Raw genomic sequence first — 72,089 nt, 5'->3', positions numbered from 1 at the left:
TGTTAGCGCAGCTTCAATCAGCTCAAGCAGTATCTAGCCAATCCCCCTGTCTTGGTTCCACCAGTTCCTGGTCGTCCCTTGATTTTGTACATATCAGCAACGCCTACTGCTCTAGGGGCACTTCTAGCACAGCTTGATGATTATAGTAGAGAAAGAGCCATCTACTATATTAGTAGAACCCTAGTTGGTTATGAACTCAATTACACTCCTATGGAAAAAGCTTGTTTGGCAGCTATTTTCTCAACTCAAAAGCTTCGCCACTACATGCTAAGTCATACCATCTAACTAGTATCCAAAATTGATCCTCTCAAGTATATGCTCTCTAGAACAGCACTCACAGGTCGGCTAGCAAAATGGGTTATGCTACTAAGTGAGTTTGACATCCAGTATGTGGACAGAAAGGCAATCAAAGGGCAAGCTATAGCAGATCACCTAGCTGATGCACCTCTAGTAGATGCATATCCTTTGCTCACCGAATTTCCAAACGAGCATATCTGCCTAATTGAAGAACAACCCCCATGGAAGCTTTATTTTGATGGCTCATACACATCTCATGGATCAAGGGTAGGAATATTGTTGGTTACACCTCAAGGATATTATATCCCAAAAGCCTTCAAGCTACAATTCCCTAGTACCAACAATATAGCAGAATATAAAGCTCTCGTAGCAGGATTAAAGATAGCTGCAGAATGGAATATCACTGAGTTACAAATCTTTTGCGATTCTCAGCTCATCATCAAGCAAGTCCTAAATGAATATCAAACCAAAGACGAAAAGCTATTACCCTACAAAGAGCTAGTTGATCAGCTGACCCAGCATTTTACAAAGCTTTAGTTTACACAAGTGCCACGAATGCAGAACAAGGCAGTAGACGCCATGGCCACTATCGGCTTGCTCTTGAAAATTCCCCAAGCAGCTACATAGTATGATTTTTTAGTCAAGCAGCTCCTCACACCCACCTATGCGAATGAGGATTCAAATCATGTTTGTATCTTGGTTGGTCCCCAATCCCCTTGGTACCATGAGATTCATGCTTACCTTAACGATGGTATCATATCCCCTCACCTCACACGTACCCAACACCAGAACCTCATCCAAAAATCATCCCACTATGTTATCATAGCTAATACCCTATATCATCGAGGTTATCACGATACTCTTTCTCAATGTTTAGATGAAAATGAGGCCACAATGGCATTAAAAGAAGTACACTCTGGACTTTGCGGTGCCCACACGAGTGGTATTGTCCTAGTACAAAAAATCCTTAGAGCAGGTTACTTTTGGCCTACCATTGAAGAAGACTCCTATGACTTTGTCAGAAAGTGTCTCCCATGTCAGCAGCATGTAAATCTTGTGTACGCTCCAGCACAAGATCTACAGCCTATTGCACCACCTTGGCCTTTCGCTTGTTGGGGCCTTGATCTAGTTGGAACTATCACACCTCTCTCATCTGATGGACACAAATGGATAATAACAGCTATAGACTATTTCACTAAGTGGGTAGAAGTAGTCCCCCTAGTCTCAGCTACAGGAGTTCAGGTCTCCAAGTTCATCTTGTACAACATTGTTTTCCGCTTCGGCATCCCATCCACCATCTTCACCGACCACAGAGGTAACTTTGAAAATCTCAACATGGAAGAATTATGCACTTCCCTCCGCATCCATCACCGCTTTTCTAGCCCATATTTCCCACAAGGTAACGACCAGGCAGAGGCAACTAACAAAACCCTCCTCAAAATCCTAAAGAAAGTTGTCAATGATTCCAGCCGTGATTGGCACCTACAAATAAATTCAGCCCTATGGGCCTATCGAACCTCCTTTCGTACATCCACAGGAACAACTCCATACTCCCTAGTCTATGGTGCCAAAGCGGTATTACTAATAGAAGTTGAACTTCCCTCACTATGCATATCTTTGCAAGGGAAAATCTCAGATGAAGAATACAGAGTAGCTTAGCTCACCTAGCTAGATCTCCTAGACGAGAAGAGACAACAAGCCTATGACCATCTCACAGTCTACCAAACTCATCTCAAAAGGAATTTCAACAAGAAGGTGCTCCCACGACACTTTCAGCTAGGCGACATGGTCCTCAAAGAAAACATGAAAGTCCAAGCAGATCGAGAAAAGAAAGGCAAGTTTGAACCTACATGGCTTGGTCCTTATGTTGTCACTGCATCTTTTGGCTTCGAAACCTATCAGTTATCTACACCAGAAGGAGAACTCTTGAATGATCCTACTAACATCATTCATCTCAAGAAATTCTATGCTTGAAGATCCTTGGTATACTCAGCTTTTGAAAAATAGAAAAAAAAAATAGTAAAGAGAAATAAGCGTCCAATGGTGAAAACTTGGCAATTCAAGTGCCTTGGATAGGTACCTTGGTGAAAACCTGGTAATTCAGGCACCTTGTGTACTAAAGACTAATCCATTATCTATCAATATCCTAACCCTCATCCATCCACCCACCATCGCCATAAAACACCTGCTTGTTCCCTTGGTGTTCCAACCAAATATCCAAAATCTAATGGAGCTTGTAAATACCTCCTGTACAGCTTGTAAAATCTTGTACCTCAGCTTGTAAAATCTTGTACCAAAGCTTGTATTATACCTTGTAAATCTTGTACCATACCTTTTATATCTGAATCTTGTCCAAAGCTCGTACCATATTCCAGCTTGTAAATAATCTTGTATCCTAGCTTCTATCCTATCACATGCACACAAAGAACCCCATTTTCACTTAAGCTTTTCGCAAACCATCTACCTATCCACCTATCAACTATTATAGACATCCCATCCTTCACAAACATTTCCATCTCACAAAAAAACAAAACATGGACAAACTTTTACATTTGTAACATATCTTGGTCCATCAGTTTGTACATCCTCTTTAGCTTAGTACCATTGTATCTATCCAGCTTTCATGTCAGTTCACCCTTGATTAGCATCTTGCACACATCGCACATCTTGGTTAGCTATTCCAATGCACCCTTTAGCTAGATTTCCTATCACAAAAGTGTTATCCTTCTTAGTTTAGCTTGCCAGACGCATCAGTCATCCAAATCCACCAGCTTAGGTGCTCTCCGATAGGTCCTTGCAGGATATAGCTTTCCTCATGTCTGATCTTGGTCCGTTAGTACCTCGTCCTACCCATCTCGTTGGCAAATGGTTCTCTTTTGGATTTTTGCTTTCTTTTGATTTGGACTCTTCCCTGTTGGGTCTTGAAATATCTTTTCCAAGAAATCTCCTTGTTCCCTCCTCAAGGTTGCCACGATCTTCCATATCATGGTATGCTACGAATGGGGCAATCAGAGCGTAAGGTCTTGATTGTGTGTTTTTCTTGTTTTCTTTTTCTGCTTGTGGGTTACCTAGTGTCATTTCTATGCTACTTCCTCTGGGATCCATGTGTGATACTGGGGCAATCCTTGCGTATTTGTTTCGAGTCAGTTTGCCAGTCCTCTAGACAATTGGTGAAAAGGCCTTGATGTTCTTGGTAACCTTGGCAATTAACTAACAGTCCTATAGAAAATCTAGTGCTCAACTACATGGTGGTACTTCTCTTTGAAGTATCCCCCCGCTCAAAAAGCTTCAATGGATTCCCTTCATCTCCATTATCCCCCATCCATCTCCAACATCTGTCACTCCTCCCCCAGCTTATGCATCAGTATCTCTTTGAATCACTCCTCACGCTTAGCTTTAGGGATCCACAATCCTAGTCTTAGGGATCCACCAATCAAATCAATCCACCAAGCTTCATCTTTCAAGATCCACAATCCTAGTCCTAGGGATCTCCAAAACCCATCTTCCACCAATCTGACTCTTTGAAATCCTGTTGCATCAGCTTTATCATCCCAACATCCATTTCCCTATCCTAGATTCCTTTTATAGCACTCTGATCCTCCATCCCCCTCCCCCCCAATCTTGGAAAGTCTTAAGCTTGCTTTACTCTTGTGCATCTGATTCTCCTTTATCATTCTCCCATAGTGAGACTTTGAGCTAATTCAGCCCCTTCTCTTTGCCAATCTGTGTCTTAGCTTATCTCAATTTCTTGTACTTTTCAAGAAATCGTCGAACCTCATTTCTCTCCCTGCCGCCTTCTTGAGGGGGCATCATCTAAGTCTAGTCTCTCCTCTTCTTATTCGAGACTGGGGCAACCTCGTTTCTAAAACATCTTCCTCGTGTCATCTTTATTCAAACTTCTTTGAAATAGTGTTGTCTCAACACTATGTCAAAGAGGGGAAAAATGTAGGCACCTAAATTTGATTACACCGCTTTAGTAATCCTATTTAGTTATCTCTAAGGGCATCATTAATTAAATTCCTATTTAATTAATCCTTTTCCATCCCTAGCTGATTAATTTAATTAATCATCTATAGTCCTAATTGATAAATCAAATAACCTATTATTTATCAATTAAATTTTTTTCTCCTATCTAATTCCAAAAATCCCCATTTATTAAATAAATCTATTTGATAAATAAAATCCTCAAATTTAAAAACCCCTAACTTATCCCTAATCCTCCATTTAGCCTAATCCACCCCATCCACCCATACTAAACAAGCTTAGCCACTAACTCACCCACCCTCATTAATGCCATCCACTTGCACATCTCTAACATCCCTAATCTAATCCTAAACCCAAGCCTAATCCACCCCCTAATGTTGTCACATTCCCTAAACAAGTTTAAGACTTTCCTAAATGAAATCAAAGTCTCCCCTCAAAAAACCCAACCACCAAGTCATGAGTGCTCTTACAAACCATAAAAGACTCTTACAAGCCCATTCATGACTCTTACATCCATCTTCCACACTCTTCCCTCTTCCACACTCATTCCTCTTACATCTCTCTTACATACTCAACCCCACTCATCATGCCTTTAACCAACCCTTTACCCTACCTTCTCACACTCATCCTCCTTGTGACAAGTGTCACCTTCCCATTGGTTCTAAACAAGCACAATCCATGTGCTCCCCTTTGAGTGCATCTTAGCCCTCCTTAACCATCTCCCCATCCTTGCATCTAAGCCCTCCATCCCTCTACCCCTTGGCCTATAAATTGAATCCCATCCCAAGCCATTTCAATCACAATCTTTGAGCTAAAGTTATCATGCCCTTTTGAGAGCCAAAATCCATACTCATACCCTTATAATGCCAAATTGAGAGCTCACAAAGCTACCAATTTTCCATTTTCCCATCTCCATTGAAGCCATTTGAGAATTTGAGCATACATCCCCAATCTACACATAGACACATCTCAAAAACAAGAGAACAATCTCATTGAGAGAGCTTATCCATGGCTCACATTCTCATTTGAGTTTGTCTTCTCTTTGTCTCTCTTATATGTTATGTTAGTTTAATGTGTAAATGCTTTCATTGAATTAGTATTTCTAGCATATTAGATTAGTGTATACAGTCACAAGGGCATGGTCAACGAGTAGTGCTTAGTGAAATTCAAGATTGGAAGCTACTAGGATGAGGTACTTTGTGATATCATATCTATGGACATATGGCATACATTGTTGGGTAGGTCGTGGCAGTTTGAGAGGCATGATGTACATGATGAATGAGCAAATACTTACACTCTTATAAAGGATGGAGTGAAACATAAGTTGAATTCATTGAAGGAGAAAGAATTTTCTCGTTCTTAAGATTTCACTTTATGTTCTTTTTGCATTCACATTTAATAATTAATAAGTAATTATTAAATGGCATTTACCTTTTAGGTTACCCTTTTCAGGTTTCTATCTTCTATTATAAGGATAGATTGTTTGTAAGTATCTTACATCTTTTCTTTATCTGATAATACAATTTGCACATTTTCAAATCAAACCCTTGCCTCTTCTTATCTTTCTCTTCTCTATGAAAGGTTTTCTACATGCAGGTATTCAAGGGCTTCATGGATTTATTTTGCATATTGCTCAAATTCTTCATGGTATCAGAGCTAGATCTATTGTAGCTTGTTCGGTATTTGGAGAAAAAGGAGAACAAGGGTTTGATAGATTAGGTTTGGAGTTTTTCAAGTATTTCTTGAGAAAATAGGGGAGACACTAATTTTCAGAGCAGTTTGAGGCCAAACAGAATTCTCGAATGGATCTAGAAGGCAACAAAACCCTTGTTTCCATATAAAGTTTGTCCATTTTGGACAATGTTGATCCAGGAGGCAAAAAAATTTTGCCCAGAAGGTAACACAACCTCTTGCACACATCTCAATGTGATTTTATCAAAAAATTATTTTAAAAAGGGTTGTAAGCCATTTTTCATCTAGCAACCCCATTCTCTAATGTCGACAATACTTTTTGGCACCATAGAGGTCCCTTTCACCATTGTCGACCCTCTGCTGGCCCACAAAAATTCTAGGTCATCGAAGAAACTTTCCTAAATGTCAGAACATTGCTGCCACTACTACTGCACTCATCGCCATCCCTGGAAACTTCTTGCTGCTATCACTACTCCATCACTAGCAGCTCCACTACCCTTTGACCCCTCTACCTCCTCTACCCACTTGGTGTCATGAACACCTATCACATAGCACTGGTGCCACATCAAAATTTGCCACACATTAGGTGCCACATCAACTTTTATGGGTCCATTGCCATGTGGATGCCATTTGGCACTGCCACATGGTAGTCTTCTTTTTTGCAATTGCCACCAGGCCATCAATTTTAAAGCAATGAAATGTTGACATCAGCACTACATCATCACTCTTGCTTTCCCTTTAGGTCCTCTTTTGACATACTATTATTTTTTGGCCATATCATGAGCATACATAGGTCTTTTTTTAATCTGAAAGAAGTGTTAGAAAGCTGGTTTTATGATGGAGACAATGACACAAGAATTTTTTGGTTTTGATTCATTTTGGTTGCTTGTTTGGGTAGTCAAAGCTAGGTGTTCAATTTTTCACTCTAGAGGGCATATCTCGAGTACCCCAACTCCATTTTTTGAAAATTTTATATCTTTTAAAAGCTTGTTTAGTACTATTTCTAGAAATGCAAGTTTATTTTCCAGATTCAGCTCCAAGATGTTTCTATTATGGTTTTTGTTTTATTGCACTATGGTGGATATCTTGGGTGTTTCAGGTCTAGGAATCATTTTCATGGCATGGGATTTCTTCTTTTGGGTTGTACTACCTATTGTAATAGCTCTTTTCCCTTTCTAATCATTATTGATATCATTCATATGAAATCTTGCAAATGCACTGAGATAAAGTGTCATATTGCATGTTTATTTTCATTTCAGTAGTTTTGCCTTATTTTTCCTTCTAATTTGAGCAGTGTCATCTGAGGATATTCATACAAATTATTGTATTCTTGGGATTCACCATATCTTGTGCCTTGTTGTACATGTATTGCTCATGATTAAAATGCCATGGGGGGTTGATGTATTGCCTTTGTTTTCCATCTTCCTTTGTCTAGTGAGCTTCCCTTCTAATATATTAGCCACATGATGTGTCTAAGGTTGATCACGCCAGTACACACATATGTACTCTTTTGTGCATCTTGATCATGGTTCCTTGACTTGCAGTTCTTTTGGCTCACTTTACTAGTTACCTATCACTTCACCTTTGTTTGAATTAGGGGGACTCTTTTGTTGTTTCGTATGCTTCCTTGGTTCAATGGAGTGACCTATGTATTCAATTTTTGTTCCTATGTACTAGGTAGATGTAGTGGCTGGGTACCTATACATTTTGGTGAGATGGATCATTTACCATATAGACACTCTTCTTTTCAATCCTACTTTGGTTGTAGCCTTCCATGTTCGATTGATCAACTCTTCAAGCTAAGCTATTTCATGCCATCTATATCTTTGAGTTTGATTGTTTTCCTTTATGTGCCTCTTGATCCAATGCAGATTACAGTCTTCTCTACCTGGTCAGGTTCTATTTTAGTGGAGGTTCTTCATATCAAAAAATATTTTTTAATAGAGCTTTATAGCTTCTACATGCTGCAATGATTTTCTTCGTGATTTACCTTTATTCCTATTTTCTGGAACAATCCTCTAGTTGGAGGTTTCTGTTGTCCTTCATTGGGTTTTCAGCTATCTCTTTTTGGAGTAGACTTTTTCCCATTGGGTTTTCTCTATTTCTCCATTTCATAGAGATTTTTTCTGATTGGGTACCTCATCAAGTCTTGTTGTCAGGACCCAATTTTTCTTTCAACACTACATTATAGTTTGCTTGCTCTTTTTGCTTTGTTTGTAATTGCATTGTTTCTTATCTTAAGGGGGGGTGTTAGAGAGAAGGATTAATTTAATTTAATTTATTAAATTACCTTTTCTCCCTTCTTAAGATTTCACTTTATGCACTTTTTGCATTCACATTTAATAATTAATTAGTAATTATTAAATGACATTTACCTTTTAGGTTACCCTTTTCTGGGTTTTGATCTCCTAATATAAGGATAGATCGTCTGTAATTATCTTACATCTTTTCTTTATCTAGAATATAATTTTCATATTTTTAGAGAAAATCCTTACCTCTTCTTGTCTTTTTCTTCTCTGTGACAAGTTTTTTACATGCAGGTATTCGAGGGCTCTGTGGATTTTTTTTTGCGTACTTCTCAAATCCTTCATGTAGTGCTACCAAAATATGTTTTGTCTTATAGAAAGGAGTTTCCTAAAGGTATGAAGCATGAGCATATGTGTTTTTTTGTACTCCCAAAATATGGGAAAGAAGAAGTAGAGGAGGTATCTACAAAAGTTGCAGATTTGTTGGGAGAGTTTCATAATGTACCTCATGGATTACCCCTAATGAGCAAGATTAATCCCTAGATGGATTTGATCCCAGGAACCAGTTTTCCAAACAAGGCAGTGCATAGAATGACACCAATAGAAAGTGAAGAGTTGAACAAACAAGTGCATGAGTTATTTTAGAATGGGTTGATTCGAGAGGGTTCGAGTCCATATTTTGTACCATCAGTATTACCATCTAAAAATAATGGATAATGGAGGATGTGTACATATTCTCGAGCTATCAACAAGATCACAATCAAGTACAAATTTCCATTACCATGGATGAATAATATTATGGACTCTTTGAGAAGAGTTGTGTATTTCACAAAGATAGGTTTGAAGAGTGGGTACCATAGGATTCACATAAGAGAAGGATATGAGTGGGAGACTACTTTCAAGACAAGTTAAGGGTTGCACAATTGGTTAGTCATGCCTTTTGGGCTAACCAATTCACCGAGCACTTTCATGAGACTCATGAATGAGGTATTGAAGAAGGTTCTAGGTAAGTTTTTCATTGTTTACCTAGATGATATATTGATCTTTAGTAAGACATTGGAGGTGCATTTAATGCACATTTGTAAGGTGTTTGATAAGTTGAAGGAGGAAAATTATTGATAAATTTAAAGTGCAGTTTTGTGAAGGAGTTGGTGTACTTGGGATTTATAGCATTTATAGAAGGTCTAAAAATGGATCCTGAAAAAGTGAAGGCTAACCTCAAATGGCCAAGTAAAGAAGTGCAATAGAGGTAAGATCATTTCATGGACTAACTAGTTTTTACATAAAGTTAATAAGAGGTTTTAGCAATATTTGTGGACCTTTGAATGAAACAATCAAAGGAGATATGAAATAATTTAAGTGGACTATAGGAGTAGATAAGAGTTTTACTATGTTGAAATAAAAAGTTATAGAACAACTTGTTTTAGCACTTTTATATTCTAATAAGCTATTTCAAGTAGACTATAATGTTAGTGGTACTATAATAGGATTTGTTTTGAGGAAAGAAGGTAGACATGTTGCTTATATTAGTGAGAAATTGAATGATGCAAAAAAAAGTACTATGTTTATGATAAGGAATTGTATACTATAGTTTAGACATTGAAGAAGTGGAGACACTATTTCTTCCTAAGGGGTTTGTATTCTATATTGATAACCAAGCTTTGCAATGTGAATAGTCAAAGAAAATTAAACCAAAGGCATTTGAAATTTGGGTTGAGTTTTTATAGAGTTATACATTTATTTTGAAACATAGGAGTGGGAAGTCTAACATAGTTGTAGATGCTCTTAGTAGAAGAAATTTTTTTTTGACAAAAATGGAGATTGGGGTGGTTGGGTTCAAGGAACTCAAGAATTTATATTTGGAGGATCTTGATTTTAGCGAAGCTTGGAAGGCTTATACAAAATCTATTGCACTTGATAGGATAAAGTGATTGGATTTCATAATCCAAGATGATATGTTGTTCGAAAAAAGTTAGTTGTGCATTCCCAAAAGTTCTATGAGGGGGAATCTCATCAAGGAGAAGCATAGTGGAGGATTGGTTGGACACTTTGTTAGAGATAAAACCATTTTTTTGGTTGCTAAGAATTATTATTGGCCACAATTGTAGCAAAATGTGAAGAAGTTTGTGCAGTGTTGCAGAGAATGTTAGATGACAAAAGGAGTGAAGCAAAAATAGGGTTATATTAGCTATCACGTGTACCTAAGAAACCATGTGAAGATGTCAGCATGGATTTCATTCTTGGTTTACCAAGGACACAATGAGGGCATGATTCAATATTTGTGGTACTTGATAGATTTTCAAAACTAGCACTTTTCATTCCCTGCAAGAATACTAGTGAGGATGTTCATGTGGCAGAGTTTTTTTTCAGAGAACTGGTAGGACTACATGGTCTTCCAAAGAGTATAGTTTTAGATTGAGATACCAAGTATCTTTGGAATACACTATAGAAGAAATTGAAGATAGATTTGAATTTTAGTTCATCACATCATCCACAAATTGATGGACAAATAGAGGTGGTGAATCAAATTTTGGGGTATTTGCTGAGATGTTTGGTTGGCGATAAGCCAAAAGGTTGGAATCTAATTTTACCACATCATAATTTGCATAGAATAATTCTATCAATAGGAGTACTGGTAAATCACCATTCAAGATTGTATATGGGAATAGTCCCAAAAATACTTCTGAATTAAGGTAGTTGGATAAAGGAGAAATAAATAGTGTTGAAGCAAGAAATTTTGGTGAACATTTGAAGAATATCTATGAGGAGATGAGGAAGCACATTCTTAAGATGAATACACAATATAAGGCTAAGGTTGATTTGAAAAGGAGGTATAAGAAATTTCATATTGGAGATGAAATCATGGTTCATTTGATGAAAGAGAGACTTCCAATGGGTACATATAATAAGTTCAAAATAAAGAAGTTTGGACCATGCAAGATAGTGAAAAGGCATGATTCTAAAAATGTCTATGAAGTGTAGTTGCTTGTTGAACTAAATATTTCACTAGTATTTAGTATTTTAGATTTGATAGAGTGTTATGAAGGAGGTAATGGAGATGAAGTTGTAGTAAAGTGCAGTGGAGTGTTCCAGTAGCTAGTTCGGCTCGAAAGGAGATTAAGGAGATATTGAACAATTGTGAGGGAAGAAGCACAAGGAACAGAACATGTGAGGAGTATCTTGTCAAATGGAAAGGGAAGCTAGTGGAGGATTCATCATGGCAAACATGGGAGGATTTTGATTGTTTTCATTTTCCTCTAACTACTTGAGACTTGATAGGGTCACTTCTCAAATTATCCTGGGTGTCTGATGTAGGAGCATCCTGGGTGTAAGGGCAATCTTGCATAACCCAAAAATATTTATATTTCCACTTTTCTAGTTTTTGTATTTTTAATAAGGGTTATTCCTATACAAAGTTGCTACTTGAGGGAGCTTGCTAATTTTAGTAAGTTGGTATAATTTTCTCATATTGTTCTCATCTCATATATGTTCATCTTCGACATATCAGTCTGCTAGATGAGTTTTATTGGCATATCATATCATATGCATTTGTATAGTTATTGCATATTTTCGATATGAATTTTGGCTATCCAAACTCTTGGTCCAGCGATGAAGTCCTAAATGGCTCTGAAACAATGCAAAACCAAAACTAATAGATATTTGTGTGATCAACCACTATAGATCGCTAACTAAGGATTCTAGAATGGAGTTATAATAGTCCATCAAGTCAACAATTTTCTAGTTAAGGTCTCCAGAAGTGGTGATGGGGACACACCCAACAACAGAATAGACACAATAGAAAGGGGGAATTATATTAACTGAGAAAATAAGCTAGTACAAATAGTGCAGAGAAAATAAACTTCAAAACATGCCCTACAGGCTTACAATAGCATAAATCTAGAGAATATTTCTCCTTTTAGCACCTCCTCTCAAGCTCCCATCCGAACTGCCTTTTACAATGCCAAAAATCTCCTTAAATAGACCCCAAAGGGTTAAGGACTAGGAGTACATTCTAGAAAGTGCTAGTAGGCATCCACTGACAAAATAGAAGGTTCCAGAAGCTGCGTTAGAAGTTGGTGCAAATCTAGAAGAATCCAGAAACGGTAGCCGAACTTTCGGGAGGCATAACTTTTGAACCGTAGCTCTGATTGATGAACCATTTACATTTTCGAAAAGCTCTCGAAGTGCTCTATAGCCCTATGGACTAGCTTTTCTCATCCCCCATTTTTGAACCCTTTTTGAGGTCATTTAATGCCCCAAACCTGACTTTGAAGCATTCTTAGGAGGTCTCCAAAACCCGAAAAACTGCAATAACTTTCAAACCGTGGGGCCTTTTGACCTAATTCTTTTTCTGGAATGTTCTAAATCTCAATTACATTCATCTGGCCAAGTCACACCTTCTAGGTCACCAAAATGATGGTCAAATTGCATGCTCCTATTTTTTTGAGATTTTCAAATGCACTGATAGTTGAACTATGAGAGTTGGAACCTTTATTTGAGCCAAATGGGTATCCAAAAATGTAAAGACATAAAATAGAAACTAAGTCTAAGTACATTTTTTTGGGTGACACAGGATTGCCCTTATACCTTTGGATGCTCCTGCATTAGACACCCAGGGTAGATTGAAAAGTGACCCTGTCACTTTATGGATGGTAGAGGAAATCCCAAATGGGAAACCTCAGCTACTGAAATCCAAGTTGAGTCTTCGATCGGTCGTCCTTTCCATTTGACCAAATACTCTTCATACTGCCTGTTCCTGGTACTCCTACCCACACGATGATCTAGAATGTCTTCTATCTCCTCCTTCTTAGAAGCAGGAATTGGACATGGCTCTAAAACTAGCTCTTCATTTGCACCATCATCATGATACTCTGTTAAATCTGCAATGTTGAAAATGGGAGAAATGTGAATACCATCTGGCAGCTCCACCTCATATGCATTTCCTGAGTTATGTTTCTTCAAAATTTTGCAGGGGCCAAATTTCTTCATTTTCAGCTTGTTGTAAGTACCAACTGGAAATCTTTCTTTTCGTAAGTGCACCATGACTAGATCCCCTACTTGGAATTCCTTATGTCTTCTCCTTGCATGAGCCCTAGCTTTATACTCTTGATTCATCTTGATAATGTGTGCTTGAACCTCCTCATGTAGACGCTTGATGTGTTCAACAAATTCCTCAGCTTCAGCACTTGTTCTCTCCCCTTGTTCTATCTTCCTCAATTCTGGTGCAGTCCTTGGGCTATTTCCATATACAATTTGAAATGGTGATTTTCCAGTACTCCTATTTACAGAGTTATTATAAGAAAACTCTGCCTGTGGTAGAATCAAATCCCATCCCTTGGGCTTATCTCCAACTAAACATCTCAGCAAATTGCCCAGACTTCTATTTACCACTTCTGTTTGGCCATCAGTGTGTGGGTGATGCATGGAACTGAATTTCAAGTTTGTTCTCAACTTCTTCCACAATGTCCTCCAGAAATACCCCACAAATTTAGTATCTCGGTCAGAAACTATACTCCTTGGAAGACCATGTAGTCTTACCACCTCTTTGAAAAACAAGTCTGCAATATGGACAGCATCATGAGTTTTGTGGCATGGAATGAAATGTGCCATTTTGGAGAACCTATCAACCACCACGAATACTGAGTCATTACCCCTTTGCGTCCTTGGCAATCCAAGAACAAAATCCATACTTATGTCCTCCCATGGCCTTGATGGAACAGGCAATGGCTGATATAGGCCAGTATTTTGACTAAACCCCTTGGCAACTTGACAAACCTGGCAACTCTGTACAAACTTCTTCACATCCTGTGTAATTTGAGGCCAAAAATAATGTTCTCTAAGAATGGCAATGGTCTTATCTCGACCAAAATGTCCTGCCATCCCTCCACTGTGTTTCTCCTTGATCAGATTTTCCCTCATGGAACTCCTTGGAATGCACAATTGACTACCTTTGAACAACATGCCATCCTGAATCAAATAGTCTAACCACTTGGTTCTATCTAAACCAACAGGTTCTTTACAAGCTTTCCATGCTTCAGCAAAATCAGGATCCTCAGGGTACAAATTCTTGAGTTCATCAAACCCAACTACTTCAACCTGCATTGTTGTAAGCAACAACTGTCTCCTACTTAATGCATCTGCAACCCTGTTAGATTTTCCACTTCTATGCTTCAACACAAATGTATAACTTTGCAAGAATTCTACCCACTTCATATGCCTCTGATTCAATTTACCTTGGCTATTTAGGTACTGTAATGCCTGATGATCAGTATACAAAACAAATTCCTTTGGCAATAAATAATGCCTCCATTTTTTTAAGGCCTGAACTATTGCATAGAACTCTTGATCATAAACAGAATACTTCTTCTTTGCATCATTCAATTTTTCACTAAAATATGCAATAGGCTTACCTTCTTGGCTTAATACAGCCCCAATAGCGCTACCACTAGCATCACAATCCACTTGGAATACTTTTTTGAAATTTGGAAGTGCCAACACAGGCTGTTCAGTCACCTTCTTCTTCAGCAATTCAAAACTTCTCGTAGCTGCTGCAGTCCATTTGAACTCTTTTCTATCCCCTCTTATTGTATTAGTTAGAGGTGCACATATGCCACTGAAATTCTTAATAAACTTCCTGTAAAAACTAACCAGACCATGAAATGATCTTACCTCAGTAGCAGATCTTGGAGTAGGCCATTCCAAGATGGCTTTTACCTTTTCTGGATCCATTTTGAGACCTTCAGGTGATATAACAAATCCCAAATAGACTAACTCCCTTTTTGCAAAGACACACTTCTTTAGATTAATTAACAGTTTCTCTTCCCTTAGCCTTTCAAGGACACTACGAATATGTAGTAAATGTTCTTCCAAAGTCTTGCTGAAAATTAAAATATCATCCAAATAGACAATAACAAATTTTCCCAAGAACTTCTTAAGTACCTCATTCATGAGCCGCATGAAGGTGCTTGGGGCGTTCGTCAATCCAAAGGGCATGACTAACCACTCATAAAGACCCTCCTTGGTCTTGAAGGCTGTTTTCCACTCATCTCCTTCTCAAATCCATATCTGATGATAGCCACTCTTCATATCTATCTTTGTGAAGTACTGAGCTCCGCTCAAGCAGTCCATAAGATCATCCATCCTTGGTAAAGGAAACCGGTACTTGATGGTTATCCTATTTATAGCTCGAGAATCTGTACACATCCTCCACTCTCCATCCTTCTTTGGTGCAAGTACTGCAGGTACTGCACATGGACTCAGGCTCTCTCGAATCAGGCCCTTCCTCAGCAACTCCTGAACCCTTCTATTTAGCTCCTCTGTTTCAGTAGGAGTCATCCTGTGAGCAGCCTTGTTAGGCAAACTAGCTCCTGGAATCAGATCTATCTGATGACTGATTTGCCTTACTGGTGGCAATCCATCTGGAACATTATCAGAGATAATATCTCCAAATTCTCCTAGTAAATCTGAAACTTCAAATGGTATTTCACTACTACCTTCTTTATCTTTCCTAGGAATCAAAGCATAGCACATACGCTGATGTTTCATGCCATCTAAAAACTTCCTTCCATCAACAAGACAAATCCTAGCACTACTACATACCTTTTCACCTTCCTTTTTCATGGGCTTCAATTTGTGGCGAACTCCATCCTTTGTCAGAGAGTATGTGTTTGCATGTCCATCATGTATTGCATGTCTATCAAACTGCCATGGTCTACCCAACAATAGATGGCAAACATCCATCGAAATAACATCACAGAGAACTTCATCATGGTAACTCCCAATTTTGAATTTTACTAAACATTGTTCACTTACCAGGACCTTATGATCATCTTTGACCCAAGAAATCCGATAGGGCTGGGGATGTTTCTCCCTCTTGAGCTTCAGCTTAGAGACCATCTCTTCGGATACCAAGTTATCAGTGCTACCACCATCAATGATCACATCACAACATTTATCCTCACACTTGCATCTGGTACGGAACAAACTCCTCCGTTGTCCTGGTTCATTTTCACCACTTAGTAGGACTCTTTCATTTACCAAGGTCTCTCCTCTTTCTGCATCCTCTGAATGTGATGATTGTGCATCCTCATCCACATGAGCAACCCTAGCTTGGCCCTCAGCTCTCCTATCTGTCCTTCCTTGTCGTTGAGGGCATTCAAAGGCACGATGACCTTCTTCATTGCAATGGAAATAGGTACCACGGAAGCCTCCTCTTCCTTGTCCACGTCCTCTACCTCTTCCTCTTTGATTTCCAAAATCTTGATCATGGGAGCGGTTGAAACCCTTATTCCTCTGGTTCCTGCTAGTAACCTCATCTTCATTTTTCTTTTGAGTTTCATTGCGGCCTCCAGATGATCTACCGCTTCCCCTTCCTCCTTGACCGCGCCCTCTTTGTCTTCCTTCAAACCTTTTACTCAGCTTCTCTTCAACTCGTAGGGCAAACTAGTATGCTTCTTCAACGCTAGTCATTCTTACCAGACTTAATTCCTCCTGGATGCTAGGTCGTAACCCACTGATATAACGAGCAACCTTCTCCTTATTTGCTTCTGCATGCCCCGCTCTAATCAGGAGTCGGTAAAACTCCTCTATATATTCTTGGACTGATCTTCCTGCTTGCTTTAACCCATGCATCTTCTTAAACAGATCAAGCTCGTAGTCCACAGGAATGAACTGCTTCTTCAATTTGTCCACCATTCGATCCCATCTTGTGATCTTCTCCTTTCCTCTTCTAAGTCTTTCCAGTTGAACCTCTTGCCACCAGATTTTGGCATGGCCTTTCAGTTTGGCCTTTGCAAACTTAACCCTATCTGGGTCCCTTATATCCTCATACTCAAAGTATTCTTCCAGTTCATTGATCCAATCGATCAACTCATCTGGTTTCAAATTTCCTGAAAATATACCCACTTCAATTGTAGGTCTTTTACCAAACCTAGTAATGGCCCTAAAAAGCCTTTCCTCTACAGGATTCAGAACTTCCCCGTCAACTTCCATTACTTCCTCTTCATTGTCATCCTTACTATTGTCATCTGCGGCAATATTTGCTCCTCTACGAAGCTCCTCTTGCAATGCTTGTACCTGTCTCTGGAGGGCTCTAACCTCCTCAGGATCAATAGCTCTAGCCCTTCCGCCACACTCTCTTCATGGAGGCATCTTCTAACTCGAACCCACAACCACACAGTCCTGGATCAAACTGCCTCATAGTCGGCGCTCTGTCTACACACTCAGGAAAACTCGCTCTGATACCACTTGATGGGGACACACCCAACAACAGAATAGACACAATAGAAAGGGGGAATTATATTAACTAAGAAAATAAGCTAGTACAAACAGTGCAGAGAAAATAAACTTCAAAACATGCCCTACAGGCTTACAATAGCATAAATCTGGAGAATATTTCTCCTTTTAGCACCTCCTCTCAAGCTCCCATCCGAACTGCCTTTTACAATGCCAAAAATCTCCTTAAATAGACCCCGAAGGGTTAAGGACTAGGAGTACATTCTAGAAAGTGCTAGTAGGCATCCACCAACAAAATAGAAGGTTCCAAAAGCTGCGTTAGAAGTCGGTGCAAATCTAGAAGAATCCAGAAACGGTAGCCGAACTTCCGGGAGGCATAACTTTTGAACCGTAGCTCCGATTGACGAACCGTTTACATTTTTGGAAACCTCTCGAAGCGCTCTATAGCCCTATGGACCAGCTTCGTTCGTCCCCCATTTTTTGACCCTTTTTGAGGTCATTTAATGCCCCAAACCTGACTTTGAAGCATTCTTAGGAGGTCTCCAAAACCCAAAAAATTGCAATAACTTTCTAACCGTGGGGCCTTTTGACCTGATTCTTTTTCTGGAATGCTCTAAGTCTCAATTACATTCATCTAGCCAAGTCACACCTTCTAGGTCACCAAAATGATGGTCAAATTGCATGCTCCTATTTTTTTGGGATTTTCAAATGCACTGATAGTTGAACTATGAGAGTTGCAACCTTTATTTGAGCCAAATGGGTATCCAAAAATGTAAAGACATCAAATAGAAACTAAGTCTAAGTAAATTTTTTTGGGTGACATAGGATTGCCCTTATACCTCTGGATGCTCCTGCATCAAGTGGACCCATCTAAAATTATAATTTGTATATGGTCTTGAGTCAATCATATGTAATAAAGTGTAATGGAATAATATAATATGAGGTTGGTCAGCCTCAAGGGTTAGGGCTTAGTATCTAGATCCATCCCATATGATTAAAAGTAGGATATAAAGAAGGATCAAAGGTTGTCTAAGGAATCTCTAGGTGATAGTCTCAACTTTCTCTTGCAAACTATTGTAAGGAAGATGCCCTTGTGGGTTTGTATATTATAATTTTGCAATTCTACATTTGTGGTAATAATAAGAAGCCCATATTGTCTTCCCACAATTTGTGTTATTCTCTAGTTTTGGTTTTTGTTGTGGTATTATGGGGAGCACCCTTCATCAAATATACTATCTTAAAATGAAAGAACTTCATTTTGAGACATTTTATCCCTCTTTAGTGTGGTTTTGGTCTCTCTTTATTCTTCCAATCTTGCTCAAACTTCTAGGTCATCTCTCATTTCTCTATATGGCCCTTTAGGTTTTTCTTTATCACCTTTTTTTATCATATGTTAAAGTGCTTTCAGTAGTTCTTGAATCTTTTTGCACTTTCCCCTAAGACTTTAGGGTCCATTTTCCTTGGGACACCCTTATTTGAAAAAAATTTAAGGAGGTGATGAAGCACATTATTAAGATGAATACACAATATAATGTTAAGGCTGATGTGAAAAGGAGGTATAAGGAATTTCATATTGGAGATGAAGTCGTGTTAATTTGAGGAAGGAGAGACTTCCGATGGATACATGTAATAAGTTGAAAATGGAGAAGTTTGGACTGTACAAGATAGTGAGAAGGCATGATTCTAGAAATGTCTATGAAGTGTAGTTTCTTGCTAAACTGGATATTTCACTAGTATTTGGCATTTCAGATTTGATAGAGTGTTATGAAGGAGGTGATGGATATGAAGTTGCAGAAGTGTAGTGGAGTATTCTAGTAACTACTTTGGCTAGAAAGGAGATTGAGGAGATATTGGACAATTGTGAGGGAAGAAGCACAAGGAACAGAACATGTGAGGAGTATCTTGTCAAATGGAAAGGGAAGCTAGTGGAGGATTCATCATGGCTAGCATGGAAGGATTTTGACCATCTTGGTTTTCCTCTAACTACTTGAGACCTAATAGGGTCACTTCTCAAATTAGTCTGAGTGTCTAATGCAAGAGCATCGTGGGTGTAAGGACAATCTTGCATCACACAAAAATATTTCTATTTCCAATTTTCTAGATTTTGTATTTTTAGTAAGGGTTATTCTTGTACAAAGTTTCTATTTGAGGGAGCTTTCTAATTTTAGTAAGTTGGTATAGTTTTCTCATATTGTTCTAATATAATATATGGAGGTTCATCTTTGACATATCAGCCTGCTAGATGAGTTTTATTGTCATATCATATCTATTTGTGTAGTTATTGTATATTTTTTATATGAATTTTGGCTATCCAAACTCTGGGTCTAGTGATGAAGTCCTAAATGGTTTTGAAAAATGTAAAACCACAATTAATAGATACTTGTGTGATCAACCACTGTAGATCGCTAGCCGAGGATTCTATAATGGTTGTTAAAGTAAATAATTATTGTTTACACTTTACTTAAGTTTACTTAGGATAAATGCATTATTTATTAGTTTCATAACTAGGAGTTGTTGATAACATGAGAGTTTGTTCCTACCTAGTTATACTTATCTTCTCACCTACATGGAGGATAATCCACCTTTTGTGCACATATGCTTAGTTGTCACACTTATCTCCTAGCACTTTCTAGCTTGTTTTAGAAGCTTCCAAGAGGCCTTTATAGACAGGCTTTCTTAGTGTAATATCATATTGTACAACAATTTCATTTTTTATTGTTGCAATATAATTTTTCTCAAACTGTTGAGATTCTCCAAGCCCTACCTTTCCTACTTCAATTTCACTTCAGCAGGTTATTTGCATGCATGCGATCTTGGTGAGCTATAAAGTTGGCTTTAATCAACTTCTACGTGGTATTGGAGCCTCCCTGCTGCTTCCTAGTTTGAAGGATTTTTTGAAGCTACATTTCAGAGACACAAACCCTAGTTTGTTTGAGATTTTTTCTTCAATTGGGAGGAAGAGCATTTTTTCGGGGCACTTTGGGCCTAAACAGATGTTTCCATTGTGATCAAAAGGCCTGTTACAGTCAGAATTCATATAAAACTTTTGATTTTTTATTATTGTAACGTTAGGCAAAAAAAAATTGCCTCCTGGTAGGCCATACAAATGCATTTATTGCAAAAAATTTAAATTTTTTTAAAGTGGACACAAAGCGGCCACTGCCCAATGGCCACCACTCTACCACTATGGTACCACCACCACACGACCCAGGTGTCATTGCCACAAGTAGCGTAGTCGCGACACAACCAAAACCCAATCATCGCTCTGCGACCCCTGCCGCACCACCAACCCACCACCCTCCTCAACAAAACCACCTATGTTCACTGCCACTGCCGCCACCTCTACTAGCTATAGCCTCCCTGCTGTCACTGTAACCTCCTACACACTTGGCATCTTTTGCGTGCACTTGTCACATGGTCATGCCACTTCATCAAGGCTGGATTGTATTGCCACATGGCAACCATGTGGTAGTCTTTTTTACCTCAATGGCCTCCAAGCCATCAATTTTAGGCAATAGAAATGATAATGTTAGCATGACATCAGCACTGCATCAACCTTCCTGCAAGTTCCATAGGTCCTTTTTGACCTACTTTTGGTTTTTTGGTCATAACTTGAGCATACAGAGGTCTTTTTCTAATCCGAAAGAAGCTCTAGAAAGTTGGTTCTAAGATAGAGACATTGGTGCAGGTATTTTTTGGTGTTGATGCAATTTTATTGTCTATTTTTATAGTCAAATTTGGATGTTCTAATTTTCACTCCAGTGAGCATATCTTTTTGTGTCTCGTCTCCATTTTTTGAAAACATTATATTTTTCGAAAGCTAGTTTTTTCATCTCTTTAGAAATGTTATAATTTCTTTCAGATTCTATACCATGCTCTTTCTATCATGTTTTCTAATTTTCTACACTATGGTGGATATCTTGGGTTTTCTAGGTCTGAGGATTATTTTCATAGCATGGGATCCTTTTTCTTGAGTTGTACTATCTATGTATCAACTTTTTTCCCTTTTTGATCATTGTTGATATCATTTGTAAGCATCTTTATGCAAATGCACTGAGATAAAGTGCCACTCTTGCATTTTGGGATCTTGAACATTGTTTTGAGACAGTTGTACTCGCAATATATTATAAAGTGTCATGGGGGGGTTAGTTGTTGCCATTTTGTGCCCTTTTCCTTTGTTAAGTGAGTGTTCCTTCCATGACATTAGCCCCATGATGTGTCAGTAACATGTGTCTTTATAGGTGTTTGTACCTCTTCCTCTCTCTCGTTGTTCTTGGTTCTTTCTATAGAGGACTTTTGGCCCACTTTCTCTGTTGCCTATCACCTCACCCTATTTGCATTAGTGGGGGTTCTTCTGTTGTTTCTAATGCTTCCTTGGTTCAATGGTTCATTGGAGTAAGCTATGTATTCAGTATTTGATCCTATATACTAGGCGATTGCAATGGCTAACTACTTATGCATTTCAGTGAAATGGATCTTCTATCATATAGACACTCTTCTTGTTTGTTCCTACTTTAGTTGCAACCTTCTATTTCAGAGGAGATTCTATAGAGCAATTTCCTTTTAATAGATTTTTTAGCTTCTTCATGCTTTAGTGTTGTTCTTCATGATCTTCTCTTTGTTACTATTTTCTGGGACATTCCTCTAGTTGGAGGCTTCTTCAGTCCTTCACTAGGTTTTCAACTATCTCTTTTTGGAGAAGGGTTTTTCCCACTAGGTTTTCTCCTTTGTCTCTGGTTTACAAAGATTAAATTGCATTTGTACATGGATTATTAACATGGCCTTGTTGTCAGGACCCATTATGCATTTCATCGTAGCTATTGTGAGCTTAAGTGCATTCCCCTAAGTTGCACTTAAGGTGGGGGTGTTAGAGTAAATTATTATTATTTATGCTTTACTTAAGTTTACTTAGGATAAATGCATTATTTATTAGTTTCATAGCTAGGAGTCGTTGACAACACAAGAGTTTGTTCCTACCTAGTCATACTTATCTTCTCACCGACATGGAGGATAATCCACCTTTTATGGATGTATACTTAGTTATCACACTTATCTCCTAGCGCTTTCTAGCTTGTTCTAGAAGCTTCCTAGAGGCCTTCATAAACAGGCTTTCCTAGTGTAATATCATATTGTACAGCAATATAATTTTTCATTGTTGCAATATAATTTTTTTCACACCGTTGAGATTCTCCAAGCCCTACCTTTCCTTCTTCAGTTTCTCTTCAGCAATTTATTTGCATGCAAATGATCTTGGCAAGCTATGAAGTTGGCTTTCATCAACTTCTACAATGGGGTTATAATAGTCCATCAGGTCAATGATTTTGTAGTTATGGTCTCTAGAAGTGGAACCATCTAAAATTATAATTTGTATATGGTCTTGAGTTGATCATATGTAATAAAATGTAATGGAATAATATAATATGAGGTTGGTCAGCCTCAAGGGTTAGGGCTTAGTGTCTAGATCCTTCCCATATGATTAAAAATAGGATACAATGAAGGCTCAAAGGTTGTCTAAGGCAGCTTTGGGTGATAGTCTCAGCTTTTTCCTATAGACTATTGTAAGGAAGGTGCCCATGTAGGTTTGTATATTATAATTATGTAATTCCACATTTGTGGTAATAATAAGAAGCCCATATTTTGTTCTCACAATTTTGTTATTCTCTAGTTTTGGTGTTTGTTGTGGTATTAGGGGGAGTACCCTTCATCAAATATACTGTCTTAAAATGAAAGAACTTCATTATGAGACATCTTATCCCTCTTTAGTGTGGTTTTGATCCCTCTTTATTCTTCCAATCTTGGTCAAACTTCTAGTTCATCTCTTATTTATCTATATGGCCCTTTAGATTCTTCTTTATCACCTTTTTTATAATATGTTAAAGTGATTTCAGTAGTTCTTGAATCTTTTTGCACTTTCCCCTAGACCTTAGGGTCCATTTTCCTTTGGACGCACTCATGTATAGTTTGACCAAGAAATTCTATATCCGAAGGGATTAAGGTCCCAAGGCCTCATGTGTCTCAGGTGTTTAAATTGTTTTATTATTCTCCCTAGTTGATCTGCTTTATTTTTTATCCAAAAAATTACTATAAAAGGAGGTTTTGGCTTTCATTTTAATCCATAAGATAAACAAGACAATATAAAGAGAAAGCTCACACACACACATACATGAGATATCAAGCGAAAAATCTTCAAGCATTCAAGATGTAGCATTTCTGTCTTACATCAAGTCTCTTCCTTCAAGGTGGTCTAAGGTGAGAAAATGGAAGCAGACCAACCCATAAATTAATGGAGGGGGACAAACAAGATCCACCCCTTGGATTAGGTTTGATTGATACAAAAGAAAGTATCAATCCAAGCTCTAATGCAAAATGCATGAATAACTTGGATTTATTTCCCTCTCATCTCCACCTTAAGAGGGTTTAAGCAAGAAGATATGTTATATAGAGCTAAGATATAAAGATATGACAAAAAGAAAAAGTATATAAATAATAAAAGAGAGGAAGATGATATACCCTGTGAAATAAAAACCTAAAAATAGGTTGTCAAACAACCTCCAAAAGGGTTGATTCCCATTCTCTAAATTAAAAATTGTGCTACGAACAAAACTGAGAAATTGTTTGGTGATATTCAAAGAGTTGCCTTGATAATCAGGGGCAAAATGGAGCACCAAGAGTGTACTACAACCCTGATGAAATGTGAGCGACTTTGATTCTTCTTTCACCATTATAAGAAAAAATGAAAAAGGTATCCAGATCTACAACATGTTAGTCAATCTGAGATCCAAAACTTGCAAATGAAGGGGTTTTTAAAAAAGAAAATTTGGGGAGGGGGTGGTTTGCCTCAATCAAAACCCTGTTAAGGAATTAAACTTGAATTGAAACAAAGATATAATGCTATTAAGTAGTAGTAATAGATCTAACCTAAAAGCAATGTAAATCTATGAATATTCTTTTAAATTTGGAATACAATCAAGTATGTAGATGCAAAAGCTTTGAATCGACTTCAAAACCCTAGAAATGAAATCAAAGTGACATAAAAACCTTCATGAATGAATGTTCTTGAAATCCATCTTAGGAATGCATGTAGATGAATGTAGATCTTGAGAGGATGAATGTATAAAATGTAACAAATAATCTTGTATGTATGAAGGGAGATCTTCAATGTTGGAAATCCAATAGAAGATATAGCGTAAGCTCCTTCAATAAATTGAATTCATAAATCCTTGATCTTTAATTGAGAGATATCTTGAATGAAGAATCCTTGAGAACTTGAGAGCTTGAGTACTTGAACTTGAACACTTGATGGATGATAAATGGATCAAATGGAAGGGTTCATATATAGATCAACATTGACTCACTCCTACAGGGTGACCTACTTAGGAATTAGCATCCCAAATGTACCCGGACATGGGACCCAAGAAGGAGACTTAAAATAGGTCCCAATTTAGGGCACACTACACCTCTAACAACCAAGCCCCAAAACCTCTAAGATCCCTTAAGGATCTCAAAATAGGTTTTGCATCCCCAAAATTAGGTACAATCTCTGATATATAGTCATTGCGATATGAAGAACACATTCCAAGTGGATAGATGAAGGGAAGGAAAGAACTAGGAGGATAGATCCTACCTTGAGCTTAATACTGTGAAAATAGGAGCTTTAAAGAGGATCTATTAGGTTTTACCTCAATTCCACCTTGGAGAAAGAATCCAAAGGGAAGAAAGATGAAGAGGTGCAAAGAGATTAATGATCTTGCATTAAATGGTTACTAAACCTTAATTAAATTGTAGTGCATCTAGTTAAAGATGGTACATTTATCCCCCACTTTAGTGAGAGTGTGGACCAACTCACATTGTCGATAAAGTAGAGAGAAGAGAAAAAGAGGGTAATTAGAAGAATCACAACAAGATTTAACATCACTTAATCAAAGAGAAAAAGTCCCCAATACCAAGGGTCCTAACTCCATATTCATGCACTAGGGTGCAAAGAAAAGCAAAGCTAAAAGAACATCAAGGGGTTACTACTAAAACCCCAAATCAATGAGTGAAAGAGACCTAGGCTAAAGAAATATATCTCTCACTGATATCATATTTGGAAATCTATCACAACAGAATAAGTGATGACATAAGAAATGAAAGAGTGACATCATTAATCAACATAATTTTTGTAACTATCTCTACTAGCATGAAAGAAAGAGAGAAGAGAGCGAGAAAGTGATTGCCTCACCCAGTAGAGTGCCCACCCTACTATGAATCACCAAAATAGCTACTGCAAAAGATGACATTGAATTTTTTAACGGGGTAGTAATCCACTAGTCAACACACCAAAAGTTCCATCCATAGAACAACATCCTTTGTATCACCATGGCATGATCCTTTTGGAATATGTACTTGTTTATGAGACTTAGCATGTTGTTCTAGAATGTGTTGCCTATATTGGGACTTAGCAAGTTTTTATGTGTTACCCAAATACAAGATTTAGCATGTATGTGTTTGGATGCATTATCCATGAATGAGATTTATCATATATGTTTGTTTTTGCAAAAGAGAGATGAAGTAACAATGCATAGATTTGAGAATAACTTAGAAAACATACCTAGAATCTAGGGCTAAAGTACTCTAGGCCATGGTTAGAATTGGTATTTTCTACGCCATGAGAGAAAAAATTATGTATAAGGAGGGTGTATATATGTCCCCCTCCTTATCATGTCTAGATACTAGACATGAGAAGCAAGAGAAATAGGATACATACATCATGCAACAAGGAGATATCCTGAAAGAAACAATGCAGACTACAATCATATGAAAGAACCTTAACTCTTACAATCTAAGAACATAGACAAATTATGGAAAGGCTATATCACTTATGGAAAGTGGAACCTCAAAAAGGGAGAAATCTCAATGATAAGACGTCCACCTAAGAGAAGTGATTGATCAAGATGACATCTCCAAGAAAAGAAAGAAGGAAATAGAACAAGAATACACCTAACCATTCCCCTATATATAGGTGAAGTAGGGATCACTAGATAAAGAATAAAAATCTCCAAGCAAGGGAAAGTGTATATAATAGACATAGATTGACTTGATAAAGAAGAGGTGATGACCTAGGACATACACCTCTTGCAAAAGAGGGAATCCGAAGTCAAGATACAATTCTTCATAAAGAGAGAAAAATGTCACATAATAAGCAAGTTCATCATAAGCTTGAGAGAAAGTAGATCCTTAGAAAAAGAAAAAGAATATACAATGTGTCTTTCCCTACAAGTGTAAGACAAGAAAAAGAGATAGATGGTGGATTATTTAACAAAATCTTGAAAGATATAAGGATGGGTTGTAAGCGAAAATTGATAACCATGTACAAAACACAAAAACTTGATATCCAACAAGAAGGATATAATGCTACACTATAGAGGGGATGAAAGAAAGAAACAACAAAGGATAATCAAATCTAAAATAATGTAAGATTGCTACAAAAGAATATCATATCTGTAGTAAGTTATAGATGATCATTAAAATAAAAGGCATGAAAAGATACTTGTTAGGCAAAAACCACAGTCATGCATGTAACAAATCAATACACACCAACATATAATTTATTATTATAAAATAATACAAATCTATAGAGAAAATAAATGAAGAGATGAAAGGATACCACATTAAACCATGAAGGGATAATGGACTCCAAAGAAAGAAAATTTAATATAAACTCTAAATTCCTTATAGTAGAATGCAAATTCATAAAGGATATTAGATGCATTGGAGAAGGGAACAAGGATACATTATGCTTCCCTAAGTGTAAAACAAGTCAGCAAAGGGAGATAATGGGTCCTATGATATAGAAAGAGAGAATAGGGTCATTGCATCCCAAGTGAAGAGGCAAGGTAAATGACTACTATGTTACTCATAAAGTAGGACAATGGACCCCAAAAAGATAGGCTAACAATTTCACAAATCTAGGAGGAACATAATACGGATGTGGATGTATCAAGTAAAGTGATCATGAAAAAGATACCATTCACCATCGCAATTCATATGAAATATATAATAAGAAATAAATTGATAAAGCATAAAAAAAGATCTCTTGAATGTAATAAGATGGAAATGTAAAGGGAAACAATCAATATGTGTATACTCATAAAAGAAAGGTGTTTAATGTACAAATTCAAGAATGTATGATGATGATGTGAAATCTAAGGTTTCCCAATCTAGAAGAGAGGAGAAGCTACTTAGAAATAATGTTGAACTAATGAAAAGAAGGTAATAATGATTATCATGTTCACTAAGACCTAAAATGGTTTTAAAGGAACAAGAAGAAGAATCAAGGGTGTGGTCTTCTATGACTAGGGCAGTCTTAGGAGAAGGATAAACAAAACTCATAAAGGCCTCATGTATAGAAGAAATATCAATGAAATGCATAGAATAGAATTGATCAATATAAGCAATAACCATGAAATCATCCAAAGGTGCCTTTATGAGGAAGAGAGTAATCTACATTCTTATCTAAGGGTTTGTCCCAATAGTAGAAGCATCTAAAGAGAGAAGAAAACACTCATTAAAGGAGAAACCACCATGGCTAAAAGAAGATTTGAAAGAAGGAGAGAATAATAAATATTCCTATCTAATGGCTCATCCCAAATAGTATCACTATCAAAGGTAGGAACATCATGAATCACTAAAGGTTGATCAACAACATCTTTAAAAAAATTACTCTTTGAGGGGAATTTGAATCAATGCAAGGAAAAACTAATTTTCATCATATGTATGAAATGAAATATATATGTTGATGCATTTTTTCAAAAATCTCATGCAATTGAAGTTACTTGTCATCAATAAATAGAAAAATGAACACAAGTATTTCTGGTCAATGAATAAGTTCAACAAATTTGATATGGATTTCTCTCAAGAAACCTCAAGATTGGTATAAGTATTACTATGTGTAATAGACCCATTCTACAAACTTGAGACTTCTTCATATCAAAGGGGTTATAATGTGGTTTAATTTGTCTTGTAATAGTCACACTTTTTCTCAAGTGAAATTTGACAATAGATCATTTATTATTGGAATTGTTGATGTACAATTTTTAAATTTATGATAAATTTAGTAATTCAAATGATCAAGAAGTCAATGGGCTCTTGGTCTATTAGTGGAGTTTAATGATCTTTGATGAGTTCACAAAGGATCAAGCCTTCTTGAATGAAATACTTCAAAATCATTAGAAATGAAATTAGAATCATACACCTTACAGATTCTAACAAAATGTATACCCATCAACCGTTGACCCTAACCTAAAACTTTCTTAAATGGAATAATAAAACATCTTTATACACAGTAGCTTATGGAAAGAATATCTGTATACATAACAGTTAATAGAAAGAACTTTTTTTTCCCAAGTTTAATTAATGTTCACATCATGTTTTTGAATCGATCAAGCTAAGTTGAGAAAGAAACTCGCATACATATGCTGTGATTGGCTTTGAGCAAATAACCAACTTTGACTGTGCCGATACTAGAGTTTGTAATGAATGAATTTGTCTTGATTCAAGGCCGGCATCTTTCAATGAATAATTTAACCTCAATTCCATTCTTTATCGCTCGATGAAGTTCGATTATAATCACCTATTAATCACTTACAAGTCATAACAATGCTAATCGTTGGAATTTTATGCCCTTTTCAAAGTTTCTCACACGCCCAAGACTTCATTTTGTCTGTTTTCATCCCCTGTTATCTATAAATGTAAATGAATCAAATGATCAGTACAGCCCAAGTCACAGTTGTACTAACTCATCTCAATATCTAGAAGAATTTACTTCTTAAAAATCTGTTTTTGATCAAATGGGGTCCTGTTTATCATTCCAAGGATCCATTCCGACTGCGAAATTAATGGTGGAAGGTGCCGGGCTTGTAGAATTCATGAATCCAGTGAAAGTTGAAGACGTTTTGAGGGCAAGGCGACTCTTTTTCGTGTGCGATGCTCGTTCAATCGAATTAAATAACTATTTACAAGCCCTTCGTCTACACGATCGCCTGGAACTGGATCATCTTTATTTTCTGTTTCGTACAGAAAAGATGCATCACCGTCTCACAGCTCTGGATGTGATTGCATTGGCCGGATATGCAGCCTCTGCAATGAAACAGAGTGGTTACAAACATAGTCGAAAACTCGCACCTTTGGAGGAAAACAACATGAATGGACACGAATTCTATGAAATACTTTCAGAAGAATTGAACAGTGGGAACAATTCACCAGAAACTTCTTCTAATTCAGGGAGCGATTCAGCATTTGTTGGCAGGACACGGGCAAATATGCTGAGCCCAATTGTCGAATCCCCTGTTTCTCAATCTTTTGAGGACTAGTTTGTTCCGAAGTTTGATTTTTCCTCTAAAGTTCGAGCCAGCTTACTGTAAACGCTTGCTGCAAAATATGAAATTTGAAAAGTAAGGAGTTATTGTGAGATCACAAGGAATTCAGCAACTCCAGACGAATAGAAGAACAGGACAGAGAGTTCTAAGTCCAGATTGATTATGTTTGGTTTACAAATCAATATTTTTTTGTCTTCCTAATAATAGCTTTAAACTTATTTCCTTGGTTCAAGTTCGAAGGCAAACCCATAACTCATAGTTGGAGGGATTTCAATTAAATAGATGATATTTCTTTGACTTTTAGTGATACAACTCTTATTTTAAGTGATGTAATTGATCCTTGGAGTATGCTTTTAACTTGAAACCAGAAAAAGTAAACTAATAGTCCTACATAGCTATGATACACATGCAATTATAATTTAAGATAGAGCAATGGAAAAATAAAATGACACAAAGACTATTCTATAATATAGCACATGGAAAAGAGAAAGGGTTACACAAAGTTTTTAAAGTAAAGAATTTGTAGCTAAATTAAATAGGCTGGCGCCATGAAAGAATTGTCACAACATGAAGTTTAATTTAGAGTACAAAAAGAATATAGCAAATACATATATTTGGTATAAATTTCCATTCAAATATGCTCAAAACAAAACAACACAAAGTTCAATTAATTTTTCTATGAAACATGGCTACATCCTAGAATTTCTCTTTAGAGCTATCTCCACCCCCACCTCCTCCCCATGCCCTCTCTAAATATCAAAAAGCACATATATATATATATATATATATATACAAAAATTGAACTGTTCATTTCCAAAATTAATGGTCTTTGAAAGTGATTGGTATCAAGAAAGGACCTTGGAATGAAACAAATTCATTATTCAAAATTTACCACTAGTGCCACTAATTACAAAAATATTTCATACATGCTAAGTTAAAAAAGTAAACCATCTTAGGTGCACGGACTTTGGCCGCTTTTACCCCAATTCAATGAAATGATAATGAATCTTAGCACACTCATCTTCTTCTTCCAAAACAAAGATTACCATATTGTATTCAACATAATGAGTCTTTTCCCTCCATGCAATTGAGTGTGGTTGAGAGACAATATCAACTTGTTCTACTTCAAGTCAATTCAAGTCAGGTTGCACAACAAACATAGGCTCTTTATTCTAGATTTTGTCACTTGAAAGGAGCCTCACTTTTGAAAAAATAGATTTTTGGTTTAGTGGGAAATTGAACTCAGAAATGTCACCACTTTCCCTATACCTAAACTTTAAGCTCAATTAATTTTGACACTAGTTAATAATGGCCTTTTACCTATTAAAAATTATGCTGCCACCTCAATAAATTCTCTTCAGTATGTTTGTCATTTAAGGGTTGTTCTTTCTCAATATTTTAAAAGATTGTGTCCTAAAAAATGCGCCACACATTGGTCACAAAGTGAGTGGGTGATGGAAATTAATTACTAATTTGGAAAAGGTCTAGTTTGATAACTTCTCTGTTTTATCGATCATTTGACAAATGGTTGCATTATAAGTGATCAAGGACCTTCTTTGTATACCAAACCATTGTGAAGGTTAAGCAATTCCGATCTTAGCCAAACCACCTAATGATAAGGGATTAATGTAGTTAGTTGAGGGCTTTGTGAACTTGGGTAAACAAACATTTGAGTAAGCATTTATAAGAAGTTAGACTGATTGGGTATTTATCACAAGCAATGAGGTTGAGAATAAAGATTTTGAGCCCAAAGGAAAGAATAGACTTGGGAAAGGGGCAAGACTAAAAATTTAATTTTTGTGGGTAACATTAGGCTCTAATTGGGTACGAAGGTTAGAAAGACAAATAGAATCTAGAACTCTAAACAAATATTAGCATATTGTCTATTGGGCTATAGAATTGAGGGGTAACAATAAAATAGGACCCTCTTCCAATGGGGATGGAGTAGGACTAGGAAAAGCCAAAGGCTTGACTAACCCAAAAATTGACTAAACCTATAGCTCATCCAAAGAATTATTTCCACACAACTAGGGCGAAAACCCTCTTATTCTAGAAACAAATCATGTTGTTGATGCAAAAACTATTGATATGCTATAAGAAGTATAATCCTTTACAAAACAAGGGATCATGATTGCTAAAAAAGTTAAAGAAAACTACCTGGAAAAAAAACTAATACTAACCAACAAGTTGTAAGGAGAATCTCTAGACACTCATATACCCAAATAACCATTTTTCATCATAAAATTTTGGATCACAATGAGTTAATTTATTGACCTCAGGTGTAGTTTTTGTAAGGTTATCAAGTTTATTGGGAGATAGGAAAGAAACACTAGGGTATTATATATACCTTATTCAAATCACATGATGAATCAACTTGTAAGCACCTGATTAACAATTGTGACTATTGAATGTGGAATTCCATCATCATGGGGTTAAACTTTCCTATTCGAAGTTCTTCTCTCTTGAGATAGATTAAACTATTAAGTGCTTCATCTTTATTGGCACAAGTTAGAAGCTCATTGATAAGATTACAAAAAATGGTTTTATGTATCTGCATGGGTTCTCTTTTAGGCAAAACATTCTTAGAGTCATAAAATCTTACATCTTCTTGTGTTTTCTCCTTTTTATCTCTTTGGACAAGAAACCTTAAAGATAATTTTTCGAGTGGTCCTAAGGAAAAAAAAAATTGCTTAGCTTCGTTCACAATTATTTTTTATTTAAAAAGGCTAGATAAGGGTATTGAACCTAGGAAACAACTTAACCATCCACTCATTACAACAGAAGTTATGAAATCCAAATTCATAGATTGCCAAGAACACCTATACTGAAGAGAAACCAGAGAAGGAAAATGCAGAGCTTGGAAAATCTCAACGGTGTGAGAGAAAAATTGTATACCAAGTTATGAAAAAAAAAAGAACAAAATTTTAACCTTAAAGATGAATGAAACCCTAAAGGGAAAGAAAACTAGGTTTGTGCATTATAATTAATATACAATATTAATTATATGCACCTAAGAGTAAGCTTAAGTAGACTAGAGTAAAACATGACTTAATTAATTAAATCAACATGATTTAATTAATAAGCGTAAATAAATAGTTACTCTAAGACCCCCCCTTAAGCAAAGCTCAGGTGGTAAGCTAACCTAGCAAAGCTATGAAAGTAGGAAAATGGGTCCCAACAACAAGGCTTGATCAGGTACCCAAAACAAGGAAATCTCTATAAACTGGAACAAAGGAGAAAACCTAGTGGGAAAAACCCCTCTCCAAACAGAGATAGAATAAGCATGCAAAAAAAACATGACAGAAGGAAGGTCTTAACAAGACCCCCCAAGGAAAACTTTCATAACCCCAAGCATAGATTGCAACTGAAGATAGCAAGGTGATGCAAATGACTTGGTGAAGATGTTGGCAACCTAGGCATTAGTGGAAATATACTCCAAAGAGAGAACATCATCCTAGATCAGCTGACGAATGAAATGTATATGAAGCTTAATGTGTTTAGTGCACTGATGCTCCACTAGGTTGCAAGAGATGTAAATAGCACTCTGATTATCGCACGACAAAACAATGGGACGATCAGGAGGAAAACCAAACTTAGTCATCAACTTTTGAAGCAATAAAATCTAATGACTAGCAAGTATTGCTACTCTATACTCAACATCTATAGATGAAAATGCATGAGCATGCTGCTTCTTGCATGACCATGTGATAGGACCAGAGCCAAGACAAAAAACAAAGCTAAAAGTAGACTTTCGATCATCAACATCATCAATCCAATCTGAGTCAATGTAGCCAACAATGTGAGGAGTCCCTGATGTGTAATGAATTCCATACACAAGGGTGCCCTAAATGTATCTCAAAATATGCTTGGCAACTTGCCAATGACTCTCATGAGGCTCATGTGAAAATCAAGAGACAAGACCAACTACAAAGGAGAGATCAAGATGAGTGTGGGTCAGGTACAACAAGTTGCCAACCAACTACTAGTACAATGTGGGATCCATTGAAAGTGAAGTGCAAGAGGTAGACAGAGTGACACCTGACTAAAGGTGTGGGAGAAGGCTTGCAATCAAACATGTCAAAACATCGAAGCATGTCAAGAGCATACTTTTGCTTATAAACAAAGATTCTAGCAGAGGATTGAACAATCTATAGACCAAGAAAATAGTGTAAGAGACCAAGATCGGTCATCTCAAACTATTCCATCAATGCTCACTCAACATCTTGAATCATAGAGGATGAGCTACCTATGAGAAGAAGGTCATTGACATATAGTATAAGGATCAAAATCTCAGCCTCAAGATGCTGAATGTAGACTGTAGGATTATAATGGAAGTGTGTAAAGCCTATAGAAAGTAGAATGGAGTCCATCTTCTCATACCAAGCCTGAGGGGCCTATTTGAGACCATACAATGAGTGTCAAAGTCTGCAAACTAAGGAGGGATCTTGCACAAATTCCTGAGGCTGCTCCATGTAAATCTCCTCAATAAGATCACCATGCAAGAATGAACTCTTTACATCCATCTAAAAAATGGGCCATCCCTATGAAGCTGTGAGTGATAAGACAAGGTGAATAGAGTTCATCTTGGTGATAGGGGATTATGTCTCAGTGTAATCAATACCCTCAACCTGTGAAAAACCCTTCGCAACAAGACATGCCTTGTGCTTATCAATAGAACCATTAGTAGCAAACTTAGTATGATACAACCATTTGCATCGCACTAAATTTCTTCCCTTAGGAAGAGAACAAAGATCCCAAGTATGATTCTTCATCAAAGAAGAATACTCCTACTCCACTGCACTATCTCACTCAAAATGTCCTATCACTACTACAAATGTCTAAGGATCATCATGAATAGTATGATTGAGAAGACTAGAACTCGCAGTATGAGATCACCTGCGACGAAAAGTGGAAGGGTCACTAGCTAGAGATCTTGCAGCCTCAACTATAGCTCAAGCCCATTTAGGCATCTAGGGAGGATCCTATGTTGGAGGTAAATGGGGATCACCAAGATCATCATCCTCATCATCTAGATAAGTGACTAGAAAGGATGAGGGAGTGGTGGTAAGTGAAGTAGACTCTGGAGATAGGGTATCTACTACAGGAAGGCACTCATCAAATTGAACATCTCATCTAAATAGGACCTCTCTAGAATTAGGATCAAACAACTTGTAGGCCTTAACATCCTTGTAGTAGCCAACAAAAATGAGGTGTTGGCTCTTTTGCTCCATTGCTCTCCTCTGAGCATCAGGTAAAAATGCCTGTGCTTCACTACCAAAAACTCAGAATGAAGATACATCAGGCTTGACATGAGACCAAGCCTCCTCAAAATTCATATGTTGAATAGCCTTGTGAGGCGTCTAATTCTAAATATAGGTGGCATAATTGATAGCCTCTACCCAAAAGGACGAATCCATGGACCTAGACTGAATCATACAATTAGCCATCTCCCAAAGTGTTCTATTCTTTCTCTCTGCCACACCATTCTGTTAAGGGGTGTAAGGCACTGAAAACTGATGCTAAAGACCATGTTCAGAGCAAAAATCCCTGAAAGCTTGGTTGACATACTTTCCCCCATTATTTGTGTGTATCTGCCAAATAGAAAGACCAGACTACTTCTCTATAAATTTCTTAAAGACTCGAAATGAATCAAAGACATCAAACTTGTACTTCAAAAAGTACACCCATGTACATCTAGAGAAGTCATCAATGAAAGTAAGCACATATCTAGCACCAGAAAAAGGATTGAGAAATGGCATGAGGTCACTATGAATCAACTCCAATGGTGTCAAAGCATGAGTGGCTCATCCATGTGGAAAAGGACCCCTATGTTGTTTGTCAAGAGCACAACCCTGAAAAACACCATCTGTGCAAGAAATCTGGGGAAGCCCAAGAACAAGTGCCTATGTGCTCATCTACTAAAGATATCTATAATTGACATGGCCCAAATGCTCATGCCAAAGTTTGCTTACTGAATTTGGATGTGCTACAAGACAAGAACATGTGTCATTAGAAGACTCAAATCCATAAAATCGGTAGAGGTGAGATGCAAAGTAAACACTCCCAATAGCCACAATCAATTTAGGATCAAGTAAGTCTTGAATAACCACATCATGTGGTGAGAACTCAACTGTCTTACTAGAGTTAGAGTGGAAAATCTAATAAATAGATAATAGGTTCGTCAAGATGTTAGAGACAAAAAGAACATCCTAAAGAGAACCCCTAGCTAATGGAACAGAACCAGAACCCACAACTAAAAGATGTGATGAGTTCCTAATAGTAATCTATGAAGTAGCACAAGGGGCAAGTGAGGTGACAACTGCTAAGTGTTTGTCATATGGTGAGAGGAACCAGAATCAAGAATCCAGGTAGGCCTAGAAGTCATAGCTCATGCAATAAGAGCATGACCTTTCCCTGCAGGGGGGATGAAGACTTAGGATCTGAAATGTGATGCTCCTACATGGCTTCCTCTAATGCCTCCAAAATCTTCCAACACCTAGAAATGGGATGTCCATCCTTGCCACAAAAACTACAAGTCTTAGCTGATTTCCTCTTAGTCTTGGAGGTAGACTCAATAGACCTTGAAGTAGATTTACCCTTGGAAGGGTTAGCTGGAGGTTTGGAATTAGTTTTTGTTGTATCTTTCTTCAGTTTGGCTTTCTATTTTGGTTTCCCCTAAGAAGTCTGAGCAACCAATGCTTGGCTGGAAGAGTCAAAGGCGTCCACCTATTGGATCTTTGCCTATTCCCGTGTCAACCAACCACAAAATGTCTCAAAAGAAGGCATCTAATGTTTGTTACCCAAGGCATCCATAGTCGAGTAGAAAGTGGAAGAAAAGATTTGATATTGTCTTCACAAGTTTGAGAAGATAAAAAAAATAAACTCATCATCTATTTTGTTTTTCCCACATCCCTGCAAAACTGTATGCAAAGATTTGAACTTCATCAAGAAGTCCTTAATGGTGGGGAAGCTGGTAGGTGTCAAAGAAGTCAACTATACATCAAGCTTTAGTGCCCAAAACTCATTCAATGTGCCAAAAAAGTTTTGAAACTTGGTCCAAATAGTCCGAGGAATGGTCAAACCATCCAGGTGAAATAGTAGACTATCAAAGATGTTTAGTGCAATCAATCCCATGGCTTCATCCATTTTGTTCCTGTGCTAAAGAACCCCAAAAGTGCATTGTAGAACAAGTTGATTCTCATCTAGACATGACCATAAGCCACATGACATAAGAAGTTGAGTCATGTGTGCTTTCCAATTGTGATAGTTGTGTAGCATTAGCCAGGCCAAAGCGGGGTCCAACATTGAGAGAAGAAGACGAGCAAAATGGTCAATTCTGAAGTAAATTATAGAAAAAAAATGTTCCCCCCCAACAATGTATAAAAATATCCCTCAAAAACCAAAGAAACAACTACTAGAAGCACAAGAATTGAGAAAAAAACCTAGATGCCAAATGCAAAGAGGGAGGAAACTAAAGCCTCTACTTCAACACCAAAAATAGGAGCTCAAATGGACTCAAAAAAAATGAAACTAGCATCATTGTATTTTTCTCAAAACTAGCTTTCTAACACTTCTTTTGGATCGAAAAAAGACCTCTATATGCTCAAGATATGGCCAAAAAATGAATTGCTACTCCAAAAACAAGCTCACTGGAAAATTACAGTCATAGGAAAAAAATTGATGGTCAAACGATTGTCAACTACTCATCGTTAGGTAAAACATCTGGCTACCAGAAAGATGACATTAGCAACTAGAAAGTGATGTCATCACACCAAAAAGTGATGTCACCCTACCAAAAAATGGCGTCAGCAGGTGGGTTGGGAAGATAACGATAGCATGCCTGAGAGTGATGCCAATCACTTGTCAAGTGATGTCATTTTCTAATATAGTGACGTCAACCACTAAATTTCCTTCGTCAGCATGAGCGATGGTGGCTAGGTGGTGTGCCACCAGAAATGGTGGCTAGAGAGTGATGCTCCACAAGTGGAGGTGGCTAGAGGGTGGCTCATTGGTGGTGGTGGGGTGTGAGCAGCGTCGCATTTGTGCAATCGATGTCAAAGGAGCTTGGGTTGGGTGCAGGTAGCGCTCCAGTGGCAATGGGGTGGCCAGAGGGTGCCTACTAGGCAGAGTGGCCTGGATGGCTACTTTTTATTTTTATTTAATTTTTTCATCTATACGGCCCTCCTAGAGGCCTTTTTTTTTTCCCAAAAGCTACAGGGTCCAAAAAGCATAAATTTTATATGGATTTTGAATGTACTAGACCTTCTGAGCATGATGGAAACATCTGTTTTTGCCCAAAGTGCCCCAAAAAATGCACTTCCTCTCGATTGAAGAAAAATCCTTGAAAAAGCTAGGGTTTGTGTCTCTGAATCATGGCTTCAAAAATCTTCAAACTAAGAAGCAGTAGGGATGTTCTGATACCATGTAGAAGTTGTGAAATCCAACTTCATAGATCGCCAAGAATACTTGGATGCAAATAACCTATATTGAAGAGAAACCAAAGAAGGAAAAAGTAGAGCTTGGAAAATCTCTATGGTGTGAGAGAAAATTTTTATTCCAAGTTATGAAAATTAAAAGTACAAAAGTTCAACCTTAAAGGTGAACGAAACCCTAAAGGGAAAGAAAACTAGGTTTGTGCAATATAATTAATATAAAATATTAATTATATGCACCTAAGAGTAAGATTAAGTAGACTAGAGTAATACATGACTTAATTAATTAAATTAACATAATTTAATTAATTAGTGTAAATAAATGGTTACTCGAACAACAACCAAGTAGTAGAAAGGGAAATGTAGAACTCAAACAGCTAGAGTCCTACCAAAACAAAAATTAATCAAAAAGCATCTAGATTACAAAGAATTAATAGTATCTTGTCTAACTATACTAACACCATCTCTTAAACTATAGTGTCTAGGGAGGTTCAAAAAAAATTCCTACCCCAACAGGAGTGGGGATTTAACACATACATATAAGTTTTAAAATTATGTCTCAAAATTATAAGCAAGATCACATCCACAAAGTCTATAGTGAAGGAGCATAAGGGTACTTAGCTAAAACATGAACAAAAAACTAAAGCATGGAAAAGAACTAAGCATGCTTAACATTTTCCCAGAAAACCACTAGGAACTTAAGGTCCTCCATCCATTTGGTGGCAGCCTTCAGGCTCTTCATCTCCACACACTTTTCATCCTTGAGAAGATCAACCTTTTTCAACTTTATTTTTGTAATAATGGTGCCAAACACTACCTTCCTTGTCATTTATTTCTAGATCCTGTAGATAGAAGGATCCACCACCCCAAGTTTAATACTTGAAATAACACCAACACACTACTTATTAAGGATATCAACCTTGTCCTAAAGGTCTAAAATGTTAGCACTGGGGTCCTTTTCCATAATATCTATCCTACTCTGCATATTCATAAGGTTAAATTTTTCTTTTCTAGCCTCTTCCTTCAAGAACTTGAGCAGATATACCTCCTCTTGAATTCTCAAGTCAACCTCAATACGAGCCTCCTGGGATTCTTGTTCCTCATCTTTAGTTTCTTCCAAATCTTCTGCTTCATAGTCCTCATCTTTTATAGAGTTGCTACCCATGTTTTTTGGAGTTTCATCCACTTAATTTTCATGATAAACATCTTAATTTTGAGTTTCTAGGGTTTCCTCCTTATTCTCTTCCTTATAGTTCTTGCATTTTTTTGTTCTCAACCTAATAGACCTTTTCTTCCCCAAGCTCGACCTAGCTTTAGGTTTTTTGTCTCCTTCATCACCTTTTGAGTTACCATCCGGGTTCTTCTTATCCAACTTTGTAATTTCTCTAAAAACTCAACTCTTTTGGGGGGTTCTTGTAGGTTTGGAATTAGTAGATGCATTCTTGTGCTTACTAGGGGTTTCCAACAAAAGAGACTCCTCCATAGTTTGACTTTTGGCCTTAGGAACCCTAGAATTTTTATGAATAGGACCCACTTTTTTAGTAACCAAAGAGAATTTCTAGGGCTTTTTTTCAATTTCAATTTATTCAATAACTACATAGGACTTCAAGTTATAGGGAGGACTAGCATTCCTAGGAAAACACCTACCCAACCTAGGATGGTGGGAATAAATATTGTGATACAGGATGAAAATAAGATCTTTATGTATGGGTAAATTTTCTACATTAGTAATGCTAATAACTAGAGAAGAGTAAAGAAAAAAGGGAGCATTAATCATCTCAAAATGCCTTAATATATTCAATAGAGGTAAATGGTACCCATGGTAGGTTGTGAAGCGACCTTCAAGTGTAAAATACTTCATCACTCACAAGAAAACTATAGAAAAAGGGATATGGAGAGAGAGGTGCTCATACCTATTATTCAATTTAACCCTTTTTGGCTCTTCCTTTCCTTCATAAAATTTATGGCTAGACTCAAGTTGTAATCACCTAATCCCTTCCTTTTCACTTTGACACTTTCACAAACTATACCCGTAGCTTTTCTAATAATTTCTAGAGTCACCACAAACTTCACACTCCCAATAGTCACCTGGCCTTTGAGCCAAGAGTTAGCAAATTTTTATGATAGAATAGTGCTATGGCTATGTATTGCAAGTATATAATTGTCGAGCCCCACTTTTTTGAAATAGTTCTGAATTTCTTTATTTATTTTAATTCTCTGCAACTTCTTGCCTCTACCCATTTTGGAGGGCCACCCATAATGTACACTTTGTCAAAAACCTAGTGACCCTTCTCCAAGTCAGGATCAATCCTCATAATACTCTACTTTAGGGTTTCACTCTACATGATAAACTTCACTCTCAAGCCAAGACACTCAATAGAGTTTCTAAAAATTTAGCAAAGTCAAGAATCACCAACAAAGGATATGAAGTGAACGGTAATAATTAAAATGACACATATTAATATCTCATATCCACTAGATCCCCTCTCCTTTTTTCTTGAGGTACACTTGTTGACTAATTTAGTAACTTTCTAGCTCTCAATGGGAGACTTGTAATTAAGACATGAGCTTGGCTCATACTTCGTTATTTTAAAAAGGTACTTCACATTATTCAGCTAGATTTTCCTGACTTCAACATAAACACTAACTTTAATAGTCATCATCACCTGATATGATTTTTTTTCCAGTACAATATTAATCATCTCATCAAAAAAGATGGTCTTTCTTTTTAGTGGAGCTCCTCAAAATATAAATAAGAAAGGTTTAAAACTATTTTTTTGATAACTTTTTCACCCAATTTTTGACTGACACCTAACCACTTTTCTCTCTTTTTTTGGTGCATACTTGACATAGTCTCTTTATGAGGAACTTTTAGAGTATCATCACAACATCTATTTCTTTCTGGAATACCCCCTCCTATTATCTTACCATCTTTATTGATTTATTGTTCTTTCATTATTAACAATATCTTTTCATTTGAGTGTGCAATCTAAGGTAGTAACATGATTCCAGTCTACATAAGCACTCCCCAATTAGCAAAAAAATCCATAACACAATTTCCTTCTCTTAGGGTGTGTTGAATTATTACCTTATTGAATGAGAGCATTCTTCTTATACAATCTTAAATCAAACTATGTAGGCTCCATGAGCACTTGGCTTTGTTATGTAACATGTCTACGATCAGTTTAGAGTCTCCCTCTATCACCATATTTTTGGCCCATAAATTTGTAAGATATTAATGCCATACCACATAGAAATTCCCTCCACATAGTTAGTAGAGTTGACTCCTAGATTATTAGCAAGTCCCATAATCATATTTCCTCTATAGCCTCTAATCAAAGACTCAACACCTATTATCCCTAGGCTTCATTTTGAACACCCATCCATGTTACACTTCAACCAACTTGCCTTTGGAGTTTTCCATCTACATTGTTTCCTCTTCCATATGCTTTGCTAGTTTATGTTGATAAGGCTTTACTTAATATCCCAATTCTATTTGATTCTCAAGTCTAAGTGACCACAGAAAGTTAGAACTTTAGGAAAGGTCACATTATTTATATTTTCTCTTATTATTCTTTTATAGTAAAAATTGTAGAAATGACATCCTTTATTTCTTCTCAAAAGTTTTGTTGTTTCTTTCTTTCCATATTGTTTCCATGATTTCAATCCCCTATATTTTTCAAACTTCTAGGACTAGGATTAAGTCAATATGATGTCATGTATGTGTCTAGATTGCCTTTAAGGAACATCTCTTCTCATCTATTCCTTTGTGTACACCTAGGTGGGCATTCAAAATAAATCTAATGCATTCATTCATATTAGGTTATTAGGGAAGGGAGAGTAAGTTTATACATTTCCCAAATGAGAGGAAAGTTATTCAGAAACCCCTAACCCTATGATCAAGTATTTCATTGAAGGAATGAAACATCTAAAAGAAGAGATCACATTGCATTGAAAATAGATGGTGACTAAAAGCATTTGGATTGAAGCTCAAGACCAAGGTGCAAATCAACAGAACATCATGGAAACTAGAGAAGTTGACTCAAATGTAGGAAAATAAGACAAATCTAGTCAAAGGTGGTATGACTCTCTTTGAAATCCAATTGATGGCTTATATTTAATCCACACATCTATGTTGCAAACTTGACAAGTCAAATGGCTCAGAGATTAAATCCAAATTGTCAGATGGAGACCATATTGATAGATGGCATTTTAAGATGAAATTATAATGGTCCTCAGAGATGTATCTTCTTAGCCATCAAATCTTAAAGATCAATGATCATTGCATGGTCACAAGGGTTTAAGCTAAATCATGAGTTAATGTGGCAAAGCAACAAAAACCAATGATTGCATCATCGCAAGGGGTTAAAGAATGAAAAAAATGTGTTTGCATCTTCACAAAGGGTTCAGAGTAACCTATGGTTAAGGTTGCAATATAGTGAAAAGATAAATATTGCATGGTCATTATCAGTTAAGGGTAACGTGAAGTTAAGGTAAATAGATTTCACAAGGTCTAGCTAAGGAGGATTCGAGACATTTTAAGTTGTGATCTCGCAAAACTATTAATAGTTAAACCTTAAATCAAACAATCGCATTGTTGTAGGTAATCAAACAGTTAAAGGTTTTAAGGTTGCTACATGATGAAAGTGATAATAGTCAACCTCACATGGTCATTCTAAGATCACAGGTTAGAATGCATTGAAGTTATTTCAAGTTGTGAAGCCATAAATTGCAAAGATCACATGGTCGTAGGTAGTTGAAGGTAACCTGAGGTTAATGTTGTGATGAAGAAAAAGTATATGTTCGCATGGTCATTGGTGGTTAAATGCAACCTTGAGTCAACACAATGAAGTAACAAAAGTCAATCATCTCAGGTTTGAAATGATAGTTAATTTTAATGTTGTGAAAGCACAATCATGGTTAATGTGTAGTCGTTAATAAGTCACTGTAGTTAGTAGAATAGAGACATGTCAAGTTGCAAATTTGTGATAAATGATAACAATCAATTTCATACAGTTATCACATCATTGCATGGTTAAGTCATAAGCAGAAGTTCTAAGTCGCAAATTTGCAAACAACAAACCAAGTTAGTCATCATATCGAGTGAAGTCACTGTATGAATGATAGTTGTGAAGAAGCGACAAGAGAAAAAGTAAAGAAGATTATTATTTTTTAATCATAATCATTGATTTGAGATCAACGGTTAGAATTGAAACCTGTAGTAACCATTGAGATATGAAATACAAGTTTTGGCACTAAGGTGGCTGTTATAGATCAAAGGAGAATATGAATCATTTTGAGGGTTTCTAATCATTTTTGTTTTCCTTCTCTAATGCATTGAATTGTAATTGGTGATTGTTGGATTTTTAAGTGATTTAGGTGCTTTGTTAATGTAACTAATGAAATTTTAACTGGCCAAGAACCTTGAGAGGGGGCCTATATATGTAATTTTCTAAGTTAATAGAAAGGAACAACAACTTTCATGCATTTTCTTCCCCAATAACAGAGACTATTGAGTGAGAATCAAGAGGTGTATAGAATGAAGGATTAGATTAATGTTTGTAACTAGGTAATGTGATGTTATAATTCCTCTTAGAACTAGCATGCCTAGGTTTCTTTCATTGTCTCCTTCGATTGAGATAACATGCATGTAGATTAGTCTTTCAGGAATTGTAGGACAATTACATATGAAGTTGTAATTGTTTGGGCTAAATAAAGTAGTAGTATAGTGTTAATAGTATGGGTAGTTAGATTTCTATCTTTCATAGGTATTCTTGCTCTTTTTCAAAGTTGCATAACATCCTACATTCATGATGTGAAGTTATAATTGAAGTGTGCTACAATTTTGCCACTAGGTAACCTTGATTGGTTAGAGAGCCATTTAGGTTCATAGACATCCTTCTTCCATTACATCTCCTTGCATCTTGTAGTCATAGATGCATTTAGGAGTAGAGTTAGTGTTAGACCTAAAATCTTGCCTAGGTTGCTTATGTCTATCAGTAATCTAGTTAGCTTTTTCTGCTCTCAAGTTAAGAGCATACCCATATTCATCCTTTTGATCACATAAAAACATCATTCCAAGTATATCTTGCATATAAGGGAGTTATACCTTATAATTTAGAGGGAAATGATATAACACATGGGTAAAAGCACAAACCTGTGTCACCCTTTTGTAAAGGAAAAGGCTAACAAAAGTATAACTATTCACCTTCAATGACATAAAACTGGTATTATTATTTAGAATTTGAAAATGAAGTAAACTAATGAAATGTTTAGAAATGGATGAAATTTAGGATTACAATTTTTAATAATTATTTGGAATAATAATTGATATATTTTCCTAATTTTTATAGATGATTTTTCAGTTACTAAAAAACATTGAAAATGAAGGGTTTAGTTCCCACCAGAAAACTATATGGAAATAAACTTATTTCCATTTGAGCTTAGACTATGTTATTTATAACATATATAGCTAGAACAACCAAATATAAAAATTGACTCTAGACCTATATTTTCTCTTTTACAATGATTCAAATTTCAACTCACCTAAAATCGATAGTTTTCTTCTCCCACCACATTTTTGAAAACAAATCTAATCTAACTAAAAGAAAATTTATAGATTCTTGAAGAGGACTCTCTCCTCTAGAACATCATATAATTTTTAGTTTTTTTTAATATGATTTAATATTTTTTTCTTTTTCAAAATCAACATCTTTTCAAGTGTTTAAATATGTGCTTGTAGATTTTTTTAATTATAATATATTATATCTAATTAAAATACTATAAACTCTATATGAGAATATTCTTGACTTTGAGCTTTATAATATGGTGTTTATATAATACTAAAAATATATCATAAAAAATAGTAAGAGTTTTTGAAACGTCATTTTTCTGAAATAATTTTATTTCTTTAGTAATTGGATACAAACTAGTATAAAACATGCATTTAATAGGCATTTCCAATTGGAAAAGTGTGAGACCATATATAACTTATCTAGAATGAATTTATCTAGATCATACGTTTGACCAAAATTGATTTTTGGATAGAATACTCAAATTCAGTCATTTTGATAAGTCAGCCTAAAAGGTGACATAGCTTTGTACTTTTACCCACATTCACTGACCCACTTGTTGGTGACATCTTTTTGTTTCCTCACATTTTGGGCATCTAGAGTCAAGATAAAGCCAAGTTAGAAAGAGGGACAAACTGTTAACCAACACATATACACCATTCCATCGCAAGAAGAACCATCCTACACAGGTTCTTAGAGACTAAATGGAAAAAATGAGAATGACACCGTAGAGAGATAAGCTCTTTGATAGACCTCGACATCGCTAGATTAAACAGAACTTCCTATCGAATTAGTCTTCATAAATCACTAGTGTTAGAACAATACATGAACAAATGCTCAATCAATTCAACACCTTTTTCACAAAAAACACATCTATTAGAAAATTAGAATTCTCTTTTTTTGAGAAGTTATCTAAAGTAATAATTTTCTCATGCGAAGCTTCCCATGAGAAGAAATTGATCTTTGGAAGAAAATTTGGGCTCTAGACATCATTCCAAAATTTAAATTTACATCTAGAGGTAATAGTAGTAGTGTAGGATGAGATGACGAAGAAGAAACCATTGATGTTATACCTCTAATCCCATTTGTCCTCCTCTAGCATGTTAAATTAACTTGGATTAGATAGCATGTTCCTCAGGGACATCCTCCCTTCTAATATGAGCTATTCTACAAACATCCCTATGACTTTGCTAGATCTGAAGCAAGTCTACCCATTTATCTTTACCATTAACCCATTCTAATCAATTACCCACCTTGTCTCTAAGAGTATTTGAAATCCATTCAACTAAGCCTTGGTTACAATGGGTCTCCTTTAATTGTACTTCATCTTTCCAAATCTCTTCCTAGAAGAGATATTTTCTACCATTTCCAATCAACATTATATCATATTTTCTTACAATACCTTTAATTTTTAGCACATTCTTCCATTGAGGTGAGTTGCCCATTGTATTGTTCATACTCAAGAAGAGGCTACGTAGACCATATGACAAATATTTGGCTCTTATTATTTTAGTCTATTCCTTATTTCCTTCTAAAAATGACCAGCCAACCTTGAAAACTAAAGCTTTATTCATTCTCCTTATACTTATGACACCTAGACTCCTTTCCACTTTTGGTTTACAAACTTGATTCTAGTCGACTAATGTTATTTTCCTCTTTTCTTTAGCTTCTAGCTAGAGAAAATTCTTTTGGATAACCTCAAGTGCATCAACAAATTTAACTAGCATGAGGGAGAAAGATATAAAATGAACCAAAATATTTTGTAGGCAAGCTTTGAGTAGAAGAAGTTTACCACCCTAACTAAGAACCTTTCCTTTCCAACTGGCTATATTTCTTTAGAATTTCTCTAAAATCCCATTCCAAAATTAAGATGGGGATTTAAGGGGTGAGAATGGGAGACCAAGATAAACATCATGCATAATAGCAATGTTTTATTCTAGTACTATTGATATTCTAAGTTGAACATCAAGTTTAGTATTGAAAAAGAAAATCTTCCTTCTCTAAAAATTTATGTGTTGTCTAGATAAAGAGGCTTAAAATGAGAGAATGGTTTTTCAGGCTATTGCCTCTATGACTAGAGTGGCACAAAAGAGAACAATATCATCTACAAATTTTTGGTGGGTGTTGTAGTCTCCACAACACATGCCCCATTCCTTACTAGGAATGGGGACCCCTTACGTTCTTCTCCTTTTTTGACTCTCGGACTTATAGTTCGGGAGTCGGGAGAAAAAAAATCGATTAAATAAGTTAGAGTCAAAAAGTTAAAAAAAAAAGAAAGAAAACAAAAAAAATTTAAAATTTTTTTTTTTAAAAGAAAATAAAAAAACTCACACACACGCATATCGAGGCACGTGTGCTTTGCAAAGGAAAAGAAGGATGGGGAGTTATAAAAACCTCCTCCTCCCCTTATTTTTTTAAAGTTGTTTTGAAGGAGTAGAGCTGAGGAGGGCAAGGTATGGAAACCTTCCCCCCTCCACCTTCCATGCAGACCTAGCGCGCACGCGACCAGAAGAGGAAGCGTGCGGCGCGGCACTGCACGTGCCCTTTTGGATGCGTGCACACCACTGTGGCACCCTTCTAGGCCATGCGCATCGTCTTTCTATGGCATCATTTTGGGCCACACGTGCCGTGCTACCATGATGCCCTTTTGGGTCGCATGTGGCATGCCGCTGCACACGTCCTCTGTGCCGTGCAACGTGACCGCCGCGCTGTTTTAGACATGCAGCCGTCGTGCCACCATGCCCTTTGGGCCGCCACCGTGTTTCAAACCCCATTTTATTTTATTTAAAGTCAAAAACCAAAAAAAAAAAAACACAACAAATAAAATAAGTCCTAGGAGATCATTTTTTTATTTTTATGTTTTATATATATCCAATAATTAATCATTCTTTTTCTCTTTGTGATGTGCAGGTAATATAATCAAATGGTGTCCAGATCTGGATCAACAACAAAGCTAGTTGTGTACAAGTTCCAAGGCGTAACCCCAAAGTCACGATTACATGATGAACACTCTAAGATCAAAGACAGAACTTGGACACACAGACTTGGGAGAGTTTTTGAGGGTTTGTAACAACCCAACTGAAAGATCTTCTTTGAGATCTACCTTAATCTGGTTTGGATTGGTAAATGCAGCATCACATCCTAGGACCGTTTAGTCAGTTGAATTGATTATGACCTTATCTTGACATTTTGTTCTTGAGGAAAGGGTGGGAAAGAGCAGCACTGGGGAAGTGGTCTTAGATCTACGACCTGATAATATCGAGAGGGTTTTTCACCTACCTAGAGCTGATCAATTTATCAGGCTTTCATATGAAGTAGCTGAGAGGTTGCATAAGGATCATCACTAGGAGGCCATCGACATCATATATTCCTCATACTTCATTGAGAAGCCATCTCAGGGAAAGACAATCAGTAAAGTAGATATGACTCAAGGATACATGAAGGATGACATTGGATATTCAATCATTCTCCTGAGTAGAGTTATGGGATTTCCTACAGTGGGTCATCTTGCTTCATTCATGGTTAACTTCACTGAAACCATCAGACACGCAAAGATGCCACTAGATTGGGCCACCACACTTAGTGAGAACTTGTGTGATCAGTTGCGGACAGTAAAGGACAAGAAGAAGTTCTATATGACTTCTTATGTGGTATATCTACTTGTAGCAAGAGCCATCGACTATCTCGGGTTGTACAAGAAGGACAGTATGTAAGATCCTAATGCATGGCCATATATATTTTATCCTCAGCTAGTTAAGAAGAAGCTCTCATTGCAAAGCAAAGAGTACATGATTGTGAATGATGCCTTCATCTTTGCCATCATTCGATTCATCGAAGGGGATTATGGGAAGAGATTGTCTGATGAGGCCAAGGCATAGATCACAACTCTTGGTGCATATTTCATCCAGTTCTGAAAATTCACATACATTCAGGTTGGTGGTGCATCCATCCATCCAAAGAAGCTCCCAAGATACCCAAGTGACAAGTTAGTTCTAATGGAAATTTCTCGACAGATTGAGTCAGCTTATGAGACGATCAAGAAACAACGAAGGCCTTGTTGGGATTGGCCTTTTGTAATAGGAGCATACCAGGTAAAGAGAAAGCAAGATATCCCAACTTTCAAATGGGAATGGGAAAATTATCCTCTCAAAGAATATAACTCTCCCCGACCATTCTTTGACAATGTTGGTAAAGTGGAAAATCTAGCAGGAAAAGAGTTCTACCACGAAGATGCCATTGAAGATCATTAGATGAATGCCACAAATGACTATGATGTTCGTATTAGGGACTATTGTAGAATGACTTTGTATTTAGCAGAGAAGGCTCTCCATTTGACCATCCCAAATGAGATAAGGTTACAGGATTCGCAGGCTCTACTAGATCCCTTATTCAATACAGATAAAGTTGGCAAAAGGCCTATCCTAAATGCAGAAATTGATAGAGAGGAAGGAGATGATATTAATCATTGAGCAAGACATGTCATCAAAATGACAAAGAGTTGGATCAAGAAACCCTTTCCACTTGATCCAATTCCAGACACAGTGATATTCCATGCACATGCTCACCCAGAAAGGGTAAAGGGGAGGAAAGTCATAGTTCCTATCTTTGCGCTCCAGTCTCCTATCAGGCCAGAAACAGTCTACCAGCTTGATCGCCTAGTGGGATACTACCATCCTTCAGAGAAGAAGAAAGAAAAGAGGAAGAGAGCCTCTCCTCAAAGGATCCAGACAGAGCATGTTGAAGAACAGGCCCCTTCGTAGCAACATGAATCTACTCCCCAAGACCCCCAAGACCCTGGAATTTCTCATATCTAGGTTGATTTTTCATTGCCTCCTATTTTGTCAAGCCAACAAGAAAAGGGAGATTCTCCAAAGACATCCATTCATTCGATGCATGAAGAGCTCGCTTCTCCTATGGTTCCACAGAAGCAAAGGAGGTTTAAGGTTAGAATGAAAAAGAGGCAGAGAGTTCATAAAAGATTAGTGCCTAATCCATCTATTCCTAAAACCATTCCCAAGGAAGAATTAGATGAGGATGAAACAGAGTCAAATGAGGAGGAAGAGCAAGTGCCTCTACAAGGGAGAACCCGACTGGCCAAAGCCACCAAATTGGAATGAAAGAAGAATGTCACAAATACCCCACCACCCACCCAAGCTAAAATAGTAGAACTCTCTTCTTCGAAAGATGAAGTACAATGATGGGTGAATGAGAAAAGGGAGCTAGGTGATGATATTCTCTCCATTCCAAATTTTGATTTCATGCCAGTGGGTACAGAATTGGTTGGAGATAAGATTAGAGATACTCCTACAGGTGAATTTCAAGAGCAAGATTGGATGTAGATGCCACCTAAGACATAAGGTCCTCATCCAACACCCCCATCTTCACCTCAGGCTATGATGGTAGATAAGGCTTCAGTGACACTTCCACCTCCGAGTTTAGAAGAACATGTTCAGAAGAAATTATCATTACAAGGAGAACTAGAACCAAGGGTTATTGATGAGCCCTCAAAAGAGGCACAGGTCATAAAATGTATCCAACAACCTCCCTAGGAAGTTGAGGATCAAACTACTGGATCTACAAAAACTGAGACTACAAAAGAAGAACGCTCACAATAGGAGACTCCAAGTAAGAGCGACAAAGGGAAGGAGGTAGTTGAACACATCCCTTCATCATCTAGAGCCAAGGTTATAGAAAGACATATCCTGAGATGGTTCTGGAAGGAAATAATGAGAAGTGCTAAGCATCAATTCCTTGCTTCAGAGGATGATATTTGTGACATTGCAAAGATTTTGAACAAGCCTGACTCTCCATTACAGGATGCAACACCATTTGCATTCATTACTACTACTCGAAACTAGGACTTATTTGCATAGGTGGCTCATCTGCCAAAAGGTATAGATGAAGAAGCTGTCAGCCTTCAGGACTATGAAATGAAGGATATCATGCTAGGAAAGCCTACATGGAATACTTCTCGATAGATGATGACTATGGGAGTTAAGGAGGTTCTTGATGATATGGAACATGATGAGATTGAAATTAGAGCACTTCGAAGGCAAGTTGAGATCTTGAAAGGATATCTAGCTGAAGTTATTGGTCCTCTTGATTCTGAATGCCCTAAGGAGACTTTGACTAACATTTTTAAAGAAAGGGAAGGTGTACAGCTCAGTCCATTCTTGAGAGCTTGTCAGGATTGGTGAGATGACCTTGAGGATAGGGTTGTCACTATAATTATAGGAAGTCTAAAGTTATTACATGCTACACAAGAGAATGTTGATAAGATCGTGGCAATTTTGAGGTAGGACTTCAGTATTACGGATGAGGTACGGGTTTGGAGCAAGGATTTGCAAACTCTACAGGCCATAAAAGGACAAAGGTACCACATTCTAATTGATGTATATACCAGAGAAGAGCTAGACATGATAGATGATTGGATAGAAAAGATTGCAAAGGGAAATAAAGTGATGGAAACATTACATGATGAGATACATAGGCTCAAGGACCAAGCCCAAGAGCAGATTTTGGAAGTAGAAAACTTATATAGTGATGCATGCTTGGATATTTTTGAAAATGAAGAATGAGAGAAGCTTTACCAGTTGAGGTAGTTGTGGAAAACTTTAGAAAGACTTTAGAGGAAGCATCCAGAGATGAAAACATCAGACAAGCCTTCAGGATAGAAGAAGCATTGTCAGAGTTGGATACCAAACTCGAAGATTTTGTAGAAACTCAAATTGAGGTGGACAACTATAGACATAAGGTCAAAGATAAGTATGAGGCTTTGGATCTTCCCGATGCTGCTAAGATTACTAAGATTATAGAGAAATTCAAGAGCAAACATCCAAACATATCTTTAGGATAAAGATGAGCAAAACCCAGATGCCAGAGTTTCAATTTTGACACTTAGTAAAATTTTGAGACTTTGACCCAGTCGAGCTCTGCAGCTCAGCAGGTCCATAGCTCTGCAATTCAGAGGTGCACTGAAAGTTGACTACTAGTTCCAAAAATAGCACTTTCCATGCATTGGGAGTGCATTTTGATGGCAAGTTAACTCTGACACACATCAAGTGAAGGGCCAACTTCTATTTTTGGTGTCTCCATGCACTTCTACTTCGACTAATGGCTTCCTCCTACTTTCTCTCTCATGCTTTCATTGTTTTTGACATGTAAAGGGCTCATGCATCCAATTAATGAATAAAATAGGGATGGATTCCCTAAGCACTAGTTAGATTACCAGTTTGTATATATTTAGTTTGTTTTAATATTTTAAAAGCATTTTATTGCATTAAGATATCTCTCACTCTCAACACAAATTGAGGAGACGATTTCTTATAAATACCCCATTGTAAAATGTAAAAAGGGCTATCGTTATTATGCAATAAAATTATGCTTTTGGTGCTAGCATTCAGAGTGTAGTTATTCTTTCTTGAATGTGTCATTGTTTTGTAGATTTTATTCATGAGATTGTGATTGAGCCAAAGGCTTATTGCGTTGTTTTTGGTTGTGTGATCTTTTAGTTCTAGTGTTTGCTACAGATATATGAATTTCGTTGACGTAACAAGCTTGAGAAGAAATCACCCGATTGTGTCTACATAGATTTTTGTCTCACATGAGCACACTTTATGTGGCCTTGCGATTTGATGAAGAGTGAAACATCATTCGATTTGTTAAAGATTCTCACTGACAATTGCATCAATGGATTCTAGGAAGCGTTGCTCCTGTTTTCATTGGTTTCCTACCAATTTCTTCAAAGGTTTAACTCGTAGCGTGTTGTGTCCTATAGCTTATGTTCATTTAGGAATTTCAAGTTCAAGTGATTTGATTTCATGTTATTTTCTTTCAGTTTTGTTATTTTCTTTCCTAACCCCCCTGTTAGAATAGGACCTCATAGTAGTTACATTGTTAGAGTTGCATTCATTGAAAAATAGAAAATACAGAAATATTGTTCTTTTGGTGTGATATTTTGAGACAGGGAACAGATTTTACTTGATTCCAAGGTAAAAGAGTTTTTGGAACCAGCAAAGGCCTCCTCGTGAACATTCACATTTATCTTCTACTGAGCAGATTTTGGTACGTTGCAAGACAAAAACTGAACCTTGGAGTGAATCCTTAAAAAGATTTTCTTTTCAAGAGAGGAATTACACTATGGATTCCTATCATTGACCTCGTGCAAAATGAATGCCCAATAATGGGTAGAAGGAGGGAGTCTCATGGCCAACTTTACTCCATTTAAACAGTTTTCCAAACATAGAATGTTTAAGTTTCTTCCTAGAACTTCAGCCACCAGTATGAAAAGATACAGAGACAAGGAGTCCCCTTGTCTTAGTCTAGTGCTAGTAGAGAAGAATCCTAATGGAGCCCCATTAATTAGAACTATATATTTAGTAGTAGTGACACAATTCATTATCACTTTGATGAGCCTTCATTTATATCCAAATCGAGGATAACATGTTCCAGGAATGCCCATTTCACCCTATCATATTCTTTGGGTATATTCAACTTGAGGGCCATAGTAGTAAAATGGAAGTACTTTAATAAGATGTAGATTTCCACTTTACGGGGTCACAAATCCATTCAAATATATGTGTAATGGAAATAGGGGAATTTCCAAGTAAGATTCCACTTATGATCCAAATTAGATTAGCTAGGACCCAAAGAAAGAAAGGAGCTAATACTGAATTTGAATTACAAGGAGGAATTCAATATAAGGAAAAGTACTCTCTTTGGACCTTAATAGGATAATGTGAATGTAAAACTGAACTAATTGCTTAAATAATATAAATCTAGATGTTATGTAAAGACAATTAACCCAACTAAGATGTAAATCTAGGACCTAAAGATATGAAAGGAAACAAAATATAAATGACTCATCTTCAAATGCATAGAGGAAGATATATTTTAGCTCCAAAACTCACAGATCTGAATTGCATCTGAATATCCATTCATGGATCTTAGAATGAAATGACAAAAGGAAAAAAACCCAAAAATCTCTTTGGAATCAAAGACTGAAGGACTAGGTCGACTTGGGAAGATGTCTTATCACTAGGTTGACATAGTATAGCGATCTACAACTAACGAGTCTAGAAAGATTATGAATAGTAAGTTCTAGATCTCTAATCCTTTTCACTCTCAACCTAAAAATCAATATAGAAAAGAGAGGTTTGGGGGTTGGGTTTGGTGAGGGATTTCCTTGGTCAAGCCCTAGGTTAAGGAATTAACCATAATTAAGAAATGTAAATGTAAATGACTGAAAGACAAGATAAATTTAAGAATTCAACTTGCTTGTATGTATGTAAATATAATGTAGATCTTGAATTAGGAATGTAGGGTATCTCCACTCTTTTCAATAGATCTACCATAATCCTATCATGGTACAATGGATATTAATGTGTGCCAATAAAGAAGATGATGAATACTTCAATGTAGGTCTCCTCCCTTGATACCCAACAATAAGATAGATCTTGAAGAGGAAATGCTCACAAAGGATTCTCCAATAATAGATAGATATCTCCTTGCTTGAATGCTTGAAAAACATGAATATGTGAACTCCTTGAATTCAAAAGACATAAGTTTGCTAAAGATAGAAAAAGCTTGAGTTCATGAACGAATGAGGAATTAATCATAATTCAGAAATGTAAATGTAAATAACTAAAAGACAAGACAAATATTAGGATTCACCTTGCTTTAAACCATTGTCAATAAGGATTTTGTATGTAAATGTATTGTAGATCTTGAACTAGGAATGTAGGGTATCTCCCACAATCTCATTATGGTTCCATGGATGTAAACGTGCATCAATGAAGAAGAAGATGAATATATCAATGTAGATATCCTCCCTTGATAGCTAATGATGAACTAGAACTTGAAGAGGAAATACTCACAAAGGGTCCTTCAATGCCAGATAGAAGTCTCTTTGCTTGAATGTTTGAATTCCATGAATGAAAAAGGAAGAAATCTTCACTTGAGAGAAAGAGCTTGAATGAATGAGATATGATTTTAAAATGAATCCTCCAAGTCATCTTATATATGAGTTTTTGGGTGGGAAAACAATACAAGCCAATGGCAGAGTGAAAGAAAACTAATCAAACCTTTAAGGTCTTTCAAGCTGCAAGCCTCAAAACCACTCGGGACTAGGTTGACCTAAGAAGACTAAGTTAGTCTAGGTCAACCTATTCTAGTCCAAGTCAACCTTGTCCTAGAGGTTAGTACAGGGGAGCCATAGGAATTTCAGACAGATACTAAGAGAAACAAGGTGGAAAGAGGAATAAAAGGGGAGAAAAAGAGACCAAGCACATGCACATCTTGTTTATCTTAGATTGGTTTTCACATATGAGTGACAATATACTTAATTCATTTACTTAGTTCATACCGAAAAAGTAATACATGTTGAGCATAAGTTTCCACATAGTATATGTCGAGTGACAAATATTTAGTATGAGCTGAGTAACTAGTAAGTGTTGTGTCACTCATGTGTCAAGCAGATGGTATGTGTTAAGATATTTAGATACTAAGTGATTAGTGGATGTTGAGTCATTTAGAGGCTGAGTTACAAAATTTTAGTTGTAGTTGATGCCGAGCATTAGTGACTTCAAGTGTTGAGTTACATAGTTTTGACATAGATGTTTATAATGGCACAAACTTTTATGTAAACCATTTTCGAGCCAACTTAAGGATTTTTTTATGATCTTTTATGATAAGGATGAATCTAAATTATGAATCCCTATGTATTACATGCATCCAATCAAAACAAGGGAAGGTTTAAGCAAAAATATAGGTGAATCACTATCGTTGATTCATACCTAACCCTAGTTTGTCACAATGGCATCTAGCTCAAGAAAAGTAGAAGGGAAAGAGGTCTTGAATGTCCAATTAGCTAGTAATGAGGTGAAATAGCCAAATTTCAAAGCAATTCTAGATGTAACTTACAAATAGGATCCTTCAGGCACATTGTCCATGATTCCCCCAAATGTCATTATGGTTCAAGATGCCAGAAAATGTTACAACTATAAGATAGGAGCAATAGGTGGCATGTAAAAAAGGGAAGCCTATGATAGATTATGTGAAAATAGTGTCTTGAAAGAAGAATTCAAAATTGTTGAAAGGAAGGGTTTGATGTGTGCCTTAGAATTTCCTAGCACATTCAAGACATAATGGATAAGAATAGTAATGAGCTAAATACACGATGGATCCTTATGGTTGGAAGGTGGACCAATAAAGAACACCAAACAAATAGTCCATAGGGTTACTGGTTTCCCAACCCTAGATTGATGAAAGACTCTATGGAGTGATTCCAAAGAGGTAATAGAAAAGAATACGGAAGCAAAGTGGAACAAACAAGGAATGACAATAGACATTCTAATAGATCCACTAATAAACTTTGCAATAAGGGTTATCTCTCACAAGTTTCATCAATCTAGCAGATTGAATAGTGTACCTTGTATTGCATTAGATGTTGGCTACAAAATTGTGAAGAAAGATCATACTTATGATCTAGCAGAGCTTCAACTACAGCCATTAATGGAAAACCTTGGAGCAGTAAGGAAGACTAAGAGTGCACAGTGCAAATTTTGATCAATTCTAGTTTGCATATTTTTATATGTATAGAATACATTCCCATATTTTGGCACTATAGGATGGAACACAAATAGGTCAGTTGTTGTTCAGATAAATGAGTACATTGAGTAGATGGGAGAAATTTTTGAAACTATCATGATGAGTTACTTCGAAGACTTTAAGAAGTCTATGAAGAAAAGGGTGAGGATACCTATTTTTTTGGTTGAAAAATATTACAATGATATATGTTTTCTTGTAGACATTGATTACACATATGTATAGGCTACCACACATAGGGTAAGAAGGCTGAGACCCTTAGGTTATGAGATCAATGTTGATGAGGCCTCAACAACCATCATTGCACTTTTAGTAGAGGAAGTTGACAAAAAAACAAAAAACTTTGGAAACTATGATGTAATGAAGTCAAAGGTAGAAATGGAATTGAAGATAGCCTCTACACTGAAGAAGAAGGACAAACTAGTGAAGAAACTTAAAGCTAAATTTGGTGAAGGTGTTGAAGAGGAAGGAGATGAAGAGGATGAAGAGGAAGAACAAGAACAAACCCAAGAACCTCTTGCATTAACCTAAGGCATGGGTGAGGATAAAGAAGAAGAGGAAATAGAGGGTGCCAAGGAAGAAGAAGCCAAGGAAGCACCAACACATGCCGAGCCCATGAAGAGAAAGGCCAAGGCACAACTTGTGACTAAAGTAAATAAAGTTGCTAAACCAAGCCCAGCAAAGCCAACAACACCTAACACTAGAGCAAGCACATGAGCTACCACACAAAAGGCCAAGGAGAAAACCAAGTAGACAAAACAAGGAGACCAAGAGAAGAAGAAATAGAGAAGGAAATATATTGTACAATTTGAGTCAGATGAAGAGAGAATTGAATTAGATGATCTAAGCCAATTCAAAGTGGTAAGTCATACACCACTTTCTAGTCCTAATTTTTTTTATGAAAATGTTAGAAACAATGTAGATCTATCTAGCCTTAAAAATGTAAATTTTGATAATTTGGGAAAAGAGGAGAAAAGTTAGTAGAAGAAGCCCTATATGCAATGATGTCCAAATAATAAGACTACGCCATTAGAATTTTCTAACTCAGTACCTAAGCTATTATATGATTTAGTTGAGCAAAAATGGCATTATTGTTTAAATTTGGAAAAGCAAATAAGGGAAACTACTTTGGCCCAAGTAATGCTAGAACTAACAAAAGGGTAGATTTCTAAGGCAAACAAGAATATGGAGGAAGGTTCACACCAAAGTATAGAGCCTTTAGCATTCTCCAAAATAACATTGAAGATGTTCTTAAGAAATCCACTCAAATGTGGAAATTAATCTATGGATTAACTACTGTAAAACAAGGAGAAGAGGACCCCTTTGAGGGTAAAAATGATGATAAAGAAGAAGATGACAAAGAAGATAGCAAGAAAGAAATAAATATAGTTGAGGAAGAGACTGAGAAGATGGATATTGACATGGCAATAGATGAGTAGTGGCAAGAGGAACAGAGTGTTCAAGATACACAAATGTCAAGTACTAGTCCCCCTTGTGACACAAGTGTAACTATAGAAAACATAATTGTCAAGGATGTTCTTGATGCATCATCTCAGAACATCAATCCATTGACTATAAAATACTTGAAAAAGATTCTAGAACAATCTACACTGCAAGCACAATTATGTCCAAATCCTATTTTGATCAGTGTAGAAGAACTTCAAAAGGTAGTAACTGAAGTTACAAGGGATAAGGTGAATACACTAGAACCACCTTCTATCATCCCTTCAGTTACTAGTGATCAATCTTTGATTCAAACAATTATAGACACATATATTAAGGTTGTCACAAGTGTTAAAGTAGACACAGTTGAGTAGAGGCAGACTGCTAAAGAAGAAAAAGAGACAACAATAGAGAAAATAGGATAGATAGATTCATCTATACCTAAAGCACAGAAACAAGGTGCAAGACGAGTCATTGTCATAGATAAAGATAAGCTAGAAGAGCTGGAGCAATCACCAAAGGTAAAGGAACAAGAGGCCATCCAAGCATTGGTAACTTTATCAACATCTAGCTCTTCACCTACAAAAGCTCTTCAGAAGTTGGGCACGGAAGCTATACCCCTGTAACTCTTAGTGCTAGGATCAAGCTCTTATAAGGTTGAAAAGGTATTTCACTATGGTGATATCACTTTAGATGAAGAAATAGTGATTCCTAAATTTGGCTATGCAACAATGACATTAGAGAAAATAGGCATTTTGCAATAAGCCTTAGAGAAAAAAAAAAGCATCAAGAAATTCTTAAAAGGGAATATAGGCATAAGAAAGCTCTTCAAGAAATTAAAGACATCTTTTTAGATGTATTCATTTTGCCACCTCTTGAAGAAAACAAGCCACTATGGAACAACTATTAGATATTGTGGAAAAGGTTAATAATGAAGACCTAGATACAAATGTTAAACTTTTATAATGGTCTGAAAGAGAGTTTCAAGGGAAAGGAAATGAAAAGATATTTGGTGACATAGCACTACCTCAAGTTGCAATGGCAACCAAGGTTGAGGATGTGAAGAAGGTACTTGAGAATATCTTCTCATTGTACACCGAATTGTGTGATCCCACACTCTTCACCCAAGACACTAGACATAGAATTCTGAGCCTGGAGAGGAATCTAAACATATCAGGCACATAACTACCTAAGAACCCAGCTCATAGTGAGAAGCATTTCTATAAATTGCTTCAATCACAGAGTCAATTAGATGTGTTAACACTAGAAGAGGCTAACATAAGAGCCAAATTGACAAATATTCAAGCGTCCCTCACCCCATACATGGAAATCCTCCATAAAGAACTAGGCTATGTTGAAAATCTACTAAAGAAAGACCCCAATCTTTCTACTCTAGATGGCCTAGTACACCTTGCAGTAGAGCTCACTATCCAAGTCAAGTCATTAGATGTTGCATGTGACAATTGGGATGCAACTCTTAAAATAATAATGGAAGTCCATAAATCCTTTTTGGACAGATACATTATAAGTGTATAGCCCATTTGACATAAGTGTCAAAAAGGGGCAGTAAGTAAGCAAGAAGAAAGAGGGGGTAAGTAAGCAAGGGGAAAATAATGAAAGGGGGAGAGATACAAATGAAAATTATGGAAAAAGGGGGAGACAACAAAAAGGGGAGAGCAACAAAATGTAGAGATAAAAATAGAGCAAAATAAAGAGTATACGTGTATTATAGTCAAAGAGTATTAGTTAGCAGAGACAAATCTACTCAGAATGGAGAATAGATTTTGGATAAACAATAGACATATTAACTTAGGGGGAGTTATACATTTTGAGGTACATAGGTTACTGCAAAATTTTGAAACTTTGAATTTTTGCATATAAGCCAAGTCATGGATATGTTATAATCAAGAAGATTACATTGATTATGAACATTCAAGTGTTTTTGGCACTCGTGTCAAATAGGGAGATTGTTGATCTCAGATTGGTTTTCACAATTGAGTGTCACCACACTTAAGTCATTTACTTATTTCATGTTGAACTAGTAATGCATGCCGAGTACAACATATAAATATTAGACCATGTCAAGTTGCAATGAGTGTCGAGTCACTCATGTGTCAAGACACTCAAGTGCCAAGTAGATAGACCATGCCAAGTGTTTCAAGTGCCTGGTGAATAGTGGATGCTAAGTAGTCTAGGTGTCGAGTCATAAGCAAAATTATAGTATATGTCGAGCATCAGTAACTTCATATGCCAAGTAACATAGATTGGACATATTTGTTTCTTATGGCACAAACAACTATGTAAACCATTTTTTAGCTGACCCAAGGATAGTTTTTGATCCTTTAGAGAAAAGGATGAATCTATATGCAAAATCCCTATGCAATTACATGCAACTAATCAAAAAATGGGAAGGTTTAAGAGGAAAAATGGATGAATTTCAGCCGTAGATTCATACCTAACCATAAGCCACCTTAATCTTCTTAAAGAGTATGAAGCCCTAAATTTTTAAGAGAGTTGAGAGCATTGCAATGGGGTGAATGATAGAATTGAAGAAGTGAACAAGAGAGTTTGTAGAGCATTCAAGATGAATTAGTAGTAAGAGTCAATTGAAAAATCAATTAAGTGAAGCATCGAGGGTAGAGGAAACAACATTGATACATTAGATTATGAAGGATTAATCATAGATTGGATAGAGGTGATCTTTTATCAAGCAAGCAAGTGCCAACTGCAAGATCTATGCTGAGACATTTTGACAGGTGATTTCAGTTAAATCTCCTCGGCGAAGTAGTCCTACTAGGCTTTACCAAATCCTTTTGACAGGGTGACATTCCAAGTGAGTGACCAAAAGACCTTTAATAAGGCACACTACTAATAAGGTGGGACTTAAAATAGTCTTTGCAAGCCTTTAGCAGGACAAGCCTTTCACAAGGCAGATCATGATTCATGGTCAAACCATTGTAACCTTAATTGGCTACACTATACAACTATAGTAGAAATTTTACCTTCCCATTTGGAGGGTTTTTGGGTAACCATATCTAGTGTTATGTGTGTTTGATTACTTACATGATTTAGATGCATTTACTTTACATGTTATTTTAGTTTATATATTGAATGCAACTAATTAATGGTGAAATATTTATGGGTCCAAGTTTAAACCCTGATTCACCCCCCCACCCCCCTCTAACCACAAGAATTTTACTCCTTTCATACTTGCAATTCCAAAAAAGTTATGATTTGAGTTACATTTTAGAATTAGTTAAAGGAGAGTAAAGAAAAGGAATCAGAGGAGATCATAGATACATCTGATTAGAAAGGATCAAGTATACATTAGGATAAAGGTGATTTGACATCAAGCAATAGATTTCTAACCAAAAGATCATTGCTAAGACATTGTAACATGTGCATCAATTAAATCTCTTAATAGAGTAGTCTTGATAGCCTATTGTAAATCCTTTAACATGGTGCTTACTTCATTGTAAGTTAAATTTCTTTTACTAGGAACACTTTTAGTAGGGTGTTTAAATCCTTTAATAGAGTATGATTTAACAGTCTTGTAAGCCTTTAAGAGGGTAGACCTTTCATAGGGTAGATCGTGTTTCATGATCAAACATTGTAACCTTCATTAGATACACTTTATTACTAAAGTAGTGAAGATTCATGGGTGTCATCCCCACCCCAGTTTAACCTTCTCCTTAGAGGGTTTCTAGGTAACCAAATATCTTGTGTCATACATGTGTTCAATATTTTACTTTCATGCTATGCATATATATGCTTAATTTGGTGTTTCAATTTATATGCGTAGATTGTGAGATGGATGTGTGGTGAATAGTTTTTGAGGTTGACAGTTTTAAGTGCTAATTCAACCCCCCCACCTACCCCCCATCTCTCAGATTTTAGTTCTCTATTGTATTTCCAACAATTGGTATCAAAGTTGAGTTCTCTAGAAAGTAAAGCTTTGCAACTTTGAGGAAAGATCTTGGAGATGGAAGTCTACATGTTGGGAAAGACTATTGATAACTAGAAGATTGAAATACAACTTTCCCTACATCCGTTGAATAAAGAAATAAATGAGTTAAAGCAATCACTGAGGAGAAGAAAGTAAATTGCTATTGAAGAGAATGCAACACAATACCAATAAATTGACACTACTGAAAGTTTTTTAGATGGAAACACCACTGAATTTGATGTAGCAGTTTGTAGATCTGATGGAAAAGAATGGAATCCTAATTGAAGAAGTCAAAAATCTCAAAAGGGAAGATGAAGTCCAATTAGTATTTCTATGTGAGGTGATAGAGAAAAAGAAGAAAGTTGAAGAGGAAAAAGTCATGATTGAATATGAAAAAATGAATTTGACCAATAAACTGGAAGAGGAAACATCAGAGGTAACTAGGATTGCTAATATGCAATTGGAAACTTTGGGTCAAATGATGACTGCAAATCATGAACTGAATGCAAAGGATATTGAGATCACAAGACTAAAGTTGCAGAATGAACAACTAAGAAATGATTTGAAAAGAGAAAAGGATATTGTTGATAGTTTCAACAAACCTAGTGAAGTCATCATGTACTTTGAACAATTGATGAGATCCCCTAGATCCAAAAGTGATACTTTTGGATTGGGTTACACTAGTATTAAAGAAGGTGAATCATCCAAAAGTGGTGAAGAAAGAAGTAACAAAGGTAAGAACTCCAAACCTACTTGTCATAATTGTGGTAAGATGGATCATACTACTAATGTTTATAGGAGCAAGACTACAAATTAGAATCATAAGTAGAAGTTCATGGGTCATTGCCAAAAATGCAACAAACAAGGATATCAAGAATGTGAATGTATAACTAAGACCATAAGTACACAAAGATTTGAAGGATACTACTATAACTGTTAGAAGTATGGACATAGAGCATATGAGTGTAGATACAAGCCTAAATGGTTATCAAACAAGCAAACAAAAGTATTCATGAATAGTATGAGGACACCTAATGTGAGAAGGAAAAACTTTGGAGGAAGAAGGAATCATAATACAAATAAAACATAGCATGAGAGCATTAATGAGAAATTTATAAGAGAAGAAAACATGGAGAATATGAAAGTATGGAAGGACAAGGTACACGATAGCACAAAGACCAAGGTAGATATAATGCCCATCACTGAACCATCTACTTCAATCTATATTATCCATTTATAGAATAAAAAGATGAGAATCCTACTAGTAAATTATCAAACCCATGAATGGAGGAGTTAAGATATGTGAATTTTGTGTTAGGCATTTGAGGAACCAATTTCAAAAGCTCAATCATTGTGATGGTAATCTAATTTAAATACTCCACTATAGATATCTCTTAAGATTAAGTTCATGAGTAGAATATTTTTCCTCTATTCATAGTAGTGAATAGATTTATAAATATTTATTTTTAGGGGGGAAAAGAAGGAACTTTAATAGGAATATAGGTCTCCCTATAATTTCTTGGCTGCTAAGCCATTCAAATATATATGAAAGGGAAAAGAGGGAATTTCCAAATGTGATTCCACTTTTAACCCAAATTACATTAGGTAGAACCCAAAGGAAGAAGGGATCCAATACTAAATTCAAATTATAAGGAGGAAAAAAGTACAAGGAATTGTACTCTTTGGCCCTTAATAGGATAATGTGAATGTGAAATGGAACTAATTGCTTAAATAATGTAAATCTAGATGCTATGTGTACATAATTAGCCCAATTAAGATATAAATATAGGGTAAAGATATGATAGGAAATAAGATATGAAAGACCTACCTTGAGATGCATAGAAGAAGATGCATTTTAGCTCTGAAACTTGTAGATTTGAACTATTTATGAATATCTATCCATAGATCTTGGAATAAAATGATGAAAGGAACAAAACCCAGAAAATGACACTGAAGGTTGAGGTTGACTTAGAAGGGTACCCTATAATGAAGTTGATGTTGTCTTGTGGTCTACAACTAACTTCTCCAGAAAGCTCCAAAAAAGTAGGTTCGCGATATATAAGTTATGACTGATATCCTACAAATAAACATAGAAAAGAAGGGCTTTGTGGTTGGGATTTGATAAGGGCTTGCATTGGTCAAGCCCTAGGTTAAGGAATTAAATGTAAATGAGAAATGTAAATGTAAATGAATGAAAGACAAGTGTAAGAATTCATCTTTCTTAAAACCCTTGTCAATGAGGATTTTGTATGTAAATGTAATATAAATCTTAAACCAGGAAATTAGTGTATCTCCACAGTTTTTAATGAATCTGCCATAATCTCATCATGGTGCCATGCATGTAAACATGCATCACTGAATAAGAAGATTAATACTTTAATGTAGATCTCCTCCCTTTATGGCTAATTATGAACTAGAAATTGAAGAGGAAATGTTCACAAAGGTCCCTTCAATGCTAGATAGAAATCTCCTTGCTTGAATGCTTGAACTCCTTGAATACAAAAGGAAGAAATATTCACTTGAGAGAAAGAGCTTGAATTAATAAGATGTGATTTGAAAATGAATCCTCCAAGTTCTCTTATATATGAGTTTTTGGGTGGGAAAACAATACAAACTAGTAAGAGAGTTAAAGAAGACTAATCAAACGTCTGAGGTCTTTCAAGCCCCAAGCCCTGAAACCACTAGGGACTAGGTTGACTTGAGAGGACTAGTTTGACTTAGGTTGACCTATTATAGTCTAGTTCAACCTACTCCTAGAGGTCAAGTCATGGGAGCCATAGGAATCTCAAGAAGATACTAGGAGAAACAAGGTGGAAAGAGGAAGAAAATAGGATAAAAAGAGGTTGAGCACACATTCATCCATGGTATGAAGAAGGCATTATGGAGAGGGCGAAAAAGGTCTTTAAAAGGCAAGTTCATCCACTTTAAGACAATATATTTATCCCTCACTTTAGTGGGAGTATGATTTTCCTTGAACTTGTAGTAAAGTAAATCAAAGGGAAAAGATGATCTTATCACAACTTAGGAGACAAAGAAATCATCAAGCTAGGAACAATGCATAGATTTGAAGATTAACCAAAAATCATTCTAAGCCAAGAAGGATAAAGTACTCTAATTCATACTCAAAAGATATATTTTTCCCTAAGAAAATTGAGTCTTTGTCAAATCCCAAAATCCCAATAAGGGAAATGTCACTAATAGGAAAGAAAGAGAGAGAAGGGGGTGTGACCAACTTGCCCAATAAGGTTTCTGTTCCTGATTGTGAATCACACAAAAGTGGATAATATTGAATAGTCTAGTGGGTTTGTGTTCCTAATAGTCAATCCCATGAAATAAAATAAAAGGAGGAAGGAACAAATGATCTAATTGGTTTGTGTTCTTAATAGTCAATCCCACAAAGAGAAGGAAAGGGGAGGATTGAATAATCTAGTAGGTTTGTGTGCCCGATAGTCAATCCTACAAATGTGCACCTTGTGATGGCTTTAAACTCTCATGATATAGTACTCCTATATTGTGAGAATGGTTTACTTATGCACTTGGATAGGTTAAAAGGTCTAACAAGTGTATGTGGCATGCTACTCAACCAATCCAAGTCATGTATTAAAAGAGAGTAGTTGGCCCTAGCAAGTTTTGTCATGCTAGTGTAATCTATATGATGTTCTTAACAAAAATATGAAAAGGATAATGGGACCATGTATTGCCCCTAGCTCTTAAGATGGAAAAATAATCTCTTATTTTTCCATCTTAAAGAAGTGATGTGGAAGGATAAAACAATTTCAGCATCAAGATAGTATCCACAAGCAACACCTAGTCCAAACCAAAGAGGTCACAGTTACTATGAGGTAATGGAAGGGTACAATGCATAGAAACCATGCAAAAAGTGAAATGAAATCCTTAAAAGGGAGGATACACAATTATGAGAATCCAATTGGAAACGATTTAAGATTGAATGTCACATGATAAACAAATAACACTCAACCAAAGGAAATAGTGGATCCATTAGAAAGTGAAAAAGAAGGAAATGATTCCCTTTACCCCCAAGTATAGGAACAAAAAGAGAAAAAAAAACCTATTATGTTACTCACCAAGAAAACCATGTATGACAATGAGCCCCCAAAAAGAAGGCCAACAATGTCGCATGGATTGGAGAAACATAATAGGGACTTAAATGTTATTTAAAGAAAGAAAAAGTAAATGAGAACTCATTATAAGGAGATGTGTGAATAACTTCATTATTAATCGGTTGTTGGATCTTGTAAAGTAAATCTTCATAATTATAGGTAGAATGATCATGATAACATTGATACATGAAAAATGGAAGATTCATAAGATTTTGACTTTGTTTCTTTCTATGTTTAGGTTTAGTAATCACCTTAGCACAAATAAGTTTAGGTAAGATCAATTTTCGATTAGTAGGAGAGTATATGTGAGAGGATGTGGATAAAGAATGATGTTCAATACTTTTTTGTGCACATGATAAATAATGATCGACAATGGTGTTAAAAGAGTTCTCATACCCCCCATTGCCTAAGGGAATATAATGGTTATCATGAGATTCATTCTGAGTGGAAGTAGAAACAAAGTTTGTAAAGAGAGAAGTTGTGCAATTTATCATGAATGGAAAGTCCTTAACTCTATAGTCTCCAATAAAGGTTGGTGTTAAATATAAGGTTCCCCAATCATCACCTAGAAGGGTACTTGTAGAAGGATGGCCATCATTAGATTCTTGATTTTTTTGTTCCTCAACATTTAGACAACTATTTGGCTTAGTATCTACATGAACAATGTACATTACATTATTATAGATAAACTTGACTTTTTTATGAAGAGTTGAAGGAACGATATGCATTGCATGTAACTGTGGTCTACCCAAAAGAATATTGTAATTAAGAGGTGCAAGCATAACATGAATATAAGTATTCAAAAAAATTGGACCTACTTTTATAGGTTAAGTAATGGTGCCTAAAGTTTTCTTAGAAACATTATCGAAGCCACAAATACAGTTACTATCAGGTTTGATTTGTGAAAGATCAACATTAATTTGTTTGAGAATATCCATGCTACAAACAATAAACCCAGATCCATTATCAACTAGAGTTTGATGAATAAGGTTACCATTTACCAATAGGGGGGTGAATCAGTTATCCAAGGTTTAGATGTACAAATAAAACTTTTCAATGCTTAGTAGACCCATATCCATAAAAATTTAATATGCATGCAACCATTAGATCATACAATACTTAAACTTTGTAGTTACTATCATAGGTCAAAACAACTTTGCAGAAATGTAAACATCAAACATCATAAGAACATTGACACAATTTTAATCAAGGATTTTACATGGAAACCCAATTTGGAAAAAACACCAATAACATGCTACCAATTCTCACTCTTCTAAAGTGATGCTCTATGAAAGTTTGACCTTGTTCAAGTTACAATACACAATGTTAAATGTGACCCGATTAAAGGATTTCAATCACCTTATTAGAGTGAGACTTTTTAGATGACTTTAGACCATTCCATTAGAATGTCACTCAATTAAAGGATTTACAAATGACTATTAGGTCAACCTTAATCCATAGGATTTTACCCACATTGGTATAGTTATTAGAAACTAACTATAGGACTTGATCTAATAAAAACTTACAACTCAATTGTAGATTACAGATCTCTATTTCATTCCTCCATTCTACTTGGCATTCATACTCTTCAGATCTGATAGCTTGTTCACTCTTTAAGCATTCATACTCTTAAGCCTTGTTTCTTTGAATTCCAACTGTAGTCACCTCTATTTAGCCATTAAATGAAGTAATACCCTAGATTCCTTGTTGTCCTTAGGTTCTCATACATGACAACCTTTTCTTCTGACCAGTTATCTCTATAAATAGATAATTTAGATCTTTTTTCCCTTAACCACAATCATCCATTTTAGGGTTAGGTAGGATTCAATGAATCTATCCACTTTTCCTTTTGGTTCCTCTAGAAACTTCCTCTACAATCTTCCTTGTATTTGCCAAACAATGGTTTACCTTGAATTCTATTCCACTAGCTCATCATAGTTATCTTCCACATTCTTTACATAATTCAAGAAAAAAAATTTGGTTTAGATTCATCAAATTTTCAATTTAACATAGTTTGTTGTCACTTAACATCTATACTTCTCTGTCACTCAACCAACACTAGTTCACTCAAAAAACACTAAATGTTACTGATGCTTGGCACCAACTAAACTTTACTCAACATAAACTAAAAATCACTTAGCTTGCACATTTTATTTTTCACTTTGCTTCTATTGATTTTTGCTCGACTTGCACTAACTACTCGGCAAGGCTTGATAGACACTTTTCTTACTTGATCTACTTGTAGTCTCAACTTGAGTAATCTTTCATTTCAAACTTTAAGTAGATAAACAATACATTATAGTATCAATGTCTTACTTGGTCTTAGTGCTTCTTTTACATACCAAATAACTCAACCTTTCTCTTGGTGTTATTGTTATCTTCTCTTTTCAAATCCTCTTCATCAATCAACTAGATGATAGCTTTTAGACCAAAAAATAATTGTCTCACTAGTAGGTAGCAGGTTTGACATCATTGAAAAAATAATGATTGTTCCATTACAAGTTCTCCACTTCAAAATAATCCCATATCAACAATCTTCATCTTTGGCATTGATGACAAACCAATACCAACAAATACACCAAAAAGAAAATAATATCTTTGAAAATTGTCCCTTTGCAAGTAGATGTCCTTCCTCTATATAGGATAATTTGATCTTTGTCAATCTCCTTCCATGTATCTCCCTTATAAAATTATTCTTCTCTTTCTCTATCTCCCTCTTTGGAGTATCTCTCCCTCTTTTTGATATTTAGGTACTTATCTCCACATATTTCCTTTGGTACTTATATCCCTTTGTACTTATATCTCCCTCTTTGACAACAATGCCAAAGACTTGTCATCTCTATACGCATATATAATCAATTCTAGCTTCTCCCTCTATCACCTTACATGTGACTGTAAGTCTTCTAATTCATCTCCTTCATTACTTTAGGCAACTCCTAAAGTAATATCCATTGCATCAAGTTTTAAGATACAACATTTAGCTCAATTGATGCAAGGCACTACTTATTCTTCTTAAGTAGCTTTGGATAGAGGTATTACCCCTAGTTTACCTCTAAGATATTCATGTGCATCCTTAGGTAAATTTTTTGTGAATATATCAGTTATATGTTCTTTTTGTATTGACATATGCCATCCTCACTTGTTTGTCTTGAACCAACTCTCTCAAGTAATGATACTTGATTGCAATGTGCTTAGTCTTTGTGTGCATCACAGGGTTCTTTGATATGTTTATAGCACTTGTATTATCACAATAAAGTACCACATGTTTAGTGATTTCCTCCTTCATACCTTTGAGTAGTTATTTGATCCATATCACATTTGTAGAATTTACTTCATCAACCACATATTCAGCTTCAATACTAGATTGAGAAATGCAATTTTGTCTCTTACTAGTCCAAGTGACCAATCTGTTTGCTAAGAAAAATGCCCCACTACTTGTGCTCTTTCTATCATCAATTTTTCTAGTCTAATCAACATCTTTATAGGCTCTTAACTCAAATTTTTCATTTTTCTTGTAGTATAGACCATAGTCTTTTGTTCCTTTCAAATATCTCATAATTCTCTTAACAACCATCAAATGATTCTCCTTAGGATTTGTAGAAAATTTTGCAGTAATCCCTACAACTAATGCAATGTTAGGTCTTCTATGTACTACATATTATAACTTCCCAATCATAGACTTGTACAATGTTTGATTCACATTAGTAGAATCACCATTCTTGGATAGTTTGTGTCCTATCACCATAGGTGTGCTAACTAGTTTTGAATCCTCCAAACCAAAAAAATTCAATATTTCCTTCACATATTTAGACTAAGTGATGTATATACCATATTTCATCTAATATACTTGCAAACCAACAAAGAACTTGATCTCTCCAAGCATAGACATCTCAAATTCTTTCTTCATTTCATTTGCAAATGCCTTGCATAATGCATCTTAACCTCCAAATATGATATCACCAACAAAAACTTCAGCTAGTAAAATACCTTTACCTCCTTTTGTATTCAAGTACAGATTGTTGTTATCATCAATCTTCTCAAAACTAATCTTCACAAGATAATTATGAAGCTTTTCATACCATGCTCTTGGGGCTTTCTTTAAACCATATAAATCTTTATGTAGCCTACATACCATGTTCTTGTTGTTTGGATCAATAAATCCTTTAGGTTATTCTATTTAAAATACTTCTTCTAATATACCATTTAGAAATGTTGACTATGTATCCATTTGATAAACTTTGAAACCTTTGTATGCAGAGTAGGCAAACAAAGTTCTTACTCCTTCCAAACTTGCAACTGGGGTAAATGTTTCTCCATAGTCTATTCCTTCTTCTTGTGCATACCCCTTGAAAACTAATCCTTCCTTATTTCTTATGACTTCACCATTTTCATCTAACTTGTTTTTGTACACCCACTTGGTTCAATCACATTCTTGTCCTCTGATCTAGGTACTAGAGTCCATGTTTTGTTCTTCTCAATCTGATCAATCTCTTCTTTCATGGCTTTACTCAAGTCTTCATTTTCTATGACATCTTTCATTGTCTTAGGCTCATGCATGCTCAATAAACAAGTATCACTTCTCTACATATTCCTTATCATTGGTCTAGCTTATTTATCTCCAACAATTTGTATAGTAGGGTGATGTCTTTTGACATACTTTGACAATCTTGGTTATGCTCTTCTTTATTCAATAGGTTTGTCAACTTCAAAATCACTATGTACTTCTCTATTAGGTAGATCAGCATCCCTTTCATGTACACCTATCTTAGAATCAGAATGTGCCTTAGCTTCTATCTGCAACTTGGCTTCTGAAGGAAACTTGGTTCCTAAATGCAACTCAATATTCATTGTATGTGACTCGACAGTCACTTAAAATTTTTGTTGATTTTCAACTTGGTTTAGAACATCTTCATCAGTAGGCATACCTTCATAAAAGTATATAAAGGATTTGTACTCTTCAGGTTCCTTCATAGGTTCAACTTCATGTATTTATGTATATTCATCAAACTTCACATTTGCACTTTCCACAACTCTGTTAATGTTAGTATTCAAACACTTATAAATCTTTACTTCCTATGGAAAAGCTAAGGAATATACCCTCTTCACTTTTAGAATCTATTCTACCATTCTTGAAATCCTTAAGAACATAGCACTTGCTTCCAAATAGCTTAAAATATTTTACATTGGGTGATTATCCATGCCATGGTTCAAAATGTGTTGAATGAGTACCTTTGTTGTCTTGTACATGGTTCAAGGTATAGACAACTACATTTCCAACTTCTCTCTAGTGTTTCAGAGCAACATTCTTCTCCATCATGAGTGTTCTGGCACAATCTATTATAGATATGTTCCTTCTTTCAACAATCCCATTTTGTGGAGGGGTTCTAAGTGCAAAAGTTTGTCTCTTGATTCCTCTATCATTATAGAACATCTCAAATTTATTTGATGTAAATTCTCCACCTCTATCAAATCTCAGACATTTCAAGTTTTTGCCTGTCTCCTTTTCAACTCTAGTTAAGTACAACTTAAACATTTGAAAAGCAATTATATTTCTATTTCAAAAACATAATTGTCATCATCCTAGAATGATCATCAATAAATATGATAATGTACTTGTCACCTTTGTAGCTTTTGACATCAATTGGTCCACACAAATCAGCATGAACTAACTCCAAAATTTATTTAGAGGTACAAATCTTACTTTTAAAACTAGATTTTGTCATCTTTCCTAACTAACATTGTTTATAAATCATATTGTCAAGTTTCTTTAGTTTAGGAAAACCTCAGACTCTTTTCATGTTACTAATACTGACTAAGTTATCAAAGTTAACATGACATAACCTCTTGTTCCATAGCCACACATCATCAAATTCTACAACAAGACAAGTAGCATTATTCATGTCAAGATAAAATAGATTACCTCTAGCCTAATCACCTTTCCTAATTAGTTTCCCATCAGTATAGATATTTTCTATCTTGTTCTCAAACTCAACTATACAACTTCAACTATTCAATTATGGCACACTCAACAAGTTATAGATAAGTCTTTCTACATTATAAGCATTAATGTCACACATGATCTTTTCTATTAGTTTGATTGATCCTTTTCCTTTTATCAAAAATGGTGCCTCATTTCCAAAACTTACACTATTTCCATCATAT

This window comes from Cupressus sempervirens, chromosome 4, assembly GCF_028749045.1.
Source record: "Cupressus sempervirens isolate cs-2001-9-10 chromosome 4, ASM2874904v1, whole genome shotgun sequence".
NCBI classification, from domain to species: Eukaryota; Viridiplantae; Streptophyta; class Pinopsida; order Cupressales; family Cupressaceae; genus Cupressus; species Cupressus sempervirens.
Note: the sequence above shows the minus strand (reverse complement) of the source record.